Genomic DNA, 56,701 nt, shown 5'->3' on the forward strand with positions numbered 1-56,701 from the left:
CCTAGTTCAGACGCTGCTCCATAGCAGCTGCAGACAAACTACGTTCCCCTAGCTTTTTATCAGAATGCCAAAGTGCAATACCAAACAATGAAACATTTTTGCATGACTCAGTTGCTGTGGTAACATAAATTAACAAAATGTACATTGTTGTAGCAGCTTTGTCATATAAGTACGTAGGCTTTTCCACGCAAATAATGGCAGAAGCAGCACAAGATTCTCAGATGAAAAAATATCTGGACAAAATGAGATGGCTAAAAAAGGTAAAACAATGCCAGGAGAAGGCTAAACAAAAAGCTGACAAACCATCTGGATATTTCAAGGATGTCAGTTTGGAATCGGGGACCATAATTGTGGTTAAGTGGAAGGAAAGGATAAGTGCCTACCTGCCAAAGGTACTCAAACAACCAATGCAGAAAGCCAACAAGAAATACACTTAATATTCAGGATCTTCAAGTGAAGCAGAAGTTATGTAAGAAGACAAAAGCAACAGGCACTGATACTGAGGACATAATGATGAAATTAGTTATCTGCTCTGGCACATCTGATAGTCTCAAGCACCACAAGGTGGATCAAGAGAGTCTGAGGGGTTACCTTAGAAGCAGGTTGTTGTGGATTAGAAGCAGGGTGTTGTGGATTAGAAGCAGGGTGTTGTGGATAGAAGCAGGTTTCCCAGGCTGAGAGGGTGAGGAGTAGGTTCAACTGCAGGGGCTGGCCAGTGCCTTGGACAATGGAAGGAATAAAAGAGCCATTCCCTGTCTGAGGCAGAAAATATTCAAGTAATGAAAAATAGCTGATGCACAACATAACTGGGAAGGTAAAGAAATCCTGAAAATATGAATGTGCATTTCTTATACTAAAAAGAGAGGTAACTGAGGTAGAGCTGTTAATGAAAGTTTGACTTGACAGAGATTGATAAGGAAGACAGAAGGGAAATCAGAGTTAATGCACACAGGAGATCAGTTTTACAGAAAAAGTATTGTTTATAAACTTTTGCTATTCTATATTAAGTTGCAGTTATGCCAGTACAGATTCTGGAAATAATGGGGGTTCTGGTTTCCAGCCAGTACAGATTCTGGAAATAATGGGGGTTCTGGTTTCCAAAGAGGGCAGCTGGCCCCATTTTCCCTTTTCTTGCGTTTAAGTACTGACTAATCCCACGAGTACATTCTCATTTATGAACAACTTTTTCTTTCATTAGCTGACCGGGAAAGTGTTGTGAAACCTGTGAAAGTCCCAAAGAAGCCATGGAAATCCTGAGTTTCAGCAAAACCTGAAGAACAATGATGTAGGAATGGTTGGGGACATACAATGGAGAAGGAAGAAAGAGATGCAGGAAGTTCTGAAGGCATATAAATCCCCAGCCTTTGACTGTCCTGCCCCAAGAAAGTCTTTTAACATTTACAATCCCTCCTTCAAAAGTACTATTACCATATCTGTGGGTGTGTGGTCACAGAACAGAAAAATCCTGGTTTCTGGCTCCCAGGTCAGAATCCTGTTCCTATTTTAATTGAGAAGCAAGTCGTTTCCTAAGGCAATAAGGAGGAAATGAGGTTTTACCAACGGAGCAGTGCAGTGACATCCACCAGCTTACTTCATTTTGAGCAGACGTAACTCATGCCTATGAGGGGCAGGTTTTAATCACTCACAATGTACTGTAGGTTCACAGAATCACAAGATCTTCTAAACAGGAGATGAGGTCAAAAAGACCCTTCAGACAAACTCAGGAGGAACTATAGTATACTAAGAAAAAGAAGTAATGTGAAATTCTCATGATTTTAAGTAGTTTCAAAATCAATTCCATATTGCTCTGTTCTCTCGTATTCTGATAATTGAAAATCATTTTCTCCAGCACTGCAGTGCTTTTAACTGACTCATATGCTCCTCAATCACCGGCAAAGGCGTCCATAATAAGCAGCAAAGTAGCACTGCAAATGTCTCATTCTTTCATCTTGCTTTCACCAATTTCCCCTATTACATTAATATCCATAGTCATATTTGGACACCAATCTGGCTCTGAAACAGCATCAGCATATGGGACTGAGGGACCAAGTATTTTAAATTTTTGACTAGAGGCCTCAAATTCCTTCTGTACAGCTAAGTAAACTAACCAGGGGAGAGAGGTGGCCTTTTGGATCCTGAACTGAACCCTCCAAACTTGTGCCTAGGATGGGGATGAGATCCACTGAAAAATTCAACAGACCTTGTAATGAATGAGTCAAGTGAACAAAATTATGCCATCATTCCACAGGCTATGTCAGCTCTAAGAGGGGGTGTGTGTGGAAACATAGCCCTGTGCCTCTACAGTCTTTTGTCTAGGCAAATCTATCACATTTTATTGAAAAAAATAATCCCTGCGAAGTGGCCCTTTGGACTCCTATTTCTGTGTAGAATTCGTGTAAATTGGATGCAAATTTTTTAAAATTTAGCCCGTTTTTCTGCTGGATACCAGAAGATATTTTTATAAATTCCAACAGTAGAACAGGAGCAGGTAACAGTTATATATCTATATACACATACACATTTGCAGGCTGTGAGTAGCAATGGCTGTATGTCTTATCTTGTATACGATATGCTCCATCAGCTACAAGCCGTAATCACAACACCAGACTTTCATTCATATCTTCTAAGCAGCTCCTGGCGCTCAGCCGCCTCGGCAGAAGCACAGAAGGCTGGGTGGGATGGTGAGAGGTAGATTACTTCAACTGCACAAAAGTAACTGCGGGGTGGGAGGAAACCTCGTAATTAGAACACGGGACGGAAATTAAGGTCTCTACCAACTCTGTCACAAAGGAGTTCGTGATCCTCGCGGAAAGCTTTCCGACCGCCCTCTCTCCACCTGCACAGCCGGGGCGGCGGGGCACAGGGACACTTGCACGGCGAGCGCCCGTGAGCACCCGGAGGTTTTCTCCGATGGCGGCGGGACCTTTGCCGGCCCGGAGGACCAGCTGCCCAGGCCGCGCCACCCAGGCCCTCCCCGCTGGCCCCAGCCGGTAACGTAGCGGCGGTCAGGGAGGGGGGCACCGCGGCAACCTTGGGGAATTCACGGCGGGAACCCATGGCGGGGGGCGAGCCGTGTCCCTCGGCGTGCCCACCACCCGCTGCCGAGGCCGGGCCGGGCGTTTCCCCCGCGGGGTTTCGCGGCGCCCCGGCACCGGGTGCCCCCGGCCGTGTCCGGCGGGAGGGGCGAGGCGCGGCCCGGCGGGTCCCCGCGGGGATGCGGGCGGCGGGCGAGGTGAAGGGGCCCTTGCGGCAGCTGCTCCCGCCCGCCGCGGCGGCGGGCTGCAGGTGCGAGGCCGCGGGAGCGCGGTGGCCGCGGGCGGGCCCCGGCGATGGCGGCCGGGGAGCGCCGGGCCGCGGCCGCCGCGCTCCCGCCCCGGCGCCGCCCATCGCCGGGGCCGGGCCGGCGCCGCGGCCCCGTGTTGACACACGCGCCGGCCCTGCCCCCGGCGCCTCCCCGAGGTCGCCCGGTGGAGGTCGCCCGGGCGGCGGAGGCCGCGGCGCGGCGGCGCTTCCCGGCGAGGGAGGAGAGAGCCCCGGCCCTCTGCCCCGAGGGGCCGGCCGGGTCGCCCCGCGCCGCGGCAGGCCCCGTCCCTCCGGAAAGTTTTCCCCGAGCTGTTCGCTGCCGACCCCGGCCGGAGCCGCGGGCCGAGGCGGCGGGGGCGACCGTGCCCCTCGGGCAGCGCCGGGCTGGCCCGCCCGCCGCGCCGCGCCCCGCCCGCGGCCGTGCCGGAGCTGCGGCCGCCCCGGGGGACACGCGAACCGCGCCACCGGGAGCCTGACAAGGGATTTAAAACTTGTTTCAGGTACTCTGCCTACCCTGCCGTTCCTCTGCTTCTAACTTTTGGGGTTGTTTCTGCGGATGTTTTGTTTTTAATCATTCTGTGAGGAAAGCGTAGATTTATTCCCTCCGCTTTGTGTGAGAGGACGGGCTTCAGAATTTGGCTTGCTCTGTTTAACCGAACCGTAATAAGTGTTGGTTTCACCATTCTCGGATCTGGCTGTGGCTTCTAAGTCGTAATTTCTCCTAAAAATTAATTTTCAATCGCCTGTGTGTTTGGGGTGTAATTCTGCAGGCATGTCTGAGTAGCGCCGGGCAGGGTTGTATTTGTGGAGCGGTGACGCTATTTTAGAATGCCCCCGGGGAGGAAACTCCGCCGGGCTGGGCTTGTGCAGCACCTTCTGCAGCCGGGGCTGGCCCGGGCTCACTCCCGTGCCGGGCTCCGGTCTGGCAGGGCCAAATAGCCCTTAAGCGGTGGTGTTGCCGAAAAATGGGTTGAGTAAATCCATCCCACTGAACGGCAGACCACATTTCTTGAACAACAGATGTATTGAAATGTCGTGTTTACTGTGTCTTGTCCTCCTGATCTGTGTTTGCAAAGCGGAGACATCACTCATAATTGCGGCTCTTAGGGTTATGCAATTAACAACATACTTAAGATAGCAGTAGCACAGTCTTTTGATCTGGAAGGAAAATAAACCATTCAAGTATGTCTGGGGTTTCAAACTGGCAGGGTACTTCCTCTTCCACTGTCTCCTTACCATGTAGCATTTGCCTATATGGCAGGCCAGTGAGCTGACAGTAAGACTTCTCCAAGGATTATATTAGATATATCTTAGTGAACTGAATTTTCTAACTGGCAATGCTCCAGGGTGATACTATACTTCAGCAGAGTGTGATCTGTCATGAATGAATCTGAACTCAAGCATGCTGGCATTTTAAACAGAATTTGTTATGTCAGTGTAAAACACATTTGCAACTATTTTAGGGAATTAGGGGAAAATTTTTCTGCTTTCTCTCTCCCTGCTCCCCCTTCTTTCTTTATTAATTAGACCACTTACTCTTGAAAATTCAAAAACTTTCTTTTTGTTTTTTCCTAATGGATGTAGTTGAACCAATTTGAAGTTCTTCATCTCTCTACAAATCTTACATGGTTATTACACCTTTATTACTACACCAGACTTCTGGGCAGCAGTCAACCAGTGGAGCTGCAATTACCATTACCATTTGCAATCCTTTTAAAAAGACAGTTATTATTTATGAGATCCTGATAGACAGAACTCCACTAGCAGTATTTTTACACATCTGGAAATCAAGACACGCATTAAAAATACTGTCTTAAAATGTGAATGCAGACAAGTGGAGTGTATTGAAGGTATGCAATTTAAAAACAAACCCCATATTCTCAACCTGACAGAGCATGAAGGGATTATCCAGACTTGACTCATCTGTGCAGATTGTGCATTTCATGCTGACTGCTGGGCTGAGCAACACCCTGCTGCAGTGATTTCACTGCCTGCTTCTCTGGCTTGTGCCAGCCTTTAAAAACATTGTTGGTGTTCCAGAGCTGTTGGTACTTTTGAAGAAAACTAGGCTTGCAGCTGGTGAGATTTGAAAAGGTTGGAGATGCAGTTAGATATTTGATGAAACCTATTGACTATATGTTTACTGTTCAGTTTTACATAGGCAAGTCAAAAACTTTACAAAATTTCATCTTGTGAGGTCATATACATGTGCATTCAGTTGAAAGTACTCTTTAAGCAAGCTGGAGAAAAAGCAGTTCAAAGTCAGTGTGAAGTAAAATGAGGAATTTGTTTGGCTCAGGTCGGTTTTTGTTGTCCTCAGAAATGGCTTACAGCTAAGCAACTCTATTTGGTAGAAAAGAGATGTCTGATTTAGTTTGACTTCTTTCATTGAGGAGTCATAAAATCTTGGTATTTTCTGCATCATCTCCCTAACTTCTACCTTAAACCAGTTATTAAAAAAAACCCTGCCCTTGAGAACTGAAGAGTCTGGGGTTTTTTCCCCCCTAGTTGTCCTTTATTTTTTAATTAAAACAGATCATAACCTGGATTTTGCTAGCCTCAGCTCCAATGATCAATCTCTTCATAATCTGCATTTTAAATAATTATTAAAAATTGAAATGCTTCAGAGGAGGGACAGTAATAAAAAAGGGAGAGAGAGGTTTATAGTAACTAGGAGGAAGGGTAGAAAGTGTGTGATGTAAAACTTCTGCTTTTCCTCTTCTGTAAATATTATTCTGCTGCTTTGCTGTTCTCTGAAGCAATGTTCCACATGTAACTAGGTAGTTATAGATAAGAGTTTTCCTAAGTTATTCAAGAGATATTTCCTCATTCAGTCATTTCCAGAGTGTTTGTTGCCATGGGAGCTGGCCAGTGGCCTTACTGATGATTGAGGTGATTACACTTTGTTTTTTGACTTGGGGTACTGAAAACTGTGCTTGAGCTACTGTAAGAAACAGATGTTGTACAAAGACTGCAGTGAGTTGTTTGTATGAAGAGACTGAAGTGTTTCTGTCCTTGGACTGAAGTTATAGAGTTATAGATGTTTTATGTCTCTTATCATGTATAGTTGTGTGTAAAATGTCTCATGTCTCCAAGCTTGCTAAATATTTACAATAAATGTACTACTTCCACCATATGTTTGAATCAAGAAACCCATTAATTGAACAAGCCCATATTTTTATGCTTGAAAGAATTCATATTTCATTTTAATTGCTAAATTATATGTTAAAAGTAGACTATAAAAAAAGCAGAGGTGAGATGGTGTAATAAGAATCAGACTCATTTTTCTTACTTCCTGGCCTCAAACTGTAGTTATTTTCAGTTAGAAAATAGATAGAAAATCAATTGTAATCTGTTCATAATTGTATTCCTGGTAGACTTATGAGGCATTTCACTCCCTCTTCCCTCTCCTCTCCCCCACTCTTTTTTCTTCCTTTTTTTTTTAAATTTTTTTTCTCACTGTCTGTATTTTTTCCTCTGTATGTCTTGTGGAATAGGCAGATCTCCAGAGCTAGAGGAGATTTTTCATTGAAAAGCTCTTCATCTTTAAATGTTTTTGTGTAACAGCTTGAGGCTCTGTCAAAACGCATGTTCCTTACCAAGTTGTTTAGTGGTGAGTAGAAATTGATGGAGATTTTTCATAACCTTGGGGCTTTCTGCTTAGGTGAACCAGGCATTTCTCTTTTACCTATCAGGATTGATTACTTCATGTTAGATCACGTCTTATGTAAAAACCTTAGCTTACCCTACCAAAAATCCAAATTGCATTTTGCTTAGCACAAAGTGCTGGGCTTGACATTTGGCTCTGACTTTCACATTCTGCTAGGATGTTCTACTACCCATTAAGGAATTATTTTAGCGCTTTGGTAAACTCAGGCTCCATTCATTCTTGAGTCATAGCTGCAGAATGAGAATGCTTTGAGAGCACACCTCAATTTTAAGGCTTGCACCTCTGCTCTCCTGGCTCAAAAGGTCCAGATGAGACATTTTCAAAGTTTCCCCTGGGGAGTAACATAGGTCATCTTCTGCAACTCTGAGATTCATCATTCTTCCGGGCTTTCGTCACAGCGTGCACCAGACTACCTCTCCTGATGGCTTGACCATTTTAAGGTTATAAAAGCCAAGCTTGATTTATGATACCAGTGTAACACTTTAAAATTTGACATACGTCATCCTCTTCCCTGGGAGAGTGGGTGTCTATTTATATATTTATACGTACATGTGCGTGTACGGGTAGATGGATACAGAGTAGAATGCTAGACCATCCCAGGTGCTGCTGTCCTTTAAATGTGGAAGCCTTCTATGTGCTGATAAATGTAGCTCCCAATACCTCTGTTTTAGACTAAAGTGATTTGATTCTAAATTTTTTCAGGATAAAGATGTTCTTTTGCATAAAATTTCTGCAGTATTATACAAAGTATTTAAAATGTATTCTTTCTTAAAATTACAGTTTTCTTCAGGGTGGATAATGAGGAAACTAAAGCTTTATTCAGGAGGAGGGATTTTACTTCATGAGAAGTTGGTATTTTGAGAAAAGAGTGGGTAGAGAGGAGGGAGGGGCAAGACATTCAGTGGTTGGGAGTGCAGAAAAGTTTAATGGATGTTATTAATCCTCCCAATGGAAGAAATAGAGTAATTTCTTTTGGTATGAAAGGAATGTCTTGGGAGGTGGTTGAAAGTTGCAGAGGAGTGCCGAAGACTGGAGAATCAGTGAAGCTGGAGGTGTTCAGTAAATGTGACACAGGTTATTGCAAGTACCTGAAAAGCATTTTGCTTGCTGTGAGAAGGTAAAACTCAGAATCTGGAGAGGATCTTAAGGAGTAAAATCCTTGAGCCCTTTACTGCTTGACAGAAACTCACATGGTAATTTCTAAATGACCATTTGTGTGAGCCTTGCTCCCCTATGAGCTGTAAAAAGTAATGTGCTAAGTTGTGAAATCAATGAATCAGTCCCATGAAGCTTTGAAGTTTTGTGAAGAACTGAAAATTTCAGTGTTACTGTGACTTAGACCTTAGGATTAATGAAATTTGGTGGTTTGGCAGAGATTGTCTGGAAAGAGGACAGACTTCCTTTAGCAGAAGCTACTTTCCTAGTCTACTTTTGTTCTTTAAACTGTTCACATAAGTAGCTGGTATCTCATTCTTCATCTCTCTGCTCTCATAATTACCATTATAGTTGGTGCCTTGACTCTCAACAGGTCTCTCCAATCCTTTGTCATCTGTAAAGCTAATATTTGAATTGCTGAGTTATCTGATCTTTCCAGATTCAATGCATGGCCTCATTCTTGATGAGAGACATTTTTCTTATAAGAAGTGCCATAAACACTTTCATGGAGATCTCAACTTCATCTTAGTGGAGAGCCTTAGAGCCCCATAGCTTGCAGCAATATCCCCTAAGGCTTTTCAAGCTTAAAACATTCAACTAATTTGGAAACCTCAGATGATTTTTCCTTCAGCAATAATTCCAATACATGCTATTTGAAATGCCAGATACACCTCTGGAAATTGTTTTGGCTAGGGGAGGACTGTGATGTCCAAGTGTCCAGGGCTGTTCACCTGAGTTCACAAGTCCCTTTAGCAGCTACTTCTGGGGTTTGTACTGCCATTTTTGCTGGGCTGCCAACTAGGCTTTTGCTATCCTTGCTGAGCTGTGAATTGGACTCATGAGAGTTTCTGGAACTGTCACTGTTGGGATTACAGTCTGGATTTCTTGAAGTTGTTGCGTTCTGGTGTAAGATGAAAATCAGAGGTTTCTGCTTCAGCTGCTGTTTCCCCACCCACTTGTTCACTTGTCTTTTCATAGCTTTTTACTGTCGCTGTTCTGTGGAAGAAAATAACATCTGGTATCATGCGTACAATGATGGGACTTTCATCTGGTTCCAACAAAAGGCTGTGTGGCTGAATGTGTTTAGGTAGTGCCCACTTCCTGGAGCTTGACCTTGCTGCCAGGATTCATTCAAAGTCATGACTTCTGTGTGAACTCTTTGCCATCTTCTCTGAATTGAGCATTGCTTATAAGTGAAACTTGGTAGATCACCCTTGCCTGATAATTTAGGAGAAGTTAAACTACAGATCTCACGGAGATTTAGTGTGCATTTGCATTGGGAAATTATGCAGCCGGCTTTTATCAGGAGTGATAATCATTGTTCTTTGATAAGTTTTAATGGTGGTGGTACAGTGCGTGGTCTCTCCCTAACATTTTGTTCAGTATTTAGTGACAGTCTGCCATCTGATTTGTTCATAAAACTGGCTGCTCCAAAGTTTTATAAGGCTGTGGCAGGACTCTATGATTCACATGGAATGCCTTGATAAATTTTGGACATGAGTATGTTACAAATCAGTTTCCTTTTGATATATACATATGTTGCAGGAGAGACCTCAGATAGGTAAACTCATTAGTGTGAAATAAGCATCATAATCTTAAGGTTGAATTTACCTCCTTTTGGCACTAGTGAGATTGTATTTGGAGCACTGAGTTCAGTTTTGGTCTCTATAGGACAGGAGAAGGCACTGCCTTACAGGGAGCAGTCTGGTGGATGGCTACCAGGTTGGTGAGAGGACTGGAGTACATTGTGTAACAGGAGAGACAGTGGGAGAGCTGAGTCTGTTCGGCCTGATTTAAGAAAAGACAAAGGAGGATCTTACAGCTGTCTTCAGCTCTGTAATTTGTCTGGAGAAGACAAAGTACTCTGTTAGGAGGCATGTAGCAAAAGGACAAGAGGCAGCAGTTGGCAGGGTGTAGTGAGAAATTCTGGCTGAAGATGAAGAAAAATGTCACCATGAGAATACTTACACACTGGGACAGGTGTTTGGGGAAGTTGTGGAGTCTCTAGCCGTGGAAATGCTCAAAAATGGACTTGAAAAAGACACAGAGCAACCTACTGTAGCTGACCCTGTAGTAAGTATGGGGTTGTTGGACTGGTTGACCTCCAGAGATTCATTTTAAACTAAATTATGTAATACCAAATGTTAATAGCATCACCAGTTCTGAATGAAGTATTCCCATTTGCATGTCTTCATCAGGTCTAACTTCATGACAAGGACTCTGAAGAGCAAAGTATGAGCACTGGGGGCTCAAAAGGGCTCAAAATGTTAGCCTTATTAAAGAAATGTGTGCATGAATTCACAGGTCTAAAATCTAGCTGGCTTTTCAACTAAATACAAGAAAATTTGGTCAGCAAAATTAATTACTACTTTAAAAGCTGCAGACTTCTGAGCTCAGAATGACTATGAGACTGCAAATAGCTGGAAGAATTATGTGAATTGCTAACATGGTTTGTCTCTTTCTGATGTATCAGGTTATTAAACATGAGCAAGCTGTTTTATTAATGTGCAAAGTACTAGGATTTCAAAGCCTGTTTGTAGCTCAGTGTGGAGACTTTCTGATGGTCTTTCCTGACTTCAGGAATACAGTAAATCTGAAGAAAAGCTATACTTTAATGACAAGTAGTAAGATAGACCTCTGTGCAGCTATTTTCTTTCATTCCAAGAATCCAAGTTCATTTGGAACTTTGATTTGCAGCTACAGTAACCCACTTTGTGTAAGATCTGGCTATTGTTGCCAATTGTTGTATGTATTAAAAGCTTCCTCAGAAAGTAAGAAACAGTTACCTACTAAATGTGTCTTGACAAACCACATGATCATCTCTCTCTTCCCTGATTCTTAGCTTACTTTTAAATCTGGGTTAAAAATTGAACTTTAACACATTCTCTGACTCTTTCATCCCAGTAGAGAGTAAATGGTAAGGCTGAAAGTCGTGCAGAAAATCCGCTGCTGGCAGCTCTCTCACAGAAGGCTCTAGGCCAAAAAGACAACTGCAGCCGTGTGGTACAGGCACAGGAATTGTGTCTCAAATAAGCATAACACTGTGAAGCCATTTAGGGCGACAGAGAGTCCAACCAACACCTTGAACTGTGTCCAGGAACCCTGGAGATTATGGGGCTCTATTGCCAGCAACATGGCCTGAAACACAACCTGGCCATGTCTCTAGAAAGTTTGAGAAGCCTATTTTCCTCTGACAAACCTTTCAAACTCTTAACAATAGTCTCTGGCACAGATAAAAGATATTAAGTTGACTAGCTAAGTGTATTTAAATGAAGAGAATACTTTTTTTTTCACATAACCGTGTTAGTTTTGTTAGAGGATTTTCTTCTGACAGAACACATTTGAATAAAAGTACTTTGCTAAGCATGATGGTATACACTTTGTACAGTTGTAGGCATTGTCTGGCCGCCCAGTATTGTCACAGGGAAAGTTAATTAGTTCAAATTTTCATGCTCAGAAAGAATCCAGACAACATGACCTCTTCTGGAAGTGGGAGGAGATCAAATCTAACATGCATGTATTGGGGGAAATTTTTTTTCCCCTAGAATGCTTTGTATCTCAGTGTCTGCTTCAATTCATAAATAGTAAAATTAAGAAATAAATTAAACAGTTACAACCTTAAAGTAAGCACCGTTCCCCCATTTGTTGCAGAAATGGACAGTGCATTTCACACTTGAAGTTTATGAGATGGTGTTGATGACAGCAGTTGCCCAACAGCAACTAGTGTCTAGAAGGGGGTTTCAGTGCTTTCTGGCCTGTAAACCTCTGAATACTTCCCAGTAGAGCTTTGGGTCTTCCCAAAACTCCCCAGGAATTTCTGGCCATGTGACTTACTGCCCTCAGAAACAAGACTTCTGTGACTGTCCATCTGTGTGCATACCCTGGTGTGCCTGTGTGGTTACACTGGTTTGTATGTTTGTGCTGTGGTTTAACCACATTTGAGTTGTAGCATCTGCCTGAAGAGGGGGAAATCCTTGAGCCTGCTGTACATCGTTGTGCTGGAGGCAGCCAGCAGTAGCCTGGTTGTGTTAGGAGGGGTGGTGTAGCAGGGCAAGGGAGGTGATCCCTCCCCTCTGCTTGGCACTGGTGAGATAAATCTGAGCCCTCCAGTAGAAGAGAGACAGGGAGTTACTGGAGTGAGTCTAATCAAAGGCCAGACAGATGATGAAGGGACTGGAGCATCTCCTCAAGGAGGGAAGGCTGAGAGAGCGGGGACTGTTCTGCCTGGAGAAGAGAAGGCTTGTGGGTTTCTTATCAATGCACATAAATACCTGAAGGGTGTGTGCAAAGCAGGCAGAGGCAGCATCCATTCAGTGGTGCCCATGGACAGGACCAGAAGCAGTGGGCACTGACTATTCCTTCTGAACATTAGGAAATGCACTTTTACTGTGAAGATGATCAGGCACTGGCAGCTACCCAAGCAGGTTGGGAAGTGTCCATTCTTGGAGATGTTCAGATGCTGTCTGGATAGGGCCCAGCAGCTGGTTCTTTGTGGCCCTGCTGGAGCTGGAGAATTGGACCTGATGTCCTGCAGAGGTCTGTTCCAGCTTCAGCGATTCTGTGATGCTGTGAAAGGAGCACAGCTTAGGAATCCATGCCTGCAATGAATATCTGTAAGTTACAGGACTGAGGCAATGACTTTTTCATCATCCTTTAGGCAAACAAAGCAGAGTTGGTTTTTTGTCACATGATCAAAAATATTTACTTTTAAAATTAAAATCTGCTTCAGAAAATGTGTTTTGTTTCAGGTGCTACGTCTCAGTGTGATAATGAGGGGTGACTCCAGTGTTTTTTGGTGACACAGGATGCTGCTTTATGCTTTCTGTGTAGTTGACTGGTGTGGCTCAAACCCATTGGGCTCCTAATGCAGGCAGAGTGTGCAGCTGCGGGCGGGTGCCTTGTCATGTTGTGATGAACAGCTCATGGTCATTGCCTTTGTCTACCAACAGAAAAGCAAAGACTGGATCTGTTCTAGCCATGGTTGGCAAAAAAATAATCAGTATTTATGATAAAACTTTGGTTTTTCCGCTTCTTTTCAAAATCTCAGAGGACATCCTGATAAATGTTGCACTGGTTTGCTCCAGTCTTGTATTCAGTCAAGGTACTGATGATTTAATGGGATTATACCAGAAACAGTAGACATTCTGACCTTTTTTTAAGATGACACCCTGCTGGAAAATGCATCTCTGCTTTTTTTAATTTTAAGGATAATTAGAGAGAGATGAGTCGTTTTTTAAAGAGTGAAAGGATTCTTCACCACTTTGTTTTAATGCATTTGAAAGTGCATATTTTTCTACTGAGCGTTTGAAAATACAGTTGAACCTTATTTTAAAATATGGTGGTTTTGAAAGGTTAGTTATTCTCTAGGCAAAATATTACTCACCTTTATCATAATATCAGTTCTTTTTCTAAATTCTAGGCACTCTTTACAAGTTATTTAATTCACTCCTTTGTATGGCTATAGAGTGGTGGTTTTTTGTCTGGTTTTGTCTGTGAGTAGATCTAGTCTAGAGCACCACTTACCACTCCTCAAAATTAGGTGAACTTCTTTCAAGTGTTCTACTTAAGATAGTCAATCTCTTCATATAACTTGCAAAAAAATTTTTTTTGTATATTGCCACCTTGTAATTTTAAAGATAAGCATCTCCCTGGCAGCTCCCAAGTCCAACAATAAACGTAGGTTTTCTACTCTTTTGGGGGGCTAAGTTTTGTCTGTAGCCTATAACTTTAATTTCTATTTCATAAATGCAGTGGTATGTGGTTGATTTAACTTGTGCAGTGTGTTCTTGCAAAGGCATCATTTATTACAAGAGGCTAAGCACAAAGTTCTAAAATAAAAGGTAATTAAACACATTAATGGGAAAAAATGGTCTTTTTAATTGCTGCAATAATACCATTGGAGTTACAGAATGACCACTTTGCATGTATGCATAAAATAATTTCTTTTTAAGTAAGGCTTTGTTTTCAGTTTGTTTGAAACAACAAGATTTGGCTGGAACTAGCAGCTTTTGGGGTTTTTTTTTAGGGGTTTTTTTTCTGCCTTATAATAGTGCTTCCCTAATACCAGCCTCTGCTGTCTGAATTTCCCAGCTGCTCCAGCTCTCCCCCCTATTGAACCAGAGGGGGTGGGGAGGATAAAGGGGATGCTCTCCTTCCCACTCATTGCCCAAACCAAGAGCACCCTGGTCTGTGTCTCTCTGCAGCATCCCATCCCCTTCCAGTGTGCCATCCTGAAATCTCCATCCACTGTGGAGTCTCCAAGCCCTTCACCTCCAGGCAATTCAGGATTTTGTGCTGGCCTGCTGTTCAATCAAGTGGCACTAAGGACCTAACAAGCACTGTACAGAATGTCCCATACCTAGCAGCCACAAATACAGGTTTTTATAGCTTACTCATCTTGCAAGACCAGAAATTTGAAGGAGCTGTTACATTTGCTGTGTCTGGATTTAATTTACTACCTCTTTGTATTTTGTGTATTGCAGTAGGAAGCTGTTGAACGTATTATTGGATTTGGAGGTTTTAGCACAAGAAATAGAACTTGCTTTGTCATTTTGTGCTGTGTACCTTGTGCTTTGTACTTTCTGGTGATGCTCTTACAGCCTTTCACAGACATTGATGGCAGAGCCCCACTTTGTCATAATAAGGTATCTTTGGTGAGCTCATCATTCCTACAAGGAAGCCTCATGTACTTGATAAACCTTAATATGAATGCTTTTGTGTCATCACAAGCATGATTTAATAGGATGATCTGACACCTTGTAAACCTTAGCAACCTTCAACTTCTTTTAGGGAAGAGCTGAGAAGATGCTTCCAGAAGAGGCAGCTGGTTTAAGTAACTGATGTTGTGCACAAGACAGAATCAGAAAATGTCTTCTTAATTCACACAGCTATAGCCTGATAGAATATTTTCTGTAAATTGAACAATATAATGTAAATTTTGGTCATAGTGCTGCAGCATGGTGTTTGCATGAACTTTAATCTGCAACTAAAGTTTATCCCTGGTTCCCTGAAGAGATGCACTTGGTATGTGGAGAGTTGGGAGGTACACTGAACAGGGCAGTATTCTTACTGTTACTGTGGAAGATGTAGAGGGAGCAGGTTTTGCAAGTGAACTTCTTACAGCATTAGTTTTAAGGCAGTTTTGTAAGCCAGGTAATAAACTCGCACTAGTTGTGCTTGTAGAGCCCTAAGTACAGCACTTCTCTGACACAGACTTCTCTGTTGTAGATGTATATAAAAGGTATCATATGTGTCTCTGCAAAGCAAGCATCTCTGTATTGCAAAAGAAATGCCTGGCTCTAATCAGGGAGATAACAAATGACTAGCCAAGTGATCCTGCTTGCATTTAAGTGCAGTTCTTGGACATAGGTGAAGTGGACTGGCTTCCAGTTTTGCCTACAGAAGTTTTAATATGCTTAACGTTATCCAATACCGGCAACTGAGGTAGTCTAAATACCACAGCAGGGACTGATTAGCTTTTTCAGATCACTGCTTTTATTCGCTGTTTGCAAAGAGGCTTAATCCAGTGCTGGGGATCAGGCGTCCCACTGAGCTCGTGGGTAGCTTTCTCTCAGTCCTTGTGTTCACAGTGGCAGAAATTAGTGTGGAGTCTCCTCCTGCCTCCAACTTAAAAGCTCCAAAATTGTGGTGTTAGTAGTTGTTTTTTAGGAGTGTTTAATGGATAGTGCAGAGAAACTATAGTTGGAGTTTCTTCTTTGAAGTTTAATATCTGAACACCTGATAAGTGCATCAGTTTAATAGCATGACAGTATGTAATTTCATTTACTATGTTGAATTGCATTAATATCCATATAAAGCTTGGAAAGTTACTCAAAACAGTTCTAACAAACCCATTCTCATTCTTTTCTTCTGTTAAATCACAGTAGATATTTCCCAGCAGTTCGCCTGTCCTCGTAAGCAGAAGAGGACAGCTGCCTCTGTGGTTCTCATTATTGCTTTTACTCATGTAATGATGCTGAAGTTCAGTAAATACGCTTTTCTAGTAGTCATTCAGATGAACATTTGCAAATGTCGAATCTCTTCCGCCTGTGTCTTGACCTGTCTTCAGTTGAAGTTATCAGCAGTGGCAAATTCTTATTTGAAAATCCACAGTGCACCACCTTTTTTTATTGAGCACCAAACCTTGCCATGATTATGTTGCTAAACGTCTATGTTGGCCAATGGAAATGTTGGGCAGTGAGGGGAGATGCGGACTGGAGTTTGTATTTCTATGTGGAATACTTCAATTGAAGATAAAAACAACAAAGAGTTGCTTATACCCTAGCTCCAGACTTCTGTTCAAATGTTCTATCATCGAGAAGAGGTGGAAAGATCTTGGCATCTAGAACAGATCTGTGAAAAAATAAAAGAGGAAAGAAGTTCTGTTGCAAACAAATATAAGGGACTCCAGAACAAAAGAGTGGTTTGTAGTTCCTTTCTATCAAGTGCTCTAATGTTTCAACTGCTTAAAAATATCCATTATTCCATATATTAATTTTTATGTGGTTTTAGTTTAAACGCTTTCACCCCCTACACTGTAATTCCCCACAAGTACTCCTAGAGTTGTGTGTAAATGGAAGTTTGTTGCAATTGTTGACTAACGTAGAAAAGTGTCAGAAAATTCAGAAAGCAGTTTCTGAATACATTTCAGTGTTTAGTGTGGGCTCCTTTCATACCTCCTTGTGCTTTATACCCCTATGATTAATTTTGCTAACAAGAAAAGGGGACTACAATAGCTCCTGATAGATTTATTTTTCTTTAATATTTTTCCTGACAAAGAACTTTTTGTTTCCATAATAGAAGGGGTTATATTCCTTCAAACTGATATATTTTAATAGAAACTCACAATTTTTAGTACTTAAAAATAATTCTTTTCTTTGTTTCATGAATTAGAAACAATGAGGAGAAGCTGAAGTCTGCCCAAGCCAGGTGTTTCTTGTTGGCAGCCTGCTCCCTAATGACTCTGGCTCTCATACAGCAGCTGCCTGCTAGTCTCTTTTGTATGGCCCATTGTTGCTGCACACCCCTCGTTAATACACATGCTGCCCGGGGCAGACCCTGAGAATGACATCAACTTGCTTATCTTAGAAACCTCCGAACCTGATGCAGGGTGGGGAGGTTGCCTTGCATCTGCCCAGCCAACTAATTGTGAGCTCTGCGGCCCGTGATTGGCTCCGCGGCCGCTCAGTAGTAGGTTAAGCAAAGACATCGCGGGTCCATCTGTTCGTCCATTCATTGTTCTGCTTGCTTGCCTGAAGTCTGCAGCTGAAATCGTGTTAAGGAGTTTCTTCTGGAACAGCTACGAGAAACCAATGTCTGTGTGTTTTCCAGCCAACGTAAGTATCGGGGCTTCTCTCTGCACAAGCGGGATGGTTCACCTTTGTGGTGTCGCAGCCTTACCAGTTTGCGTTTGGACAACGAGCTAGCCTGCGTGGCAGCTGAGATTTGCACACGTTGGGTGTCTCTTGGAAAAGGGGAAGGAAAAACAATTATGTGCTAAGATTGAGTATATTAAAGAGCATTGATCTCACACAGTGTGTTCTATTAAGGAAGTTTTGAAAGCATCAGTAGTGGTGCCTTGCCCAGAATTTGGAAATGGTAGGCAGTAGCCATCAACAGAATGAATTCTCTAGCCCACTGGGGGAAAAGGAGAGGTTTCAACTTTTACAGGTATTTACCCTTTTTTTGCAAATAAGCTGTTACTTAAATTGTGACTATTAAAAAAAGCTCTTAAAGAAAAACAAAATTAAACACCTTTTCCATTATACCACACCATGGGTGAAATTTACCGTGTTTGTGGAAACAGGAGGAGCTCCATTATGGGCTATCTGAAGATACTGTAGTGTAAGATTGAGCATTAGGGTGCTCTCAGATAGGAATGTGTTACAGTCAAAGGTTTTTGAAAGCCAGTTATCAGTGTGTCAGATCTAGCCCAGTTGTTTTTATAAAATTTCTAATCTGTTTGGTTTTATGTTTTGAGTTCAGATGTTAGGCTGAAGAACAAACACTGTGTACTCCACGAGCCTGTGTTCCAAGGATCCCGTAAAAAAAAAAAAAAAAGTCTAAAACAAAGACCTTCATATATCAGTTGAGAGGGAAAGAGAGCATATAAAAGGGTTAAAAAGAGGTTTGCATTTCTACCACATGCCCTATTGTGTGAACATATGCATGAGTCTATTGAAAGTTTTCAGAAGATGGGCAGGCCACCAGTTGCTGGTCTCCTGCAGTTCCAGTAGACATCTGTTGCCCCAGAGCATTAACCAATCTGTTCAATGGGACATCCCTCCTTTGTTGGATAGAATGATGCAGACAACAGCACTCGCTCAAATACAATGGTAATTAAATACATAGAAACTACAGCAGTAGGTATTTATTACATATTCATTATTTTATTTGCATTGTTGCAGTATCTTTATCATTTGGATAAGGGGTACGTTCTTTTTTTTTCTGATCAACTCTTCACTTCTGTTTGTGACAAGCAGTGAGTGTTTCAACAAAATTATTTCAGTATTTTCCATTTTGTGTTTTGAAGACTTAGAAAAAGTCTACCTGTGTGAAAACATGTTGAGCTATTTCCTTGTAGAGAGTATCTTCAGAAACTTGTTGATGGTCTTTTGAGAATAAGCATTTTCTGTTATACTCTGCCACACGACACTACTTTACTCTGTTATTTTCATCTGTGAACTAAATTTGCATTAAATTACTTCTTTTGTGCTCAACTGTAAGTGGAAAATATTCTGAATACACAGTAAAAGATTAGGTGATCTACTTGCCCACATCCCTTTGAAAAATATTTCTGTTTTGTGTGGAGGTGAACCAATGGGCTGCTTGTTGTTAATAGTTAGTGGAAAATAGTGGCAACTCCTAAGAAATGGTAAAAGATTATACTTCTACAATGAAGTGCTCATGTGGATTATTATATTTATGCTTGATAAATGTATGTACAGTACTTTAAGCCTTCAACAGTGAACACAGTGTGAGATACTGTAGTTTCAAACAGGCTACAGCTTAAAATTAGGTTTTATAGGTATATCTAAATTGGGAGTTACCCATTTTATTAACTTTTTCGTAAATACAGATTCTTTTACTGAGCTGTGGTGAGTATAACCAAAAGGTGAAGACTTTCATGACTGGAATTTCTTGAGTTATTTTTATTTGTTTATCTCTCATTTGAGTCAGAATTCACAGTAGAAGCTTTTCTTAGCTGTATTGCATTGTATCAGTCAGCATACTTTAAAACCATATGGGTGTGATAAAAGCTCCTTGTAAATAAAGGATTTCTTAGCTGATGATGCTCCTTAGATAAATGTGACCTTTTCTGGTTTTCATGAGCTTCACTGTCCTCTATGTAGGTACACTAGTTTTTATTTGGAATACAAATTCATTCAAATTGGCTGCCTGGCATGTTGCTCGTCACTAACCAAACCAAGACAAAATAATCAGCAGCATTCAACAGTGACATCTGATTTTCATGGTTCTAGTCAATGAATCTCATAAAGGACATCATGATGAGAGCTCCAAAGTGTAATGTTTCTAAGACATGCTACTGACTATGAGTACAATATACAAAGTTCCCAGGCATTGTAAAAATTTGTCTGAAAATAAAGGCAGTTTGCATGCAGGGTTTAGGCCAAATTCCAGGAATAGTGTACTGCTTATGCAAAACTATTTCAGAAATATTTAGCTTTGGATTTACTGTACAAATACAATTTTATCTACCCTTTTAAAGCAACAGTATAATGACTATATATTATCTGTAGGAGATGTTAAAGCTGCTGATTTCACTATTAAGTTCTTTAAATAGTATTCTTTAAATACTGATGCTTTCAATAGAAAAACAGTAGAGTTCTTTGTAAAACAAGCAATTATATATTGGAGCACGATGCAGATTGACAGGAGAATTAAAGCAGATAGATGTGAGGCTGATTATGTATATATTCCTAACAATGGACCAAGCTCAGGCTATGGTCATTTTTCATATGCATTTGATGTGCAAATCATCTAAAATACGTTTCATATAATGCCTTTTCTTCAGACACATTCATATGCTAGTGACTTCTTTGAATCCCACTGGAGGGTGTTATGATTGTAGTTGCAGTAATGCACTTAAACTTCAAGAAAGAGGTGATTAGAGAGTGACTTAAGTATTATTTTAACTAACACTAAAAAAAATCCTGTTTCTAATCTGTGCACTTCAAGCTTTTGGTATTTGTTGCTGTTAATATACATACTCTTCTTCCCCCTCTTCCAAAAACACCCTTCCTTCACTTTTAGTTCAATACTAAAATGACATTTCACAGTACACGGATTTAGGCAGTGACCCATTATCTCCCTGTATTCTGCAGCAGTGGTACATGAGCCAGCTCAACTTTTCAGTCCAGCTTAAAAGTATTGCCCATTAACTAGACTTCCTCGAGTCAGAGCAGATTGTGGGGTTGGTGGAACAATGATGTCGGGGCTTCCAGATTGGTTTGGCAGCTGCATTGTTCTCCGAGGGGAAACCAGACGCACTTAAGTCCCGCTCTCTTTCATGGGCTTTTGTTCATACCAAATTATTCTTTGGCTGTGCTAGTATTCATGATGGTATGTTAAAGGAGCGCATCCTAGCAACTAGAGGCTGGTTGCTAAGCAGCCTGGCTTCCAATAGGGGCTGCTTGTTTGTGATCTGTTTTAATTTTTTTGTGTGTGTGTGTATGTCAGTTCTGTGAAGGCCACAGTGTTGGTTTTTTAACTGTATCTTTTTACTGGAATATTGTGATTTGTTGCTACCTCTGTGCTATCAAGTGTATTATCTTAGTTAATAAATCACCATGTGAAAAGGTCCATTCCCTAAATTCTTGTGTTTAATCTGTGGATTGCTGGAAATCCTAAAGCTTTGCATTAAGAGAAGGCAATATTCATTAATACACTGCCTGAGAGTTACAGCCCTACTGCCATCTAGCAAGATAAGATCTAAATAAAACTTTGTTTTCTTCTCTATCAGTCTTGCTGGCATTAAGGTGTTGGACATGAAAGTACTGATGATAGATAAGATTTATTTATGTTACCTAAAAATGTTTAGGTAAAGTAAGATTTTGTGCCCCCTAACCAGAACGCTCTACCACAATGGTGATGTCTTCTTGGCACTCCTTGCTTATAGAATCTACTTTTACTGAACCACAGATTGGATTATTTGTTGGATTCTCTTTAATTTGAAGCCTGGATGAATTTCTCTGGTGCACATTCTCAAATCTTCATCACAAGAAGAGGGAACTACACTGTATTTTAAAAATACTGTGTCAATCTTAAGTGCTCACCTGTAGGGAGATGGGAGGGTTAATGTATTTGCTGACAGAAATTTTAAATTCAAGTGAAGTCCTTTGTCTCTATATCTTGCTTAATATTCTGCCTTACAAGATGGAAGTGTGAAAGAACTCTTTGTTTCATAGTCTTTCCTTAATTTAAATTCTTCTTTTTCATGGTAACCTTGCAGTACAATTGGTCCATATGGTCCATTTTTATTTATAAGAAATAATTTATGTTTTATTTTCTTTATTGAAGCAGTTAGCAAAGATTCCTGTTTAAAAGAACAAAGTAAGGAAAAGAGGTAGCAATCTGCCTTTAAATGTAGGTTGTTGAAGTAATATTTGTGATGAAATGGGTAACTAACGTCCATGTAACTACTGCTATGCAGAATTCCTCAAGAAAATCCGATATGGCAAGTATATGAAGTCCAGAAAACTGAGACTTTTTTTCTTCCGTTCTTCCTAAATGGCTCATATTTATATATCTATAGTTTTGATTTATCAAAAGACTTGCACAAATCTAGTGCAGGAGCTGAAGTCACCTTTTAATTTTGTTGCCTTGTAGGCTTGATGAATGGTTCATTGGAATTAGTGCAAAGACTTCCATTGGCTTTATTGGCCATTAGATCAATCCATGTCCCTAAATGCTGTATGTGTGGGTAATACAACACTCTGTTGAGAGCAATTAGTCTTTCTTGATTTAATTATCACTTTATAAGGGAATTCAGAAGTAGTTTGAGTGTATTCAGTTGAACTGATAGTGTCTTTCAGGGCCAATAAGTTTTTATTTAATCATATTTTCTGTTACTAATAAGCCAGAGAATCTAGCACTGCGCTAATTTCTTTCTTTTCTGTTGAATACTGTTAAGGTATTTAATTTGAAAACCTTTTCTAATGTATTTTATAGTCACTCTTTTTTTTCATTGTTACAACATAGTCTTATGCTAGAAGAAGTATCTCCTTGTTTTTAAACAATGACGACTCCTGTTTCTGCATTACAGTAGGTAAACTTGGAGTCTTTGGTTTTGTATTCTTTCATAAATTCATTCCTAGAAATGTATAAGTAAAAACATTTGATACATTCAGAAGACGGGTGGTTAGGTATTTATCCACTTAGCTATAAATATTCCTTAGGAAGAGTTTTTCCCACAAAAAACTTTCCATGTTTAAAAAAAGAAAAAAGTTTGGTTTCTCTGCTGCAAGAGAATAAGTGCAGTTCTGAGGAAGCAGCAAGAAAATAGAAAACAAATAATGCATGTAACCAGTTGCAACATTTTTGTTTTCTCTTTAGGAATACGGAACACTTTATATTCAGGAATACAAGAAAAACAGCAAAGTGGAGTCAAGTACATGCAGCAGCTTCATGGGCTTGAAGGATCACCTGGGGCATGACTTAGGCCACCTTTATGTGGGGAGCAGTGGCACACAAATAAATGCAATTGTACCTTGGTCAATGGCGGAGAAGCCAACGATGGATAAGGTTAATTCTAGGAAAGAAGACAGAGAAAAGGAGGCATCTGAAGAGACTTCTGGAAGCTCCAGCTGTGACTCCGAAGAAAGCACAAATTCTGATAATGATTCAGAGAGACTGAATAACTCTGCATCGGAGTCACATTTATTGCCTAAGACTCACCGACAGTTGTGCCGATCTCCTTGCTTAGAGCCTCATATATTAAAAAGGAATGAAATCTTGCAAGACTTTAGGATAGAAGAGGCTCAGATAGTACCTAAGGAAGTCAAAAAGCCTCCTGATGTGGTGAAAGAATATCAAACCAAACTGGAGTTTGCACTTAAGTTGGGTTACTCTGAAGAGCAGGTTCAACTTGTACTGAATAAACTTGGTACTGATGCTTTAATAAATGATATTTTGGGAGAACTTGTCAAACTTGGGAATAAAACTGAGACTGATCAGACGGTAACTAATGCTAACAGTAGTGTAATGCGTGAAGCGTCTTCCATAGAGTCTCAGAGGTCAGAGTCTCCACTGCAGGAGGATGTGACAGAGGATGGAGACAACCTGAGGCCAATAGTTATTGATGGCAGCAATGTTGCAATGAGGTATGTGACCATGAAGGTTTTGCTTTTCTATTTAAATGGAAACAGAAGGGTCTTGCCCATCAGTTCAAGCACTGATGTTTGGAGTGACTGCCTTGTACTGTATGCAGGGTCTCTTGTAAGTCTCTGTCAACCACGCAGTGTGCTGATATTGTAATCAGGCCACAGGTCTGTAGGACTTCAGTGGTGTACTACTCACTGTTAGAACAACCAGATGTCAATGCCAATCTCCCTTTGTAGGCAGATATCAAATCTCTCTTTCTCACTCCCACTTTAGTGCTTAATTTTTGATAGTCACCATTGCTACAGGCTGATAGCATTAAATGGTGTTACATACAGAAAGTTACAGCAAATGTAAGATTCCTTAAGGTTATAAAACAGTGATATAGAATTAAGCAACTTAAGGGATACTTCTTAGTTGGCTCATCTGTGGGAGCTGATCTGCTGATAACACTGGTCTTGGTTATCAGTTTTGGAGTTAGGTTTTATTGCCAGTAATTGTTGAGATTAGTGTGTGAAAGATGACTTTCACTGACATGCCCATGGATGGCACACTTACCTACAGCATTCACTGCTCCTGACCCAGTCATCTGGGTGCATAACGAGAAACTTGCCTGTGAAGGCGAGAGGTGAGTGCTTTGTTGGTGATTAAAGAGAGAAGGAGATGGCAGTGAAGACATGCTGAGAAGATTAGGTTTTTATGACAATATAAATGATTAAATGATCAATTGATTGGTAACTGTTTCAGTAAGTCATAAGGATTATCTGGTTACTAACAGCAAGGTTTAGGAGGTCAGTTTTAGTTTTCTGACAACTTGATGTGGTTTTCATTAGCTTAGGAGTAAAAGCTAATGCAAGACTTCCCTAGGCTAAAAAAAAACCCTGGCATTTCCATGGGACTTTTCTTTAGCTTCTAATCAAGTCAATTCCCTTTAAATAAAGCTTTTAAAATTTGAATTTATATATACCACTTATTTATGCCAATATGATGGGGTTTGGGTTGTTTTTTTTTTTTTTAAGTGGAGGAGTTAGTACATAAGGCAAGGTAATACCTTTTTTAATATGGTATATTCCTGTGAGTTCTTTCTGCTGCATGTGTCATTTCTTATCTCTTAGTTCAACTTGAGTTATAGAGGAGGCATGTCCAGTTGAACAAACATGATTTTGGCACTTAACCAAGAAGTTATCCAGAGACTTCTAAAATGGGTTTTTATTGTACTTCCATAAATCCAAAATGGTTGTGTGTTAGTTAGTTAGAATGGCTGGGACTTGGTAGGTGGACTTAGGTTAAACTTCTCCCACAAGCTGTACTAAACACATTGAAGAATTACCTCCAGATCTGTCATTTTTCTGTAATGTTTACTCAGCTATTAGCATAAATATTTAGGATCTGCCTTCCTATGTTCAATTTACTTTCTTGACCACCTGCATCAAATGAACCAACTGTGAATGTATGTGATGCATGCTGCAGGGCCTGAGAACAGATTAAATCTATTAATAGAATGGTTGTTCTGTATCCAAGAATCAAATTAACAGGTCTTTACTTGTTTTATACCAAAGGTAATCACAGAATCATTCCATTTGGAAGGTGCCTTTGGAGATCACTACACAGAGCCACATCATTTCAAGGCCGTGTCCAGTTGGGTTTTAAATGTCTCTAAGGAGATGGAGACTCAGTGTATTCTCTGGGCCAGTGTTTGAATGCCCTTATTGTAAGAAAGTTTCCTTACTTTATGTTTAAGCAACATTTTCTCAAAATATTCTATTTTGTGCCCATTGCCTCTTCTTCTGTTACTGGACACCAACGAGAAATCAGTTTCTGTTCCCTTTATTTCTTCCCATCAGGTATTTAGATACATGGATAAGATCTTTTCAAGCCTTCTTCTCTCTAGGCTACACAGGCCCAGATCTGTCAGCCACTCCTCCTTGTATGAAGGGTGTTGCAGTCCCTTGATGAATTTTGTTGTGCTTCACTGGCCTTTCTCCAGTGTTGTCTATATCTGTCTTACATGGGGGAGCCCAGAACTGAGCCCAGCACTCCAGATGCATGAGTAGAGAAGGATCCCCTCCCTCAACCTGCTGGCAACACTTTTTCTAATGCAGCCCAGGGGGTTGTTGGCCTTCTGTGCTGCGAATGCACACTGGTGCCTCATGATCAGCTTGGTGTTCACCAGAACCCCAATGTCCTTCACTTCAGAGTTGCTTTCCAGTGATCGGCTCCCAGCCTGTACTGATGATTAGTGTGAGACTGCCAGAGCTGCAGGATTGGCATTTCCCTCTGTTGAATTTGCTGAGGTACCTGCTGGCCCATTGCTTTACCCTGACCAGGGTCCCTCTGACTAAGAGCACACCCATCTGGTGTTCTCCTCCCAGCTGAGCATCCACTGCAAGTGTGCTGAGGGTGGACTCTGTTCTGTTATCTAGGTCATTTTTGAAGATGTTAAGCAATGTGGTCCCCTGTGTCAGTCCCTGGAGTAAACAGATACTGGCTGACCTTCAGCTAGACTTTATGCCACTAATCACCTTTGAGTGCAGAAGTTTAGTCACTTTTCAGACCATCTCTGCCCTCTATCCTTGTCCCTTCTTCCCTAGTTTGTCAGTGAGGCTGTGATAAGAGAAGCCTGTTAAAAGAACAAAGCTGTCAGAAGCTTTGTTAAAGCCACAATAAACAGTGTGTCCACTGCTCTCTTCATCCACTGAGCAAGTCATCTCACTATAAAAGGCTGTGAGGCTGTTCAAGCGTATTTCTTCTTCATAAATCCATGCTGATTGTTTCCAGTCACCTTCATCCAATCTACATACAGAAAGGGTTTGCAGGACAATTTGCTCCATCATCTTTCCAGGGATCAGGGTGAGGCTGACCACCTTTGTAGATCCCTGAACTAGCCTTCTTGCCCCCCTTTAAAATGGAAGGGATATTTGCCCTTTTCTAGGCATTAGGAACATCCCCAATGACCACAACCTTTCAAAAATTGCCAAGATAGGCCTTACAATGTCATTAGCCAGCTCCCTTAGCACCCATCAGAGCCCAGCAGCCTGGCAATACTCCCAAAAGTTGGCTGAGGGAAAGTCTTAGCCTGTTACCTTTGCCCAACTTCCTGCACATTGCTTTGGGCCAGTCTTAAGCTTGGCATAGGTGATCCTTGAAAAATCCACCATCTCTCCTGTGCACTCCTCTCTGCATGGGATTCTCCTCAGTGGGCCTCTCCCGTTTCTAAGTATGAGGCTCAACCTTGTTAGGTAACTTGTTAGGTACTCAGTCACCTGTGTTAAAAAGTTACCACAAAAGCACTCTAGAAACTTCCTGTATTGCTGATGCCTTGCTGTGTTGGTCAGAACAAAAGCATCTTTGCCAGCTGACTGGTTGGTCCAGTGCATCCCACCTTTTTCTAGAAATCAGTCCTAGATTAGGAAAGCCAGTCCTGTGCAACCAGTTGTTTGCCCATAGGATCTGTCCTTTCCCCTTGAAGAAAATAGGTACTAATAACTAAGCACTTCAAATACTGGAAGGATTTCAGCTTTTACATGCAAGAGAGACAGGAGTTCACTTGCAGTTCAGTCTTCTTCAGATGTCTGTATGTAAATGTCCAGGGTCCTGTTATGGGTAGTTATAAATTATCACAGTTTTGTCCTTCCTCTTTGCTCTTCCAAGCTGTGGCCAAAGAGTTCACTCTGGAATTGCTAAAGGGAAATGGGCCTGTGCCCTAAGCAAGACTTTAGATAGTCTTTTGAGAGGTGTTCTTGCAAGCTTTCTTGCACATTATTATCACAAGAATGGTTTAAACTGTGATCTATATTCTTACTCCCATGTTGTTGTGATGCTTAGTTGATGATACCATTTACTATTAGAGTTATTCTAGGTAAGAGCTAATTTTCATTTAAAGGATGTATTTGATGGGGAGGGAAAGTTTTAGGGAGAAGATTGAGGTGACTGATGTCTAGTAATTCAAGTAGGATGAGATGGCTGTCCTCTTCTGGAAGCATCCAACACTGTGCTACCCCGTGTCTCCATTCCATGACTATTAAGGATGTGGTTTCACAAAACATCCAGTGAGTGACACAGAGTTATTTACTTTTAGGCTTGCCTCTATCCCACTGCCAGGGATGCTTTGCTATCTGCATCTCATTTAGTGACTGGGTGGCTGCTAAATGAGTTGATTCCCCTTGCTAATGCAGAGAGTGAGGGGAATCAGGATTACTTTTCCATTAGACATGTAAACATAACCTGATGTTTTTGTCATTGAGAGAAGAACTCAGTCCAGCACAAAGGAGGAAGGATATGTTTGAGTATGTGACTGGATGTTCATATTTGTGGAACTGGTTGCATCTAATGAAGATGGATTGCTGAATTCTTTTAGAGCAGCACAGAATGACTTGGGTCAGAACAACTTGGGCCAGAACAGCTTATTCTGGCAAGCCAGAGTCCACATGTATGACCATCTAGACTGATGACTGCTCCTGTTACAGACAAGCTGCTTTAGCAAACTGTAGATTCAAAAAAAACCCAACACTCAATTTTCTGCCTTTTGGTAACATTCGGAAAGCTTTCCTTAAACTTTCATGACATTGCTTGTCATTTTTGCCTTATACTGCAAATGAGTCATCAAATGCATCTTGTGTATATCAAGTTTAAAGCTCCAGTATGGTCTGAATAATATGAATTGGCTGAAGTTTAAAAACAAAGAAAACATCCTCTGTCAACTGAATGGGAGAAAGGAAGCTTTTCAAGCTATGACTTGAAGAATTGCTCTTTAGCTTCTATAGGATACATCAAATCTGGTCCTTTTTTTGTTATTCCACCTTTCTTGGTGTTGACTTAATCCTCTTCAAGAAGAGGAAGGATGCTCACAGTTTAACCCTTAAACATCAAATCTTTTTGTTAGAATGCTCTTATAGGTGAGACTGATTTTCTTGTGTGTATAAACTTAAAATCAGAGCTGAACAGCAAATTAGATAATCCCCTAGAGCTATTGTGGACCTTGATAGACCCTTCCCATAGCAGGGAGTGAGGCTGAACTAAGTGATAGGACCCAGAATCCAGTTGTGCCATACCTGAGCAGTGACCTGTGTCAGTTTTCCAGAGAGGTATGTAGTTCCAACTCTGTTTCATAAGGTGAGTTGGATGTTTTGCATGTAGATATTAATATTGTAAAGCAAAATCTTCATTTAGAACATTGGTCCATGTGAGTGAGAGAGGCATTTGTCCTCCATAAAAATGCACTCAGGTCATAAAAATGACCTTATTTAGTGTAAGCTGCACAGCATTGATACTAGCTGGGTAACATATATCTGTCACTAATAGTTCTGTATCGCTCCTTGTGTGGTAAGATTTTAGCTACCCTAAATTTTCCTTTTACATAATTGAGGTAAGCAAAAGAAGGTGATCTCTATCCCTCTAACAACAGCATATTGTCAGCTCTTTGTCATCACTGGCACACCTTCATCTGTCTGTTCTCCAGTGAGTTCTTGGACCTGCTCTTTCATGTATCCCCAGCTTCTTCAGCTGAGCCTCCCTAGTTTGGGATCAAGGGGGGAAGGTCCTGTTTCTCCGTGAAGCAACAGAGGCAAGGTTTTAAGGTTCTATTTTGACCCTTTAAGATTTTCCTTTACTGCTAAGATTGAGAACAAAGGAGTTCCTTCTGAAGAGAGAAATATATGGCAGCATATTTGCACAGTCCTTTGCCTTTGCTTGTCCTTTTCAAGGATAAGGTTGGGATGTTGAAAATGGCCTAAAATTGGTTATTGCTGGGATACTTTGCTGGAATCAAAGTAAGGGGTTTGCCACCAAGAAATAAGGAATAAAGAACAAAGTTATTAGTTACAAAGACAGTGAGAAAATTATAACCATGTCATTCGTTTGCTTCTGTTCCATATTAGTTTCCGCTAGGGTACCCTGGGTGCCTTCAGAGGTTCTTTGCTGACTGTGAAAAGAATGTTTCAAATATATATAAAACTTTATTCTGAAAACTTACTGGCAGAAAAGAAGTCTGCTGTGCCTACAGAGAGTGTGACATGAAGATAACATTGATGTAAAGTTATTTGGTTATTTTACTTGCTTTATTATTAGTTTTAGACAACAACTTTCAGAAGTTTATGGGCAAAAGAATCAAAGTATTTTGATCATGTGCTGTTTTGATTTGCAGATTGAAATCAATTGATCTTGTTTTGGGCAATTAGATTCCTCTGGAAACTTCACCCTTGGGATTCCCAGGCCATGGAGGTGATGCATTTCAGCTTCCCTTTCTGGAAAACCTTGGCCTGTGTATTTAAATGTCCTTGATTGTACATCATTGCACAAGGGAAAACAGCATGAGATAAATAGTGTACTGATTTTTGTTTGGGAAGAGGAAGATGCTGATTTGGGGAGTTGGTTTTTAGTTAAATACATTCCCACTTTTAAGACAGATATTTTACAATTTTCTTCCAGCTTTCATGCCCAGCCATCCCACCAGCTGTGGATGTTGTAGGTGCTTGGTGGCACCAGAAACATACACCCAGGCCTGACAGTCATGGGCAGAGTCCCCAGTGCCATTCAGGAGTGGCATTCAGCTGGAGGAAGTGTCACTGGGGTGCCTAACCAGTTTTAGACATCTCTTTTCAGGCATCTGAGCCTTGGTCCCATGTGTTAACCCTGAGGCAGGTCATTTGGCTTTAGTAAAAGGTTCACTGATATCCTGCCTACACAGAAGGTTCTCCACAGCTGGACATTGTGTCAGCCAAAGGATGGCTTAGTTGTCTTATCTATGCCATGTGGAATTTCCATGTGACAGTTCAGTTGCTCATTTATTTTAACAAACTAACAGTGTAGCTGCATTAGGCTCTCCTCAGGTTGTGTTGCTGAGTTTGGTAGACCTGGTTGTATCTTGGTACCTTCATTCAGACATTCATCTTTCAGTAGCACTATCTGTCTATTCTTTTAGTTTGTTTTGAAAAGTCCATTTAAGGAATGGATAAAAATATTTTTCCAGTAACTAACAGTCACATAGATAGGAGCTTGTCACTGGCAGCTTTGAGTGTAGCTTTTCATTGCTTGTTTTGACCTCAAGTGCTGAGTGTGTGGCTCGTGCTGGGACAGAGACCCACATGCAGCTGTGGCTGGAGACAGCACCTGCTGCACTTGCAGAGTGCTCCAGAATTGGAAGCCCTACAGGCAAAAGGTGTCTGGAAATATGTGACAGCTTCCAAGGCTTTTTTCTTTAAAACACTTTGAAGCATTGAAGTAATTTGAACTAATGGAAAAAAACTTTGGCACCTGTTCTGTCTACTTCATATCAGCAGCAAAATATACATTTATGGAGGGAACAAATGTAGGACTGATAGAAGGCTCGAGTTAATGAAAAATGGTTTGGGACAAATTATTTCTGTGATTGGGGAATTAGTAGGGCTTTTAAAAAAGTAATTAAAAAGGGATGAGGCTAGTTACAAAACCAGGCTGCCAGGGTTATGAGTCACTGATATAATACAGGGTGGAAATTCTTCTCTCTCTGTGCACACTCTTCCTCCTGTGATATGGTGGAAGGAAATAGTTTGGTAATTCTGTAATAACTCGTACTGGGCAGGTATGTGTTCTAGTTTTGTTCTTGCTTTTAGTTAATATACTTTTACATGGTGAGTGTGTGGGTGTGTCCAGATTTCAGTTGTACAAAAAAAACCTGTATGCACCAGACATTATTATAGACCTCACCTATTGTCATCAATGTCTGTGTTTTCTGTAGCTTTCAGAATCTGAGTGTTGGTTTGGATGTTGTATTAGGTCACATTAGAAGTCTTGCAAGTATTCTAAATAGTCTTTTAAGCGTGTGTACCAAGTCTTTCCAAGACAGTCACTAGGGAATCTAATTTGGGGTCTAGAAAGGTAATAGAAAAAATGAAAAAGTGTTCTCATCAGAAATTTTACACTTTTTACTAATGCTCCTAGCTTAAAAAATGCTTGATTGATGTTTTTGCTCAGGAAATATGCTACTTTATTTTATTTCATTTAAAAATAAAACTACAGCTATCAACAGACCAAATATAAAAGTGGTGGTAAAAGGAATACATGATATGAAAAAGAAATAGGTACTTCAAAAGGAATATACTTTATCTTTCGACTGAGAGTGGTAGATGAAACACAGTCAGCAAACAGAACCAAAGTACTATAAACCAGTATCTCACCCAGGGCTACAGCTGTCAGCCCGACTGGTCTGAGCTTTCTCGTACTCCTCATTTTAAAGAGATTTTTAAAATGAAGTTTCTTGACAAAGAAGTACAAACATTTCTGATCTTTTTCACAACTAGGAAGAAGGAAAAGAAGTCAGAAGCAGTAGCATGATTTCAGTCTTTTCACCAAATGACGTATCATAAAGCTGATGAAGCACAAAGATTCAAAATGAAGAGCATCAAATCTGCATAAAAACAAAACAAAATAACAAATTTGAATTGCACATCTCTTTCACAGACTTTCTCACTAATGATTTAGATTCCTTGGAATTCGTATCCGCTCATATCCAAGCTTAGGCATATTTCTGAAAAGGAGCAGAAAACAGAAGATTTATACAAGTTGTAAATTCACTTGCTCAGCAGTGCAGAATATGTTATGCATTGTAATGCATTCCCCACTTCTTTTTCATGCCATTTAAGTATCTTTAAAATTTGTAGTTTGGATGAAAGAATTTTAATAGTCTGTACTAGGCAATAGAAATCTAAGGAGCTGAACTGCCTGGTCCTCCCTCTGCCTTTAAAAGCATGGCCTGAACTACAGCCTGATGGAAAGCAGTAGGCAAGGATGTCCATTTTTTCCAAGAGTCCAGGATTCTTTTTCCTGAAATTACTTCTCAGAGTTGCAGAAAGAACCATAGTGCTGCTAAAATGTAATCTAACACACCACTTTTTCACTGTCAGAAGTGAAAAGTGGGTTTATCCACTTGAAACCATGGAGATTGTGTACAGTAATCACAGTACAGTGATTCCTGGAATTTAATAGCTGGAACAAGATCTTCCTGACTGTTTTGAAATGGATTACAATTTGTTGAAGGCTGCACCCAGCCTGCTGATAGCATGAGCTTGTAACCTTCTGTCCCAGGTTTTGCAAAGGAGGCCTTATGGCTGCCCCCTGGGCATTTAATGTGCACCAAGTGTCCCAATCTTGTGTTGTTGAGGGAAGATGGAATTAGACCATGGATGAAATTCTGTTGGCCATTGTTGTTAGGCATTGTGTGCATGTGCACTTAAAGTGTGTCACATCTGTGTGTGGTTTGGTTTCCCATTCCTGGTAAGTTTTGAAATACACAAAGATACTACTCTTGCAGCCAGACAAGCACAAGAATAGTTGTGTAGTATAAAACAATGCCTAGGAAAAAAAACTGGTTTGTGTTTTAATATTACAGTGTTAATATGATGTAATACTACATTGTTTGATATGATCATAGAAAACAGGGAATCTGTTACTGCAGAGGCCTATAACTATAGCTGAACAGGTTATTGAGGTACCCAGATATATTGTTCCTGACAGTGGTCCTAGTGCAGCCCTTAAGGCACAGAAGATGGGCTTAAACTATCCTTTGAGTACCCCCTGTCAGCTAAAATCTACAAGCTTTGATCGTTATGGCTGGCAGCAGCTGTAGTATCAGAGTATATGCTTATGTTTGCAGGTACTGTCTCTAGTTTCATTAGAAGAGGAAGTAGAACACTTCCTCACTTAAATCCAGTTAATGGTAGTGGGCTCTTCTTTTCCTTTTTCCTTTTTGTTTTTTTTCCCCTTGTGTTTGGGAACTGTGACCTTCAACACAGCCTTTGCTGAGAATGGTGCTCTGTAAGAGGTGTTAGCCATGACTCATTCTCTCTTGACACAGGTGCAAGTGTACACCACCTCCTTTACAGGCTTCTGAAATCAGAACATTTTTGCAAAAGTTTTCTCACTTTTTCTTTGGCACTTTGTCTATTGCACAATTACTCAAGCTCCCACAGTGTCGAGAAGGACACAGCTTTTAGAAAAGTGGAAAAAATAGGTACTTACTTTCCTACTGAGGGGGGAGAAGTTTTTAAATACCTTTCTGTTGTTTTATTTACCTCAAAACGTGCAAGGAGAAGGAACTTTTAAAATTCCTGTGGCTATCTGTCATGATATTGTCCCTTCACTAATCACAGACAAAGAATTGTCTTTTACCCTTCTGGAAAGCAGATTGTGGCATACCAGCTATAAATGACAAGCCAGCCAAGTGAAAGGTGATGGCTTGTTTCCATGCCCCTGTTTCTTCTGCTACACAGAGCTGCAGGTTTGGGAGCGACATCACAAAAGTTGCTTGTCTCCTTCTGTGCATGGAGAACCTAGTCAGGCCTCAGAGGAGCTGTCTAACTTGTTCTGCAGAGTGTCCAGTGAGGAGATCCCAAAATCCATGGCCACACTGTCCCACAGATCAGGGAGAAAGCTGTTACTAACATAGTGCTTAGCTGTTCCTTACTCCTCTAGTTAAGGACTTTTCTGTCCTTATCCAGTTGGACTATACTGGGTTGGATGTGGCTCGCCTCCTCCCAGCAGAATGGGAGAGAAAACAGGAGGAGCAGAAGCAAGAAAGCCCGTGACTCAAAATAATGACAGGGGGATCACTCATCAAGTAATTTTTTTTTATGTCAGGCACACTCAGCTTTGGGAATTCAATTTGATATCTAGCTAGTTAATATAAATATTTAATTCCAAATCAGGTATTGGGAAACAAAAAAGACAAACATTAAAATGCTTAGGGAGAAGACTGTCTCCCCTTTTCCAGGCTCGCTTCACTCCAAACATGTGTCTTCCTCACTACCTCACCACAGCGTCACTCTTACACTTTGTCACGGCTGCGGGTGGCAGTCACTCCTTTCAGAGCAGCTGTGAGCAGTGCAGGGGGCTGCGGTCAGAATGTCACAGCTTTTCTCTGCTGCTCCTTCCTTCTTGCACTTTCCCTGTTCTCCAGTGTGCAAGTCCCTCTAGGGGTGTACCTGCTCCTCTCCTCATCCTCATGCCTTGGTGCCCCCTCATTCTTGTCTCCAGCATTGTGGAACTGGTTAGAGCTGGGTGTGACCATTATAGGCAATCCCAAATTCTCCCAGCAACCGCCCTGCAGCTCCCTGCTCCCTGAACCTTTCTATGGACAACCACTGGTTGTTTGCTGTCCTCCATTTCAGTTACTTCCTATACATGGAAGATTGGTTTGTTCTTCCACAAGCTGCTTTTTTTTTTTAGATTAGCTAAATATGCTTCCTTCAACCTTTCCCCATAGGTCTCCTTTCACTTTCTTTTGGATTCTTTCCATTTCTTCTATGTCTTTTATAAGTCATGCCTGAAACTGGATATAGAAGTAGGGCAAGGACTTGTCTGCCTTTAGAAAATGACATAATTGCGTCTCCTGCCTTACCCCAGACAGTTATTGCACAACAGACACATATTTTGTTTTGCTTGTGTCTGATCACAATTAATTGTCTTTTCACAGCTTTTAAAACCCACGTTAATTTATCCTTCTGAAGTACTTACTAAGTACATTCTTAGTTTTGCCATGTTGATTTTGGACAATCTCTCCAGTTTGCCTAATTTGTCCTGTTGAGTGCCTGCCATCCCCTTGGGCTTGGAGGCCTTCTCCTCTCTCTTTCCTTGTTCAAACAGGACCTTGTGGAGCTTCTGCAGCAGCAGCCCTGCTGCTCATCTGCTACCATTTCCTAAACACAGTGCACTCTCATGTTGGTATTTTGGGCCTCCTCCTCATCAAGTCTTTGAGCTGCCTGTTATACCCCATAAATTTGGTTGGGTTATGAGGATTTTTAAAAGCCCCTACTTAGATTTTTCTTTGCTTGTCAAATCTGTGTACAGGTGATAAACATGTTTGGCAGATTTAGTAGCCCTCTCCCACACCATTTTGGAAATGATGGCTGTGTTTGGGCAAGGTTTAGACAGACTCCCAGCTGCCTTTAGAAACCATGGAGCAAGTGAAGAGCATGGCTATGACATCTGCATTTTACTGAGCTCCATTTATGGTCATAGAAAAAGTCATCTAATAAAGAATTTTAATGTGTGTTTCAGCCACGGGAACAAAGAAGTATTTTCTTGTCGAGGAATCAAATTGGCTGTAGATTGGTTTTTGGAAAGAGGCCACAAGGATGTTACTGTGTTTGTGCCAGCGTGGAGAAAAGAGCAGTCAAGACCAGATGCTCTTATAACAGGTAAGCTCCATCTTTGCTTGTTTGTTCAGTGCTTTGCCCAGCAGGAGTGCTACTGCTCAGATGAACAAACCTTGAGCAATAAAAGGCTGTAACAGAAAGTGCCTTTGGTGTAGTGACTTTGTGGTGATCTACAGGCAGGAAAAAGACAAGGCAACGCCCTCTCCAAGTCCTCCTGTTCTGTTCTGCTCATCTGCTTAAGTTTCCATAATGTTGCTACTTACTTCTTGAAGAATGTAATTGCCCTTTTTAAAATCTGCTATACTCGTGCAGCATTAGTAGCAAAGAGGTTTGAAGTTAGTAATTTGCTGGGTATTATTTCTTGTGGTGAGGAGATTCAGCCAGGCTGGCCTGTCACTGCCCATGTTTTGGGTCATGGGAATTATCCAGACAGAAAGGGAATGGTTCCCCTTTTCATCATTACTATTAGCAAATAGACAACGTTTGAGAATTTTAATTTTCAGTGTGTTTATCTAGGAAAAAATTTGTCGTAGAGGTATTTATTCCTTCATCAAACTAACAGGTTCTTTGTGAAGGCTAGAGAGATATCCTCCAAGTGTCCTGAAGTTGAAACAGAAAGGAATTGGGGGTTTAAAAACTCTAGAACTTGGACAGGAAGAAGGAGATTTGTTGGGCCCAACACAGCTACCATTAGAGGAGGGGAGGCTTTTGTGACTAATAGCTGTAGCTTTTAAAAGAATACAGAAGCATCCTTTGATTGACATGTGCACTTTCAAATATCTAGAAAGGTTCTCTCAAGTCTTCATTCCATTTGCTTGATTGCAACTAGAATATAGCATGTGAACAAAAGGAAACATTTGGAAAGCTGCTGTTACCCTGTCAGCACTGGCAGTGTGCAGCCTTTCTCTTGAAGCCGTTCTCTTTTGCTATACTAATGTTTGGGATATGAGAAGAGCATTGGCTAAGTAATAAAAATTTGGCCACTTCGAATTAAATTGTGACATCTGCTTGAAGTGTGCATAGGACTAAATGCCCCAAAAGGTGTTCCAAGAAAGCAGCAAGGCTAGAATTGTCCTAGCAATGGTCAGTTGTCTAGCAATGAGAAATCAGTTTTCCATGAGTTATCATGGACCCTGAAAATGGGAGGAAGATCAGAGCAGGTTGTTGTATCTTCTGTAAAAATATTGCATCTTTTGTTTTCCTCTAAGGATGCGGGAAGGCTGTGTGCTGCCAGGCATGTAAAATACCAGGTGCTGACACTCTGTTTCCAGAGATACACACCTGAAATACGTGGCCAGCTGGAGTTTTGAAAAAGCCCTAGATGACTAGCGTGGGGATGGTTCTGGACTGTCAGCATTCATGAGAAGCCTCTTGGACTAAACAACAGCCACATCTTTCTTACCAGTACCCACCAGTCATCACATGGCACATTGCTGGAGTTCAGGATATCCCTCTGGCCACCCTGGAGGGTTTGGAAACTGGACAGGGGGGTCTGGGATCTGTACAGGGGGGTCAGCCAGCCTCACACAGAGCCCAGGAGGACACTGCCTCTGATCTCTGTCCATGGGAGTGAATGCAGGAAGAATCACAAGCCGAAAGAATTTAAAATAAGTAGTAGCTAGTTTATTATAGAATGTAAATATAGAAGTTAGGATTTTTAGTATATGGGGCTGAAGAGACAAGATGGAGGAATTGGGGAGTGGCCCCGGTTCTCCTTGTTCTTGTTCTCATCCCCCATCTTGTGCTGAGTTGGGTTTTAGAGATTGGCTTAGAGTAGAACTGACATGTTAGCATAGGTAGTAGGTATTGGTACAACTTTGTAAATAAAAAGTACGTTTTGGACTGTGGTTGGGTCAAGGGTACTGTACATAAGGTGTGGGGCTCTCTGATCCGCCCAGTCCGCCGCGTGTCCTGCTCTGCTAGGGATGCCTGGCAGAGCTGAGAAAGAACTGATAGATAATTAAGAATAAACAACCTTGATAACACGGACTGGTGGACTCAGCTTGTCGTCTCTGGCTCCAGTGTGAAACACTTAGGGCTAGAGAAGACGAAAAACCTTATTACCCCGGGGAACAGCAACCCCGAGGAAACTCCCAGGGAACAGCAACCTTGGGAGAAAACCTTATTACCCCGGGGAACATCAACCCCAAGGAGAATCTCAGGGAACAGAAATCCTGAGAGTACATCTTCTTTAATTCTTTCTTAGCAGAGAAAAAAATCACCTTCCATCTCACTCTCACTCATCCTTTAGCACATTGCGGGGGGTGGTTTGAATACAAAAAGCTTGTATTTCATTTAACATCTTGTGCTTTTTCTACTAAGCAAATAAATGCCCGTATCAACTATATTCCTTACATGTAATATTAATGCTTTGTTTCTCCCTGTTGGAATCTTTTTTTTTCCCAGATGGAACATGTTGCCTGTCAAGTTTCTTATGCTACAAAACAGTTGAGTTATTTGAGATCTTAACCATTACTAATAGCCATGACTCATATTCACTGTGCAAGCATCTTCTGCTGGTTTAGATGTTGCCTATTTTTTTTGTGTATTTTTCTTTCATAGCTTGTCTGCTCCAAGGAGAGTGATAGGTAGGAGAATCAACATAAGGGGAAGGTGCCCCAGTACTAGGTACAACCTCCTTCATAGCCTGAGGTCCGTCGTTCAAAGCTCCTTGGGATCTCCAGGTTCTACACAGGAAAAGGGAAAATAAAATACTTTTGGGATATGTGAGTGGCAGATTGTGTAGAACAAGAAGGAACTGCATAAAATGCTAAATATGCTTATTTAGAAGGATTGAAGAGAAATCTGTTTGGCTTTGATAAGAATTTATGTATAAATGTGTAAACCATTCAAGGAAAGATACAATCTAAACTATTATTGATGTCAACAAAAGCACCAAACCAAAACAAACCATCACCATATTTGCTGTTGGTTACAAATGACATCAGTTGTCTTTCTGGGGAACGCTGTTGATATTTGTGGAGAACCTGAGTGCTTGTACAGAATGTGGGTTTTCTAGTCCTTGTGGGTACCCCTTCTGTTGATGGGCAGAGACTTCCATGAAACAGTCCCATTAATGTGAGCTACTGGAATTCTTTCAAAAGATATTACTTGCTGGGCTCTACAAAGAGGTGAAAAAAGTCTCTCTTCACCAAGGAGCTCAGTTATGAGAAAACTGTGGCTGTACTTGGGTATGGTCTTTGTATTCAGTGGTGTTTAAAATGACCCCTTCAGCCAGAGGAGTTTTGCCCAGGCATTTTGATAAAATGGTTTTTTTTTAGAGCCACAGGAACATGAACTATGTCCCCTGCGCTAGTCTTAGAGAAAAAGTGGAGCAGTAGGTTTTGATTTGTTTTTAGGGTTTTTTGAAAGTATTGCCAGCTGACTGCTGACTGTAAATTCAGGTATCAAATGTAAGACACCTTCTGCTGTACTATAACCATCTAAGACATTTTTAGTCCTAAATGCTTGGATTTTCTTCGTCAAGTCTAACATCTTTAGAGATTAAACAAACTTTTTTCTTCTCTTTCTTGTTTGACTTTTGATTCTTACTCCTTGTAGATCAAGAAATCTTACGTAAATTAGAAAAGGAGAAGATCCTGGTCTTCACGCCCTCCCGGCGCGTGCAAGGGAGAAGGGTGGTGTGCTACGATGACCGATTTATAGTGAAGCTGGCCTTCGAGTCCGACGGCATCATTGTCTCTAATGACAACTACAGGGATCTAGCTAATGAGAAGCCAGAATGGAAGAAGTTTATAGACGAACGCTTGTTGATGTATTCTTTTGTTAATGACAAGTAAGTCGTTCTGTCTTTATGTGTGCCACTAAAATAATTGAGGAAAGGGCAGTTTGAAGATTTGTACAAATTTTTTTATCTTACACCCAAATCATTAGGTACATGTTGGAAAACAGGAGGAAGAGTCAATCATAAATTTGGTCTTCTGATTAAAAGTACATGAACCTGGTTTTGAAGCAACATTTTTATGTCTTCTTATGCTATTTTTTTCCTCTGTGGTGTATGCCAATGTATATTTGATGTATGCTATGGTATAATATTCCAGCTCTGTTGATACACTGGAATGGACCTCCGGGAGTCTGTAGTTCAACTGTCTGATTAGACCAATCTATAGTAACTGTACCCCAGCCTACAGATCAACTCCTGTCACTGCTGGTGGCCTCTTGTAGTGGGAGGGACTCAGTGCTCCCCCAAGCAGGCCCTTGTTTTGAGGTGCCTGAATGCTGATGCAAGAATCCTAGGCCATCAGCACAGTTTTGCAAAGCTAGTAGTGGTGTTTTAAGAAATGGCTGCCTGTATTGCAGCCCTTACTTTTGATTTCGGGATGGGTTATTTGCAGACCTGCTTTGCCACAAAGCATCAGCTGAGCTGGACCAAAAGTGTCTGTAGCAGTCTAGAGGTGTCCGCACAGTCTGTTCCTGTGACCTACCTTTCCAGCAGTACCTGCAGCAGAAAGATCGTCTTCCAAAACTCCTCTCGAGGTTCCCAGATTTAAAAACGACAGGATGGCAGGTTATCGTGCAGCATAGTCCTGAAGTTCTTGATCATTGCATGACAAATATGGAAATGCTTGTTTGCTTCTATAATACTTTGCTCTTTCTTTATAGATTTATGCCTCCTGATGATCCTCTTGGCCGCCATGGTCCAAGTCTGGACAATTTTCTTAGGAAGAAGCCTATTGTGCCAGAACATAAGAAGCAACCATGTCCATATGGTAATTTGATTTAACCCATCAATCTTTATGTACTGGAACTGGGGGCAAGGTCCTGCTTTATTTTAACACTACCAAAACTGTTTTAAACTCCTCGACACTGGTTTTAACGTTGTTGTCTTAGCCTGAGATGGGTTGAAATGCTGAGCTGATGGTGGAAACTGAAGTTATTTTTTCATGTACTACTTGAAAAACATTTCTGTCTAGTAGTTGAATTAAAGGTGCAACTTGATTAATCATTCCTTGGAATAAATCCAAATCAACACCTAAATTCTGCAGGTTCCAGAAGCCCTCTTCTAATGTCATCAGATACTGAGGTTTTCTTCCAGAAAATTATTTGAGCTATCTGAAGTTTAGCTACTGAGCATTCCTAAAGGTATCTTGACATCTGCTGGCCTTATGGCTGTGGGACTTCCCTATTAAGTTTTTTCTGCCTATATGTTGCCTTGGCCCAACACAACAGGTGTGCACAGCCTCCCTGGCAGTGCCACGTCCAGCTCAAAATGTGGCTGGTGGTGTTGGTCTGTATTCCCAGAGCACCAGCTGTAGGACACTACCACTGCCTCTTTTTTTCCCCCACAAAACAGGAGAGCTCTTAGAGCATACCCTGTGTTGCACGAAACCAATCTTGTTTGCAAACTCTTTCAAATCAACAGTAAAACTTCAAATGAGGGGCATTTCTGTTACTTGATGGCTAAAGGATTTTGTTTGAAGTTCTTTAAATCTGATTATGTTTCTATTGATAGGGAAGAAATGTACCTATGGACACAAATGCAAATACTATCATCCAGAAAGAGGAAATCAGCCTCAGCGATCTGTGGCTGATGAACTTCGTGCCATGTCTAGAAGCACAGCTGCCAAAACTACGAGTGAAGGAGGACTGGTAAAAAGCAATAGTGTTCCCTGTAGCACTAAAAGCGAAGGCACTTCAGAGCTGAAGCGTGCTACTCCAAAGAGGCAATCGGATCCTAGTATAAGGACTCAAGTCTATCAAGACTTGGAGGAAAAGCTTCCCACCAAAAACAAATTGGAAACCAGGTCTGTACCTTCTTTAGTTAGTATACCAAGTTCCTCTGCTGGAAAACCCCAAAGTACTGCACCTTTAACTAACGGCCTTCCATCCGGAGTTCACTTCCCACCTCAGGATCAAAGACCACAGGGACAGTATCCCACAGTGATGATGGCAACCAAAAATCATGGAACACCAATGCCTTATGACCAGTATCCAAAATGTGAGTCTCCGGTGGATGTAGGGTATTACTCTATGCTGAGCGCGTATTCAAATCTCAGTATATCGGGGCCGCGTAGTCCGGAGAGGCGCTTCTCCTTGGACACAGACTATCGGATTAGCTCCGTAGCTTCTGACTGCAGCAGCGAGGGCAGCGTCAGCTGTGGCAGCAGCGATTCCTATGTGGGTTACAGCGACCGCTCTTACATGAGTTCGCCTGACCCGCAGCTGGAGGAGAACTTGAAGTGCCAACACATGCACCCCCACGGCCGCCTTAACGCTCAGCCCTTCCTGCAGAGCTACCACGAGCCCCTGGCTCGAGTGCAGAGCTACAGTCACGAAGAACCAAAGCATCACCACAAATCTCCCATTCCGTACATGGCTGTGCATCTGCAGCATCCAGCGGTCGGTGCTCGCTCCAGTTGTCCGAACGAGTACTCCGCACCTCAGAGCTCCTCTCATTCGAAAGCACTGCATCTGGGGAGAGCCCTGGTGTCCACGAGAATCGACAGCGTTTCAGACTCGCGCCTGTATGAGAACTCTCCCTTAAGACACAGAAAGCCTTACTCTGGCCAGGAAGGGCTGGGAGGTTGGGACAGGCAGAGTTACGGGATGGACGCCTACGGCTACCGCCAGACGTACTCCCTGCCCAGCAACCCCACGCAGCCGTGCTATGAGCAGTTCGCCTTCCAGAGCCTTCCCGAGCAGCAGGACCAGCCCTGGCGCGTACCGTACTGTGGAATCCCGCAAGACCCCCCGAGGCTCCAAGACACCCGGGAGAAGGTTTACGTCAACCTCTGCAACATCTTCCCCCCCGATCTCGTGAGGATGGTGATGAAGAAGAACCCTCACGTGACGGACGCTCAGCAGCTCGCTGCGGCCATCTTAGTGGAGAAATCTCAGCTAGGTTATTGAGAGATGATGCATCTTTGTGGTGTCTCGTAGTTTTCAGCTCAGCTCTAACGCTGAGGGAGGTTTGCTACAATAGCATTTGGGATCTCCTTCTCAGCAAGGAGGTTATATAGTAATCCGTTTATGTGAAATACTGTATCATGGAGTCTGTATGTATAGCCCCATGCATTGGAAGTACCAGATAAGTTTTGTGTTCTAGTTTGAAAATTTTTAAGTGGCTATTTTCACATCTGGAGAATGTTCCAGTTTAAATTAATATCTATATATATGTGTATATATATATAAAAAATCTGTGGTCTCTGGTTATAATCTTTGGTGCATCAGGGGTTTATATGCAGCACTTTCTTATCATTGTTACATTTTGTTGGGATTTTTCATTTTTTAACTTGCTGGATGCTTATCCTTGGGCTGTGAGATACTAACCTGCAGAAAGAGGATTTTGTTACTTCTGGCAGGCAATTTTCAAGCCAATTTTCAAGCCAAGTTTCTGAACTTTTTACACCACCACGAGTATGTCTGATGTTTGTTTGTTTGTTTGTTTTTGTGAGCTTTTTTGTGCTGTAATCACCTGTTTGTAGAAAACAAAGATTTACTACAGCACTGACTTCATTTTTTAAAACAAATAATTAAGTTACCAGTTAACAGTGAAATGGGTAACAATATATTGGTAATTTATAGTATGGCACTTTTCGTTGCTTTCTTTTTTTTGCTTAAATTGGTACAGGTTTTTGTTGCTGCAGTCAATTAGTAATCAGATGCAAACAGAGGAGGAAAATAATTTTTTTTCTAATTTATGGATATGTTAAAAGCCTTATTGCCTGATTTCCAAAGGTACTGGGAATTTGCAGCCCCCTTGGAAGCCAAGAGAAACTGCAAATGCTCGGAACCACCCCGAACCAGGCCATCCTGTTTCAGTTCCCGTGTGTTGTTACCCACCTCTGTCTATTTCTGGTTAGTAGATGCGGGCCTGAAATCGTAGGGCCCTGTTTAGTTGTTTTATATGTTTTTTTCTTTGTATTGCTGCACAAATGTACTGGATAAAATATGCTTTTCATAAAATATTTACCTGTTTTTAAATGAATTTAATTATCTCAATGCAAGTTTTGTATTTAAGATACTATTTGATTTTTCTTGCTATTTATCAAGGCTGGCCTGAAAAGGTTTTGTGTGTTCAGGATATGCAACATTTATTAACTGCACTATGGTAATGATATTGTAGCTCAAAATAATAACTTAATTTTTTTTTTCTTTTTTTTTTTTTTTTTTTTTTCTGGGGAGAAGAGGGTTGTGGGGGGAGAAGATACCATATGTGTTCCTGGAGATAGTTTTTTGCTTTTTACGTTGTGTAGGCCTGATTCTTGTCACAAATAGTGTAGTTTTAGAAACAGACAAACCAAGTCTGTTTTAGCATTAGTAAGGGATATTTCTGGTTTAAAGTCATGGGTTTTACTAGCACCTCTCAAGCTTTTATATATATATATATGAAAAATAGAAATAGTTTTTGCAGTTGATGTCAGATATACTTTCGTGTACATGATTGGTTGCCAACAGTTTTGGTTTCCATCCATTGTAACAATGTTCAGTGTTAAAAAAATGTCACTCGTTTACACTGATAATTTTGGTACACCTGATGGAGTTTTAAGTAAGGCCCTGAAGAACCAGAAAGTACCTTTTACTGTTGATACAAATTGTATCTTTTTAACTGAGAACTATTTTGATTTGTAGATTAGAAACACAAATGTATAATTATAACTAGTCTTTTGGGCAACATTTTATCCCTTATTTAAAAATTAGAGATTTCAGACATAGAATAGATTTAGGCAAGTAAAAGTAGGTATTTATATTTATTTAGGTGTCTGTCTCAATTTCACATACTAAAAGGAAAAAATAAACTATTGGCATCTTCTTCCTTCTAAAATCTTTGTAGTGGGAACTCACTAAAATAAAGGTAAAATGCTGCCTGAAAATTATGTCCAAGCACCTTTGAATACGAAGACGTTTTCACTACTTGTGTGACACCATGTGTTGCAGCAAGTAGGGTTTGGGTATACAGTAAATGCTTCTAAAGAGCATTGTGCTATAGACATATCCAATAATCTGAACCATGTTCAGCAAACCAATTCAGGACGTGGTGCTCCTGCAGCTCCCACAGCCGGAGCGCTGCAGGTTCTGCCATTGCCTGTCCCCGTGGCAAGGCCGGAGGGGCTCTACACCATCTGTCCTGCATTGTCTGTTGAGGGAGAAGACTTCTTCACCTGTGGCAACAGTTTTTCCGTGGATTTGGTTGGTCACCATCCGTAGAGCATGTTTTAATGTAGAGACTGATGCAGCGCTGACGCTGAGGTTTGGACTGGGAAATGGGTCTCGTCTTAGTTATACGCTAAGATTTGGTTAAATTGAATTACACTGAAGTACTACACCATAGTGTAGATGCAGCTGTTTTAATAATGCAATTATTGTGTTTGTTTTTTTAATGGGTTTCTACATTTATTTTTTATGTAGGTGTTTACTTCTGCCAAAAGTTCAATTCCTTTAAGCATGAACTGAAATGTGCATATGTAATAGAAATGTTCTGTGTTTTTTCCTGTGATGTGGGCACCAGGATGCTCCTGCCATGCACGTGTCACAGTCTGGCTAGAGCAGGGGCTCAGCAGGCTTAGCCATTGGGATATCAGTGTGAGGAGCTGCACTGCCCAGGCCTGAGTTACCAGTGTCCATTGCCTCCACACACAGCCAGGGCAGTGCTGAATCCCCAAAGGGTGGTGATCGCTAGGGAGTTCTTGTGATAGGTTCTGTGCTTTGCACCCAGGCACTGAAAATGCTTTAAAAATACAAGAGCAGGAGTAATTTGGTGGATTTTAATGTTGTGCAATGAAGTGCTAGTTCCCCTTAGACTCGCTTGTGTTGGGTAAAGGAAATTTACTGTGGACAAAATGTTTGCCTTGATACTTCCTTTTGTTTTGCTGTGGTAACAGATGGAGGAATTGCATGTGAACATCTCCATGATGAGATCAGTCTGTATATTTAACAACTTCTAAAGAGGACACCAGTAGCAAACGTGGATGCAAAGATGTTGGTCAAATACTACCTTTGTCTATATAATTGCATTGATGCAGAAAACTGAACTGTAACCTCCCGTGATCCTTAAGTGGCAGAGGTAATTCAGTGGTACTGTCTTGGCCCCAGCTGAGTGCCAGAGATGCAATGAAGGATTTAGTATCTTCAAGTTAGAGCTGTCCCTCAGCTAGGAAGAGGGCAAAACTTCCCTTTGTCTTCAGTACCTGACAGTTGTTTTGATACTTAGCAGAAACTCTGTATTTTTAGATAAAATCTCAAGCTGTTATAACTGCATCAGTAATAGTATATAGCTATACAGTATTTTTAATGCACATACATTAGGCATCTGCCCACAACTGTTTTCAATACAACAACATGTTACAAATATTTAGAGTTTTTAACTATGTCCTGTAGATAACTAACTTTGAGCTAAATATGCCCAGGCTATGACAGTATTAATCACTGTTGATTTCTATTTTTTCAAATATGTGTAATATATATATATATTTGTATATATACACACATATATTTGGCGAGTGGGTTTAAGATACTGCTAATGCTCTGAGGTAAGGTCATACCTTTCTATGTGTCGCATTTTCTTTGGTATGTCTGAATTGTAGCTTGGTCCTCCACTGCAGAATAGCTCTGGGGAGAGCCAAAAGCCTGATGTGTTTGTGTGACACCCCAAAAAGAGATGGCGTGCTGGGCTGGGGAAGCCCTCGAAGGAGACTTCTGCAGCCTCAGCGGGTGCGGACTGTTGCTGAGATGTTGGTGAACTTCTGCTGTGAAATTTGTAGCTAACAGTGAAGACCTTTCCAAAAATATCAAAGCTGTCAGTGTAAACCAGAGTACCTCACTTGGAAGGGGACACTGGGGGCGTTTTCCCCAGCAGGCTGAGCGCTGGAGGACTGAACGCCTTGGGTGAGAGATACTGCAGCATCTTGCCACAGTAAGAGACTACCAAAACATTTACCAGTTTTACCAGCTGATGGTTTGACCAAGGTATTTTCAGTGTGTAAAGCTTGAAAAATGAGACACAATGCTTTCCTGCTCTCTGGAGCATTTAGAAAAATACCCAACTGACTTCTCATTGCTACTGAGAATTTAAAATACTGTGCAATTAAAAAGACCACTTAAAAAAAATCTTAAGAAATTATTTATTTTTATTTACAGTGTGACTTGCTAATTTATTCCTTGCATTATAAGGCCATGGTGGAATGCCGTTTGTTGAAGTTTTTTTTATCATAGGAACTAAAACTGCTGAGAAGAACAACCAAGAGATTTAAACTTAAAATTCTATGACCTTGTATTGTTTTCTGTAAAAGGGCTGAGGTTTTATAAATGTCAAATCACATGTTTTATATACTTTGTAAATTTTGGAGAGGCATAGTTGAAGAATTTTGTTCAAATTAAATATGTTTGGCCATATTGTTTAGACCAATCATGTCACTAAACCTAGAAACACCTGTATTAAATGGTTTTTCCAGCTAACCTTTTGCTCAGTAACACGAGACATGTTCCAGTTTCATCTTTAGATGTCCTAGAATACATTTCTCAAGGTTTCAGCAGAAGCTGCCGACCTAGTCACATGGGAAATGCACATTTGTGTGGGAAGTATCCTGCAGAATGCTGGGTTTTCCATGCTGCACAGTACAGGGAAATGTGCTAGTGCACATCAAGTCTCTCACAGATGTTTATAAAGACACTACCAAATACCATGTGTGGTTCATAGTTATCAGTGTGCTTGAAATAATTTCCTGCCTTCCATTTTCAGGTCTTAAAGGGTTGCCATAACTTGTGCTTGGAGTGTTTATTATCCTGTCTACCCTTCAAGCTCTATGCCTGCAGTAGTTCTCGTTCCCTCTCAGACTCAGTGGCCCTGGGAGGGCCCAGTCTGCCAAACACTGACACCTACGCCTGACTCCAGCAGAAGCAGAGGTGTGGGCTGGTTTAGTGGTGTGAGAGAAGAGGTGAGTCAGACTGGTGTCTGTATAAGTGCAGCTGGGCTGGGACCTGGAGGAGCACAGCTGGAGAGCCGCCTCCTCCCAAGCGCAGGGGAGATCTCACTGGTGCTCACAGGTCATTCAGCCAGGATTGCCCTTTGCAGGCACTGGGAACACCTACAGAATAAATTTACTTAGATGGTTAAGCACATCCATCCTCTGTTTTTCAAAGTATAACAATCTACTCTTTGCCTTATAAAACAAAACCTCTGCTTTTTTTGTAGAATAACCAATTTTCTTTTGGTCTCAGATAAATTAACTATGTGAGGTTGGCTGGTTGGTTACTTTTTTTTTTATCTAAATGGCATTCTTAATGAAACTGAAAAACTGCTTTCCCAGCATACAGTAGAGTATCCTACAAGGAAGCAATGCAGATACAGCAGCAATAATTGTATTTTGTAGCTCTTTTCCCAGTCATTCTCTCTGTATTTGTGTTGAGTAGGTGAGATTTTAATATTATCCTGAAGTCTACTCTGGTAAAACCATTCGTTAAAAATAATGTTTGGGCTACTTGATAAAGCAGTTGTCAAACTGGCTCTTCATTCCTTCACTGGTTGTTCTGTATTATTATTTCTGACTATTCACATCTTAAAACCACCTATAATGCATACAAAAAAACATGTACATGGATTCTGCTTATAGAGAAAAAAAATAAAGATTCATTTTCCTCATTGATGGGCTGGTTTTGTTTCATAAAAAAAATGTCTAGAGCAGTTAGCAGTGAGTTATAGACAGCTTTGTGTTCCTACCTGCACAAAGCCTGCAACAAAACTGCTCTCTTTGAGTAAACCAGAACAGTTTCAAAAATAGAATCATAGAAAGGTTTGGTTTAGAAGGGACCTCAGAGATCATCCAGTCCCACCCTCCTTGCCGTGGGAAGAGACACCTTTCACGGGACCTGGTCAGCCTGGCCTTGGACATCACCAGGGATGGGGCATCCACAGCTTCCCTGGGTAACCTGCTCCAGGACCTCACCATTGTCACAGCGAAGAATTTCTTCCTAACATCTAATCTAAACCTATTTTCATTTAGTTTAAAACCATTGCCCCTTGTCCTGTCTGCCCATACAAAGAGTCCCTTTCCCTCCTTTCTGTAATCCTCCTTAAGATCCTAGAGGGTGCTCACGGGAGCCTCTCTTCTCCAGGCTGAACAAACCCAGCCCTCTCAGGCTGTCTTCATGGGGGAGGTGCTCCTGCCCTCTGATCATCTGTGACCCTCTGGACCTGCTCGTACAGGTCAACATCTTTCTTGAGCTGAGAACCCCAGAGCTGGAGGCAGCAGCATTGGGGTCTCACGAGGGCAGGATCCCCTCCCTCGCCCTGCTGGCCACTAGCAGGATACAAGAGGCTTTCTGGGCTATGGGCACACATTGTTGACTCGTCTCCTGCTTTTCATCTGCAAGAAACCCCCGATCCCCACAGGGCTTCTTTCAGTAAGTTCTCCTGGTCTGTACTCGTGTCTAGGGTTGCCCTGATCCAGGTGTAGCACCTTGCACCTGGACTTGTTGAACTTCCCTCTGGATCACGTCCTGTCCTCCAGGTATGTCAGCTGCACCACCCAACGTGGTGCCACATGCAAACTTGCTGAGGGTGCTGTCCCGATATTAGAGAGCGCCAGTCCCAGGACAGGCACGAGGGACACCAGACAGCACTGGCCTCCACCTGGGCATTGAGGCACTGACCACAAACCACCGGCTGCATCAATGCAGCCAATTTCTTACAGATGTTTGCTGGCACAGGGTGGATTTCAGTTTTTCAGATTGCTTCAAGAATGCCAAATACAGCCTTTTCTTTTTTTTATTCCCCCCCCCCCCCTCAAAACTTCAAGGTGCTGGTGTTTGTATGATCTAGTTTGGCCTCTTCTGATGGTGCTCCTACCACCACCTGAGGCTTCTCCACAGCTCTGCTTTCTCCCTTGGGCTGATCAAGGACTCTGAGTTTCCCCAATTCAGTCAATTCTCTAAATCCCACGAGATCTGCCTACATCACCTGCAGGGCAGGCCTGCAGACCCCGTCACCTGTTTACAGATTTCTCCTGCAAAAGCTTTAACAAAATGCCTGCAAGCCTGGCAGGCATCACAGCAGCCCCTGATGCGGGTTGAAGTGTTCTGACACTGGAGATGAAAGGGCTGGCGCTCATCCTGGAGCTGAAACCTGAACTTGACAAGCTGCATGACCTTGTCTGGAGAAGCTAAGGAGAGGTTGCTGTACAAACACACAGGGATGCTCCTTGCAAGACCATTTCCAAGCAGGACTAAGTGTCACTTGGGCTGCTCTGGGCAGCATCCTCCAGCCTTGCAGGATCTTTATGCTCATTCTGTGCTAAAGAAATGGAAGGGACATTAAGAGATTTTGTGTCCTGGTGTATAAACTGCCCCCTTTGCTGTAACTGTAAACAGAAAGCTGACACAAACTGGGTACATTATGAGCACATGCATTAAATACCACCATCATCCTGCTCCTCAGTGTCACAGCAGAGGAGCTGTGTTCAGTAACCTCAGCACCCACTCCTGGGACACCTGGCGTGGCAGAGCCAGCAGCACAAGTGTTCAAAGTGGTTGAAGCTGCCTCCACCAGCCAGCTTTGTCACACACCCTGTTTCACTCGCCTTCCCAGCAGGCTCCCACAGTCCTGCAACCAGCACCAGGAGGGAGCTGCTGCCCTGCATTTCCCTGTCCATCCCTGGGGACATGTCCAACCCACAAGCCTGTTCAAGGAGAGTTTGGGAGAGGCTTCGCGCTGAGGAAGACCTGTGTGAATCCAGCTTGTAGGAGACCCAGGAGATCAGTCCTCCCTGGAGTTCTGCAGGGCAGGACAGGGGTGGCTTGAGGAGCAGGGGTGTCCCACTCCCAGCATGGTGGGGGCTGGGACACACGTGAGCACTCAATGGCAGCGGTGCAGAAGATGTTCTGGTGCCATTCCATCTGATGGTCTCTATAGCAACAGTCAGGCTTTTTCTTTCCCAGCTGAACTGCCAGGAGCAGCAGGTAGATATGATGGAAATTCAACGCTGCTATTAATTTACATGAGCTGGGTGACACATAAGCAAGAGGGGTGTGGGGGATAAGGAGCTCGCAATGCTCTCCAGGCAGGTTGCTTACACCAGCCAGGATCACCTTACAGAGATCCCCAATTGCACCCTGGAACCACAGCTGCAGAGGTGGTTTGGGTGACCCAACTGTCCAACCCTCAGGAACTGGCCTGAAAGGGTGAAAATTGCATTGGGGTCTGGCCAGAGTGCCTGGGAGAAGGAATTTTTGGGTTTCATCCAGCTCTACAGAACTTTCAGGCATGCACAAACCTGGATTTTAACTTACGTTTTACCAATTTCAGGAATAGAAAGTCTATTTTCCTTGGTGGGGGAAAAAAACCCATGAGCTGAATTCAGTGACTGAACTCCCTGTCTCAGGCAGTGTTTTGCTACTGCTCTCGCTGCAGCCACCTCCGGCAGTTGTTGGGGACTCTGGCCTGAGTCGCATGTTTGCAGAGTGCCTATAACCACAGAGCTGCTGGGGCTCAAACCCAGCTAAACATTTTGGGGTTTTGGGAGGTACAGACCATGGTGATGCTCAGTACTGACCTGCCTCCAGTGTTCTGCCCTGGTCTCATCCTGGTCTCGGTGGTGAGGAGAGGCAAATGCTCCAGGAACTGCAGAGAGGGATGATGTTATGTATGTTTGCTTGTTTGTTTAATACCTGATTAAATGAGCTTCCCTTGGTTCCTCTGCAACGAAGTGATTTAATTAATGCTGAAACTCTGCGCACACAGGATGTGGCAAAGCTGTTCACAGTTAGCATGGGCTGCATCTATAGAATTATTTTGGAAAAAGGAAAACGTCAGCATGATAAAAATGGAAAGCGTTAGTGTGCCATGTGCTGCCAGAAAATGGGGCTGCTACCCTATTCTAAACCTGGATCAGACTTTAACTTGAACAAGTTAACTTGTTCACCCCACCTTTTAACACTTAAAACTAATTTAATTGGTTGAGGGCCAGCAAGTGCTGCCGTAGGAAGCAGGCTCCCTAACTCACCAGAGCACAACAACTATGGAAAGCCAAGTGGCAGCAGAACTTCAGTCAGCCCATCACAAAAACTGGGAAGAGACCCCCAAATGGCTGCAGGTTTACAACACTGCCCTCTGCAGTCAGGGCACTGAGGTGGCTGAGCTGTAAAACTCAGGGTCTCTGCACCTCAGTGACTGCCTGCCCACCTGGCCAGGGCCACCTGCAGCCTGGCCGCTCCCAAATCCACACCCTGCTGCAGGCACAGATGCAAGACCACTGGGGAATTTAGAGGATGAACTGCAAGGAGAAGCAAAGCTGCTGGCCAGCCATCAAGTGTAGAAATAGCACGTAGGAAAGAGGGACAAGGAAGGACACCACCGTTTCAAGTGGCAATCAGGTTGCTTCCTGCCTTACAGACCAGGCACTGCTCTTTGATATCAGCCATTCAGAGGCACGATTGAATTCACTCTCTCCTTCCCTGCAGGATGGCACTTTTCATCATACAACTCTGCCACAACATTTCAGACCTTTACCTACAGGTAAATACCAATCTGCAATTCCAATATCCTCCCCAGGGCAAAATTCTGACTGCCGCGGAGGTGACCAAGAAACTCCTGCGGCCGACCAGAGGCAGGACCGCGCCCCCTCCCGTCCCCCCGCAGGGCAGAGACTGGGATCATTTCCGACCATTTAGGCTCGCCCAAAGCGGCTGCTGCAGCAGAGCAAGCCCAGTTCCCAGGCTGGCTCGCCCAGCAGCTGCCAGGGAGAGCTGCCACCTCTTCCCAGACCAGCTCCTGCCGGCTACCAGCAGCAGGTGCGACCCTGCATGCTCCAGCTATGAGCTGCCAATCCGACCTGTCAGAGCCAGACCAGGCCAGCGTGAGCAACGCTACAATCAGCAGTGAGAGGGAGCCCAAGGCTTTCATTGTATCAGAACCTCCATTTCATGTTTCTGGTTTTAAACCTGCCTGCTAAGGTACACTTCATCTTGCCCAATTCCCCCTCTGCAGGACATCCACCAGAGAACTTCAACACTGACTAGAGAAGCTAAAAAGCATCCTAGGCAGCAAGGGCAAGCATGAGACAAAATACTCAGGAACATTTTGTGGTGTTACTGAAGATGTATTTGCATGAAAGGGTCTTAAAAGGTCTTTAACTGCTGGTACCTGAAGCAAGCACAGTCCCAAAGAAGGCCACTCCAAGCAGCAGCTATTGCAGAAACACTTGCTAGACATAAAACTCATGGAGGCCACTGTGCCTTGGCCCCCCGAGCACCAGGAACATCTCTAATGGCCCACATGAGTAATGCAGGGAGAGGGAGGCTGCAGAAACAATTTTAAATAATCACTCAAGTGCTGAGCAAACCAGTCAAGACTCCAGTGCTGGCCCACGTGTGCAAATCAGACCCTGAAATTCCACAGCTTTGATTTTATGTTCCTCTTGGCATCCTAAACCCAGAACTTGTCTTCCAAGGGCTGAGCCATGGTCTTGCTTCAGCTGGGGGTGTGCAGGTGTGCCAGTGAGAGGCAGGGGAGGCTTCCTTCTCGACAGCCCCTGTCTCTGCAAGGGTTTCAGCAGCAGGCTGGCCATGACCCACTGCCCATCCTACCCACCTGCAGTCCTGAGGTGTGGGGGATGTTTCTCCAGATCCTGCCAGGACAGAGGGTCCAGGGCACACAGCCCCTCCCCTCTCTCAGCCAAGCTGGAGGGCTGCTGCCAGAGGTGGTGCCTGCAGGACGCCCAGCAGCAGCACCAAGGCAGGTCCCAGGCCCATGGGGTGCTTGCAGGGCCCCGGGGCAGCTTCCTCCTTGGGCAGCTATCACCCAGTGATTCTGGGCACATGCCAGAGGCTTTGGCAGCCGCTGCTTCAGATCCAAGCGCTCTGACAGATCTACTGGCACCGTTCCCAGTGCAGGAGCCATTGTGCAAGAAGGCACTGCAAGGGGCACAAGTTCACTCTGAGGAATATACCAAGCTTTGGTACATTCCCAGGGAGTGCTAGCTGGAGAATTATTCAGAATAATATCTACTCAGTTAACAGGTTCCTTAATTACCAGCTGTCTTTTCCTTCAAGAGTAATCCATTCTTTGGAAATAAAGCCTCTCATTGGCTTACCTGGTCATAGCACAAGTTATTTACCTGGAAACTCCACTTTGGATGGGTGCTACAAAATGAATTAAAACTTCTCAGAGAAGTGAAAGAAAATCCACTAGCACCACTGATCATCAAATGAATAGTGATTCTTTGGATGAACGTTAAAACCCATTTATTCAGGCTTTTGTGCAGAGTGCACAGTCCAGCAGTTACGTACACACAGTATGCACATCCTGACAGCATACAAAAAGGCAAGGAGCAACGGGTGCTTACACTGGGAATGTATGTACAGACATATTAAACTGGGATTTTTACATTAGAAAATTATCTGACACTGTTCAGGTATCATCAAGGCTATTAGAAATTGTGTAGAAAACCAATAAAACTTGGAAAGTATCTACTGTTATTTCACTTTACCCAGACTGGATGTAAGTCAGGCTTCCCACACTACATCACTTGTGGACAAAGCCTACAGGATGCCCCAAGCACTTTGGAGGGTCACATTACTCTAGCACATCCCATTACAAGTTAAAGATTAACACATTAGTATTATTTCCTGTTTTCCTGGAAAGAACAACAGCTTAAATACTTCAAATAGCTAATTTTCTCCTGGGAAAAGACAACAAAGGAAAGATTTAGAGACCATGAGAGAATCAAACACTAATGAAATGTTGTAACAGCACTTCCTGGTCCTTCCAAAAATTCTTCATAGACCAGGCAACTAATTTAAAGCACTGTACACTGTCCAGATTTACAGAAGTGCAATAGCAGGCCTTGGCAGACCCCAGGTCTTCTGCAGATCTTTACCTTGCTCCTATCCTAAGGGTTGCAAGAGATCGTACTTTTGTAACCTGCACAGAAAGACACAGAGAGATCAAATAGATTTAGCAAAAGAATACTAAACAGTAGAAATATGCAGCAACATCATATGAGCCATGCTTCACTTCCTAGCTATTCCACATTTAGCTTCTGACTGAAGCTAAATGTAGCTATTCCACATTTAATTTCTGACTGAACTTTTTTCCTAAGGTGTCAGCAGAACGAGGGAGCGTCAGAAACACACTATTCTTGTGGCCAAGGCACCCAGGGACACCCAGAACCCATCTTCACAGACTTTCAGCTTGAAGAGCAGGTCCAACTGTCTACATACTCTTCTACACCAAACTTTTGCACATAGCAGTTCAGTTCTGGCATCAAATTTTAGCATTACAAAGAACCTAACTGAAAATTCACCCAGGGAATAGTTTTAAAGGACCAATCCCCTCTTTCAAGTAACACAAGCCACATGTGAGTGCAACACATTGTTAAAACTGCTCCCAAAGATGGCTGAAATAAAATGCCTTGTGCACAAATACACCAAATACAGGACATATTTGTAGAACATTCAATCACAGCCCGTATGATTTCAGACATTTCCCTTTTAGCACAGCAAGTGCTGTTTGCTGTGTAAGCTCTGGCATTTAGTTTACTCCATTTGCTCCTTTGCATGAGCCTTTTGGAGAAAAAGGTGAGGACAGCATAAAGAATCTCTCTCAAATTTATTTCTCCCCTAAAGTTTAATGTTCTCTGGTGGAAATCTTTACAATGAATCAAAACTTACTTGAGTGGAGATGCCTTTCAAAAATGTATATTTTCCATGTTGAGTTTTACAAAAAAAATCATTGAAGTGGCTTGAAAATTGCCTTCCTTTTGGAGGATGACTCCCTTAAATGTATTATAACTAGGCACAGAATAACCAGTATTTTATATTCAACCTTCCTATGTGAACCTTCCTTTGTTGTGAACATCTCATTCTGATTGTTCCAGAGAAAGAAACATTTCAGCTGTAAGTAGCAATCTATCATAATACTCTTCAAAATTAATCAGGAAAACCAGTAAATAACCAGATGCTCTTTGACATTAATAAGCATGGGGAATGAGCAGCTATTCAAAAGAAAGAAGCCTTCAACAGCAATTTTTTTTTCCACTTATGAATGCAGGTACAGCATGTAACTTGTAGGAACATCAAAATTCAATACCACAGCTTGTTTCCCTCACAGATCACTTTCTGGCACAGGAAGTCAGCAAGAACTTCCAGAGCTTGACCATAGGCAAATAAGGCACGTGGTTACAACTGGTGTTTTAAAAGTCTGACAACAATTCCTGCACATGGGTGGGGAGAAGAAACAGGTTTCTGTCAGTGAAACTGTAGGCTGGGATGGCACCACTGAAACCAGGGAAATGTTTCCTGGTACTGAGAGATCCCCAGGAACAGCTGGCTTTCACAGGTGGCTAAAAGCAAACATGAAGATAAGTAGAATTGATTTTGAGATCAAGAACAAAACTGAACCATGTTCACTCTGCCAGCTGTGATATTTTTTCAGTGGTATTTTAAACACAATTTTAAAAAGCCTCATTTTTAAAACTATTCAAGATCAAAGTTCCTGTAAGTAGCACCTTGTACATTTCACTTTAATACAGCCATTACAAGGCCTGATGCCACATGCTGTATTAGAAATCTCCAGTTTAACCATGCTATCTATTTATTTTTAATATATATATGTGCATATATATATATATATACACATACATATAAATTACAAAGTTCAGTTAAACGCAAAACAAATGATGATCTCTTTCCCCCAGAAAACAGTTTCTTCCATTAAGCTCTAGATAGCCAAGATAATTTCAGTGTCATAGGCAAAACATAACTTTGCCAAATTGCTGGAGAGGAAAAAAAAAGCATTTTTACTCTTAAACTGGTGGAATAAACCACAACAGAAGTAATAAGGGAAATATAACTCAAGAACAATTTGATATTTTCTTCTCCAGTGTTCTCAAAATAATCCAGCAAGTACAAATAAATAAAAAGCCACATGAGTTTTACCAAAGTACTTTTCTATCATGAATTTAGTTTGTGAAGTCCACCTTGCCATACCTAGCTGTCTGCCTCCATTTTTCACCTTGAGTCTAAGGTCTAATTAGTCAGCTAAGTGCAACATATTTTTTGCTAGGACTTCAGGCTTAAACTTACCCTTACAACGTTTTTAAACTAATAATTACACAACATCTTCCTTCCCTGTCTTAATTTGCATTCTCATATT

The 56,701-nt window shown here is 42.0% G+C and overlaps 1 protein-coding gene across 3 annotated transcripts; it reads left to right on the forward strand.

Annotated features, from left to right (window-relative positions):
• Positions 1-2,855: 2,855 nt before the first annotated feature.
• Positions 2,856-48,195, forward strand: ZC3H12C (zinc finger CCCH-type containing 12C). Of its 3 annotated transcripts, none has more exons than XM_063394609.1 (6): positions 2,856-2,990; positions 22,703-23,469; positions 35,498-35,637; positions 39,157-39,391; positions 40,219-40,325; positions 41,069-48,195. In XM_063394609.1, exons 2-6 carry the CDS (start codon positions 22,775-22,777, stop codon positions 42,463-42,465), a joined length of 2,574 nt encoding a protein of 857 aa, XP_063250679.1. In that variant the 5' UTR covers positions 2,856-2,990; positions 22,703-22,774; the 3' UTR covers positions 42,466-48,195. The 3 variants fall into 3 exon arrangements, with proteins under 3 accessions (XP_063250679.1, XP_063250678.1, XP_063250680.1); XM_063394608.1 differs by lacking the exon at positions 2,856-2,990 and adding an exon at positions 3,463-3,803; XM_063394610.1 differs by lacking the exons at positions 2,856-2,990; positions 22,703-23,469 and adding an exon at positions 3,474-3,803.
• Positions 48,196-56,701: the final 8,506 nt, after the last annotated feature.

The sequence above is a fragment of the Prinia subflava genome, chromosome 3 (assembly GCF_021018805.1).
Source record: "Prinia subflava isolate CZ2003 ecotype Zambia chromosome 3, Cam_Psub_1.2, whole genome shotgun sequence".
In the NCBI taxonomy this organism is placed as follows: Eukaryota; Metazoa; Chordata; class Aves; order Passeriformes; family Cisticolidae; genus Prinia; species Prinia subflava.

Excerpts from the sequence above, each read along its gene's own strand:
- ZC3H12C (XM_063394609.1), top strand. The coding sequence starts at position 22,775 with ATGGGCTTGAAGGATCACCTGGGGCATGACTTAGGCCACCTTTATGTG. Across the intron at positions 23,470-35,497 it reads GGCAGCAATGTTGCAATGAG|CCACGGGAACAAAGAAGTAT; the intron begins GTATGTGACCAT and ends TGTGTGTTTCAG. Across the intron at positions 39,392-40,218 it reads TATTCTTTTGTTAATGACAA|ATTTATGCCTCCTGATGATC; the intron begins GTAAGTCGTTCT and ends CTTTCTTTATAG.